General features: G+C 39.2%; 3 protein-coding genes across 7 annotated transcripts; 1 reads left to right on the top strand and 2 right to left on the bottom strand.

Moving 5' to 3' along the window:
* Positions 1 to 3,494: 3,494 nt before the first annotated feature.
* On the top strand, positions 3,495 to 30,089 carry LOC143880359 (serine carboxypeptidase-like 27). The gene is made up of 9 exons (XM_077383273.1): positions 3,495 to 4,360; positions 4,844 to 4,939; positions 5,060 to 5,152; positions 5,263 to 5,348; positions 5,421 to 5,681; positions 6,198 to 6,325; positions 6,444 to 6,539; positions 28,472 to 28,577; positions 29,518 to 30,089. Exons 1-9 carry the CDS (start codon positions 3,988 to 3,990, stop codon positions 29,659 to 29,661), a joined length of 1,383 nt encoding a protein of 460 aa, XP_077239388.1. The 5' UTR covers positions 3,495 to 3,987; the 3' UTR covers positions 29,662 to 30,089.
* On the bottom strand, positions 28,422 to 42,318 carry LOC143880360 (MLO-like protein 12). 5 transcript variants are annotated; one of them, XR_013251663.1, is made up of 9 exons: positions 41,753 to 42,310; positions 40,959 to 41,016; positions 40,600 to 40,817; positions 40,342 to 40,458; positions 39,473 to 39,533; positions 39,282 to 39,370; positions 37,217 to 37,291; positions 29,553 to 29,631; positions 28,422 to 28,558 (listed from the first exon to the last, which is right to left on the bottom strand). XR_013251663.1 is itself a non-coding variant. In XM_077383274.1 (8 exons), the coding sequence occupies exons 1-8, from the start codon at positions 41,882 to 41,884 to the stop codon at positions 30,502 to 30,504; spliced, it is 1,200 nt and encodes a 399-aa protein (XP_077239389.1). In that variant the 5' UTR covers positions 41,885 to 42,315; the 3' UTR covers positions 29,225 to 30,501. The 5 variants fall into 5 exon arrangements, 4 of the variants coding, with proteins under 4 accessions (XP_077239389.1, XP_077239392.1, XP_077239390.1 ...); XM_077383274.1 differs by lacking the exon at positions 28,422 to 28,558 and having other exon boundaries at positions 29,225 to 30,951; positions 41,753 to 42,315; XM_077383277.1 differs by lacking the exon at positions 28,422 to 28,558 and having other exon boundaries at positions 29,225 to 29,631.
* An 11,965-nt stretch (positions 42,319 to 54,283) lies between these two features.
* Positions 54,284 to 59,802, bottom strand: LOC143880358 (tetraspanin-6-like). The gene is made up of 3 exons (XM_077383272.1): positions 59,188 to 59,802; positions 55,251 to 55,570; positions 54,284 to 54,674 (listed from the first exon to the last, which is right to left on the bottom strand). Exons 1-3 carry the CDS (start codon positions 59,677 to 59,679, stop codon positions 54,635 to 54,637), a joined length of 852 nt encoding a protein of 283 aa, XP_077239387.1. The 5' UTR covers positions 59,680 to 59,802; the 3' UTR covers positions 54,284 to 54,634.
* Positions 59,803 to 62,357: the final 2,555 nt, after the last annotated feature.

Below are 62,357 nucleotides of genomic sequence, written 5' to 3'. Positions count from 1 at the left end.
AATCTAAACAAAGGGGTACTTCTAGCCCACAATATGGAGACCGCAATAATTTTGATGTAAAGTCTATACGGAGATTTAGCCACCCCATCAAACACCCAAGAATTCCTTTCTTTCCACATAACCCACCAAGAGGCCAAAAGACAAATCTTCCATAAAACCTTCTATTTCTTCTTCCAAGGATTCGACTCCCAACTCTTAATCACCTCGGGGATAGATTTCGAAAAAACCCAGCAGATTCCAAACCGCAACAGAATAAGGCCCCAAACCTCTCTAGTAACCCTGCAGTGGATAAAAAGATGATCTATAGACTCTCCATCTTCCAAACATAAGGGGCAATGGTCCACTAACCACATCCCCCTTTTTCTAAGAAAATCCATAGTTTGAATGCGACCACGACTCACTGCCCAACCAAAAAATGAAACCCTAGGAGGGCATTGAAATGACCATACCTTGGCTGAAATAGAAGGTAAACCACAGGGCACAAGTTGGAAATAAAAAGATTTAACTGAAAAGAAACCTGATGGATTCCAGATCAAGATTCTTCTATCAGACCCAGACCTCTTGATATAACACCCTTCAATTAACTTTCGCAATTGAGCAATAGAGGCCAACTCTCTAACAAAGAAATTCCTTTTGAAACTCGGATTCCAGACCACCCCAAGCTCAGACCGATCAAAACAATCGGCAACCAACGCATCCTTTTGAGAAGCAACCAGAAATAGATCTGGAAAAAGCTCCTTAAGCGGCTCAGCCGAGCACCACGGGTCCAACCAAAATCTGATACGAACACTCAAATAAACTTTAAACTGAATGCCTTTCTCAAACTCATGATTCAGCCTTTTGAATATCTCTCCAAATTGTCAACTTTTTATTTTTCAAAACACAAGCAGATTGCCAGTTCCCATTCAGAAAACCATACTTGCTTCCAACTACGTTAACCCACAAAGAGGATTGCTCCACTCCAAAACGCCAAAGCCATTTACCTAAGAGAGCATGATTAAATTCTGTTACTCTAATCCTGAGCTAGGTGCCAAAATCTCTTCACAATTGGTTTGTTGTCATACAATGTCAAGATCTATAATTATTTGTAATTATCCATTTCCTTGTACTCATCTATCCCCCTTAATAGTTTCTACATCATTTATACTCTTATCTTTTGTAAAATATAAACAATCATATATAATGAATATAAAACCTATCTATGTCACATATCTCTTTCCAACTTTTTGAGAAGAGACAAACCCAAAAACTTGTTTGTTTTTACCTTTATGCTATGTCTACCCACAAATTTTTTGGGTAAAGTCGCTAAACATCGAGAAACAGAATTCAGGAAAATAGTGTCTCTGATGATGAGATATGGCTCAAAATCAGATCGACCTTTTCCTGATTTTTAGGAACTTCTCATCACCGGAGACACTATTTTTCTGAATTTTGTTTCCTGATTTTTAGCGACTTCAGCCTCATCTACACTTGGAAACACCGATTTATCATAATTTTTTTTTTTATGGTAACCAAGTGTGCCCTTAACGAGCAAAATATTCATTAAAAGCAACCCAACATGTGGCCAAAAACACTGGTCATGCCATGCATGTATCCTATTTTTGCATTCCATTATCATTTCTCTATTATGTGCTCTATTGTAATACAATTTAAATATGAGGAATTCTAAACTGAAGGTCGGCCTCACAAAAAAAGCCGGAAGGGTGCTCCTATTAGATGCATGTCACCAAAGTAATTATTTCCTTACTTTTACATTTCTCAATGCTATTATAAATGCATGTTGATGATATGGATCCGATAGGGGCGCCCTTGCTGCTTGTTTTTGTGAAGGTTCCCTTCAATTTAGCATTCCTCTTTAAATGTATATAAATAATATACATTATAGAGGGAAAAAAAAAGAAAAAAAGCTAACAATTCTAAGGTTTAAATCTAAGGATTTTTGGTCACATAAAAAAGAGAAGAAGAAGAGTCCATAGGCCCTGTGCATGTCATTGTACATATTCTAATCAGTTGTACTAATGGCAATCACAAATGCAGCCTATTGCAGCTGGTCCTACTAGAATAAGATGCTACAACAACCTTGATTAGGGAAATGATATATTCACCCCGTTTTCTTCCTGGGCCACCCCTTCTAGTGTAAACAGAGTAGTCATACATACACTAGAGTGGGTGGTCACAATGTATGCTAAGTGGGACCCAAGTTGATAATAAAGATCCATCTTAATAATGTTTGTTCGAGTAGTGCACTCAAAGGTTTAAGCTTTTCTCTTTATAGTTTTTATTTTTTCCTCATAAAAACTGACTGCAAAAAACACACATTATTTTTCACATAAATCATGTTCGCGTGCTTGTAGCTTAGCCCGCATGCTGTTTTTTTCTATTTAAATACAATAAAAGAGCTGACTAAAAAATAGGTGACAATATCAACTCTCTGACAATAATAGAGATTGACTACCAATACGATTTCATCTTGATGAATGCCATGAGCTCTTGGTCTCATGATTCATAATAGGGTGACCATGTGGGTCAAAAGTCTCATGCCTAAAGGAGATCCCACCTTCAAGATTAAGGCTAGCAAAAAATTAAATGTGTTCAGAACATATTAAAAGGTGGCTTTTTTCTTTCATCACAATTGATCAAGGATTTAGAATAATTTGGAAAATCGTATCTTGGCTGAGAGTAAGACCAATGGGAGAGTCCAAAAATGGGAATGTGACATGTGAAAAAAATAAATCTACTTTTGTTGATTTTCCTAAACCTAAGGGCTGGCTTTTGTCACTTGTGATGTTGTGGACCAGAACAATATGATATTTCCATCATATATGGTGCTAAGTGTAGCGGTGCAACTCGGGCTAGGTTTGGTTTGGTTGAAGCCAATCCTAGCCTAACCCGAGGTAGCATTATGTCAATCCTAATCCGACCCAACCCTAATCCGACCTGCCTTGAAATCTCCCAAACCTAACCTAACCCGTCTAATCTGATATGTCAAATCGGGTGAACGATAAAATTAGGGGGATGTGGACCACGGGTTCCAGTTGTCCAAAGCCTCAACATTAACCTGACCCAAAGTTAAATTGGGTTGGCTTTTCCCAACCCTAACCCAACCCAACTCAAGCCGAAACGGGTTAAACCCATTGGGTAAGGGTCAAGCCCCAGACCAAAGTTGCATGCCTAACCAAGCTCATGTCAACACAACACATATTTAAAGGAACCGATATTTCCACCCTATTTTATTTGCCCTTTCCCAAAAAAAAAACATGACCCCATTTCCAACCCTTTTGGTTTCTATTTTACTCGACTCATTTTTCTAAGTAGGACCAACAAAAGGGAATGCAAATGATGACATAAGGAGTGAAAATATCATTTCCAATGAAACAGCCCCACTCTTCAATAAAATGGTTTCTAATTTCTACAAAGTCATATCCCATCATTAATGGATTTTACTTCCCTTACCTCTCTCTCTCTATGGTAAGTTGGTAACCATGATTCTTATTTTTTTCTCAAAAAATTTCTTTTCTCAAGTAATGCCAAGAGACAGATAAGAGTGAATTTTGCGTTCTCTGTATCTGATAACGTCAATGCTCACGCAATTGATGTCGACCAGACGCCATGTGCTTCTTTTTACCCTATCATTTTGTCCAGCTGAAGCACAAAAGATTGAAAAAACAAAAAAAATCAGAAGAAAGCTGGAGTTTTGGGTCTTATTACAGACAGAGTAGTAGTAAGTAAACATATTGAAACGAAGATGACATGAATGCAGATCCAATCAAATGAACGGATCATTTTTTTCTTATGTCTCAATCATATATATTTGTATTTATATGACTTTGTCTGTATTTGCTTTGAGTAGGTTCTGAAATCCATGCTACTTGATTCAACAACACTGCCCAACACTGACAATATTGATTGCTTGGTTTGTTGGTTGGGTTTTAGCCCTTTATTTGTTTTTGTTATTGTTGGGTTGGATTTCTGACTGGTTGATTGATCATGGTGGAATTCAAGGGTTTCTCTTTGATTTTCTTTCTGGGTTTTGTTCTGGGATTGCTATTACAGAGTGGTCTGGGTTTCGGACTGAAAGATCCGCAGGAAAATGATAGAATTATTGAGTTGCCAGTGCAGCCATTGAACGTGGGGTTTTCTCAGTATTCTGGTTATGTGACTGTTAATGAGCAGGCTGGTAGAGCACTGTTTTACTGGTTTGTTGAGTCCCCTGCACCAGGATTAAGGCCACTGGTTTTATGGCTCAATGGTGGGCCTGGTTGTTCATCCATTGCTTACGGAGCCGCCGAAGAGCTTGGGCCTTTCCATATTCATCCAGATGGAAAGACTCTCTTCTTAAATCCGTATGCGTGGAACACTGGTAAATTAATACTCTTTGATGGTTCATCTGCTTCTTCAATCTAAAATTTCATTTGATTTGTATTGGGACTAATCTAAAAATTCATTTGATTTGTATTGTGTCTTTTCTGCGTGAAAAGATCCACCAGACCCATTGAAATTAGCACTCTTCATGGTTCATATGCTCTTCCAATCTGAAAATCCAGTTGATTTTTATTGGGTTTTTTTGAGCCAAAAGATCCTTCACACCCACCAAAAATTAAGCCTTCTTTGTGGTCTTGGTGGTGGTTTTGGTCTTCCAATCTTAAAATTTAATTGATTTGTATTGGGCTTTTTTCTGCATAAAAAGATCCATCACACCCACAAAAAATCAGCCCTCTTTGTGGTTTTGGTGGTGGTGGCTGTTCTTCTGCGCCTCCAATCTTAAAATCAATTAATTTCTAATGGGTTTTGTCTGTGTGTTTGGCTTTCTCTTTCTTAATTTGGGTTTGGTGTTAAATGGCAGCGGCGAATGTGTTGTTCTTGGAATCGCCGGCCGGTGTAGGTTTCTCTTACTCGAATACTTCATCGGATCTGTATACTGCTGGAGATCAGAGAACAGGTCATTCAATTTTTATGCATTCTCTAACTATACCTTTTGGGGACTTTGACTTTGTGAATACTATATTCATTCATATATACATTACCATGGAAAGACACTTTTGAGTTTGTAATTATGCAGCTGAAGATGCATATGCATTCCTTATCAGTTGGATGGAAAGGTTCCCTCAGTACAAATACAGAGAATTTTATATCGCTGGAGAGAGTTATGCCGGTTAGAGATATGTTCCTTGTTATTTATGTATCCTGCCTGTTTGGTGATCTCATTATCAAAGAGCAGCATAATCTGCATATATTTTATATTGCCTTGGCCTCTTGTTTCAGGTCACTATGTACCTCAATTGTCCCAAATTGTATTCCAAAAGAATAAGGGGATTGCTAATCCTGTCCTTAATTTCAAGGGTTTCATGGTAAGACGCGGAAAAAATGTGTTTAATTCCAGTCGAACTTAGTGAGGAATGTTTTCTGATTTGTCTTTTTAGGTGGGCAATGCCGTTACCGATGATTACCATGATTACATAGGCACGTTCGAGTACTGGTGGACTCATGGTTTGATTTCAGATGCTACGTATCGTGAACTGAGAATCACTTGTGACTTTGGATCCTCTCTGCATCCTTCAGTGGAGTGCTTGAATGCTCTCAAACTTGCTGATGCCGAACAGGGAAATATAGATCCATATAGCATATACACGCCCCCGTGTAATAATACTCAATCTCTCAGACACAATTTAAGGGGTCATTATGTAAGCTCTCTATCTCCACCCCTTCTTGTTGCTTCTCTGATTGATTCTATCCTTTTCTGCTTCTCTGATTGATTCTATCCTTTTCCCAACAATAAATATTAGTTTCTCAGTAAATGGTTATGTATTCTGCGAGTTTTTTTCAAGTTTCTGTTTAGTCTTTTCAGTCTTGCATCCACTTTCGTTTCCATTAGCCTTCTAGTTCATATTTGGAAAAGGATGAAGTTAGCAGCAGTGTCTTTGTTGTCCCTTTTTGTGCAAAAACTGTCTGCTTTACCAATTTTTTTACTGATGTGCAACAAAGCCAGAAAGGGGTTTTGTCCTTGTTTCTTTCATCTTTCAGGTTGATAAACCGTAATTATCCATTTGAGAAGCTAATGCAAGTATTTTTAAATGTGGGACTTGAACGAGCATAATGTCTCCCCAATCATTTTATTTTTATTTATTATTTATTTTGGTTGTCAATCTGGGATCGAACGTGCGACCTCAAGTTTTATTTTTATTTTTTATCCAACTCAGCCTTGGATGTCCAGAGCATATGATCCCTGCACTGAAAGGCACTCAAAGGTGTACTTTAATCATCCTGAGGTACAGAAGGCACTTCATGCCAATATTACCGGGATTCCTTATCCTTGGGACACATGCAGGTTTGAGTACTTTCTTTTAGATATGATTGATGTTGAATCTCACCATTTTTTTTGCGAATTCAGGTGTATTTTCTTCAATTTTGTATAAGAAGTTATATTCCTGTTGCTACCCATGCAGTGATATTGTTGGGAACTCCTGGACTGATTCTCCTTTGTCAATGCTCCCTATTTATCAAGAGCTTATAGCAGCTGGTCTAAGGATCTGGGTGTTCAGGTTATTTCTTTTCCCAATGGATGCTCCTTTTCTTCTATCTAGTAATATATCAGCAAGAATTGCATTGACTATAGCATGTTGTTTGAAGTTGAACACTGGACATACATGACGTAAAGCCTTTCATAAAATTAGTGAAGTAAATATTATTAAACAGAGCTCTGTTTGTGGACTTCACTTCTTAGATTTTTATCTTATGATTAGTTTTCAAATGTAGATCACTAATTGTTTGTTTTACTATTTGTTAACAAAATAGAAGGAAAAATTACTTAACCATGGTTTATGTTCACTTAGGGAGTCTTTGCATGCAGGTAAAACTACTTCAGATGAAATAGATTTTCGTGAAAATTAATGACATGTTTTTTGGATACCCTTAAAAAACGCTGTTTGGATTGAGCCACCACTCGGCCACCATTCATGTAGATAAGATGGAGGATGAGCGCGAACGCGACAACTAGGAGTGGATTCATTAGAAATGGAACCAGAGCACAATGAGGATAGAGAGTAGAAGGTAAACGAGGGGAGGGAGAAGGAGAATTGGGATCAGGAATTAGAATGGTTTGATCACCAATGGGTAAGGGAAGAACAATAGAATTTGATTTTGATGGAAGAATAATGGAATTTGATTTGTTGAGAGTGGGGATATCATGAAAGGGAAAAAGCGTTTCATGGAATATAACATCAAGGATGATGAAAATGGTCTTGCATTGAATATAAAAAATACGAGATCCTTTTTGAGCAAAAAGATAACTGATAAAAATACTAGGCTGGGCCCTGCATCTTCCAAGGTAGCTAGAGTTTGGTCATTCCAGGCTCCCCCTCATGTATGTATCTTTGGGTGAGCGGCGCCAAGGAAGAGAATCCAAACGGTCGACTTCCTTCGAAAAAGGAAGATGCTCATCATAGATCATTGTGCCTTATGCATTGAGGCGGGTGAAACAACGGACCACCTCCTTATTCATTGCAGAGTTGCTAGAGATGTATGGGATAGATTACTTAGCAGATTTGGCATTTCTTGGGTCTTCCTTGAAAAGCTGGTTGACCTCCTCCAATGTTGATCCTTAGTCCCTTGGAAGCAGAAAGGCAAAATGCTTTGGAATGTGTCCTTCCTAGCCACTATCTGGGTGCTATGGAAGGAAAGAAACGCAAGAGTATTCAAAGGGGTTTCTCGGAACTCTGAGTTCCTATTCATTAGAGTCCTAGCCCCCACGATTTCCTGGGTGAAGATCCTAACATCTTTCAAGTTTTTTTCTGCTTATGATCTTTGGGCAGGGTGGAGAGTGGTGTGTGGATCGACGGTCTCCCGGGAAACATTGCCCAAGAGTTGGTCCCTCCGCCGCAGAACCATATGAATTTCAATTTTGATGGATTTAGCTTTGGTAACCCGGGTCTGGCATGCATTGGCGGGGTTCTAAGGAATAGCGAAGGAGAGGTGTTGTGGTCTTTTGCAGGCCCAATCGGTATAACCGATGCTACAGAGGCCGAAGTGAAAGCGGTCCATCAAGGCTTGAAATTATTAAATAGAGACCAGGTGGAAAATGTGTTAGTCGAAGGAGACTCTTTGAATGCCATAAGGTGGCTTAAGAAATCTCCAAATCCGTCATGGCGATTTGATCATCTTTTTGACGAAATGTTTGACTGGATGGCTTGGTCTTCTTAGTCCTTTAGTCACGTTCGATGCTCCGTTAACCAAGTGGTCGACCGCCTTGCTAGTGATGGAGTTTCAAAGGAGGCTTTAGCTCTTTTTTATGCTCTCCCATTAACTCTCTTTCTTCTCTATTGTATCTTGGTTTTTTGTCCTCTTTTGTAATTTCTCGCGTTGTATCTTGACCATCTCAGTCGTTTTTTTCGTGAAATTGGCTATCATTTAAAAAAAAAAAAACATACTAGGTTGGGACTATTGATGATACTTACGAGAAAAATGATACTATGAGCATAACATAGACAACCAAACACATGTAAATGGTTGTAACTATGTCAACTATTAAGGAATTCATAAGGACTTTTGTTGGAGAGAAGGAGGGGTTGGGAATTTGAGCTATGTAGCAAAGAGCACATTTGCTCCAGAATTGCAATGGAAGATTCAGCTTGTAATCTCAGAGACGAGCTACGTCTAGGTGTTGATGCTTGCGTTCGGCTACTCCATTTTTGTTGGGGGTAGCCACAAATGATTGTTGATGGATGACACCCTTTTCAAGAAAGAAAGCGTGTAATCCCTTTTTTCAAAAAATTATTTCCATTATCAGTGCATCTTTGGATAATGCAAGAATGGTTTTGGGTTTGTACCATAGCAAAAAACAATTTCAAATAAATTTTAATATCAGACTTAAGATGCATGAGGTGAACCCATGCACAACATAATAAGTTATCCACAATAGTTAAAAAATAATGGGAACCAGAAATAGATAAGAGTTTTATGACCTTCCCAAATGTCACAGTGAATTAAAGCAAAAGGCATTGAAGTAGAGATAACACTAGAAGGAAAAAGTTAAATGGTATTGATTGGAAAGAGGATAAACTTGACAATGACAATTATTACTCAACTCAACTCAACTAAGCCTTTGTCCCAAACTAGTTGGGGTCGGCTAATGAATCCTTTAGAAAATTTTCATGAAGAAGGTGAAAGGATCTACCCTGCTCAAATATGACAATGACAATTATTAAAAGTTTTTTTTTTTTTTTGAAAATTGACAAACAATTATTAAAAGTAGAAACAGAAGATTCAGATTTGGCTAAAATATGAAGCTGATAAGAAGATGGGTGTACCAAATGCCATTGCCAAAGATCGATGGTTGATGGAACAATAACAACATAAGCCTTTTCCATGTGAAAAAGATAGAGACCATTGTGTTCTTTAGCCACTCCGATCCTCCTCTTCATTGACGGGTGATGTAGGATTGGGAAGGGAAATATAAGAAAGGGGAGAGAAATAGAAGAAAGAGGATAAAGAAGAAGAAGAAGAAGAGAAGAGGCAGAATAGGAGAAGAAGTGAAGAATTGGAAGTAGAAGAGAACAAATAGGGGAGAAGTAGAAGAAGAATACGAGAAGAGGAAAAGAGACAGAAGAAGAGAAGTAAAAGAATAGACGAAGAAAGAAATCTGGGGGAGAAGTTCTCAATTAATCATCAAAAGTTATTAATCTCTACCACACGAGGCCTATATATCGACAATGGAACTAAAATAACATGGAAAATAAAATCTCTTAAAATAACATAGAAAATAAAATCCTAGAAACTAAATACATGTAAATAAATCCTAATATCTGCATCATTCTCCCCCTCTTGAAAAGAACTCGACCTCGAGTTTTAGTCCGCCTGGATCAAATATATAAACGACCCACTCAAGCAGCATTAGTCACAATCCGTCAGAAGCACTCGGGATGTCTACTGCACATGATAACAGTGAGAGTAGCCTTAAATACCGGTGGAACGAGAGGGAAGAAATCGCCCATGTAGAATCATAATAACGCAACCCACGCCGAAGAAGCAAACCGGCTGGAAAGATAGCAACGTACTCCTCCTGGGTCGATGGTACTGGCATGACAGCTATGAGTAGTACCAATCCATGACTAGCCTCAATAAGGTCATCATCCACTGGTATCACATCTGGTGCAATGGAATCAACAACAAAGTCATCTGCTAGAATCGTATCTAGCATAGAGATATCAGTCGGGCAATCCTCTTGATCAATCTGCGTAACAAGCACCTCTGTGCTTCACAAATCTCGACAATTTGCTCAACCGGCTCAAAGATAGTGCAATCCTCAACAATATACTCTTGAACACTCATCTCAAGTAATGGCTCGTCAAGCAAGGCACTTGCCGCTGAATCATGACGGTGCTCGGTCAACTCTGTCAATGGAACAACCTCACATGGCTCTACCACAATATCTGCTTCGATTGTGGAAGTGACAAGTTGTCTCTGTAGATGCTCGGCAAGCGGTCTTGGGGAAATCTCGGAATCATCATGCTCATCGACGTCAATCTCATCAACAATATCATCTGTCGGACCACTAGCATCATTTGTGGTTGTGTCTGTCTCATCAACAGTACTAGCAACTTTCTTCTTCGCTAATTGGATATCTAGCCTCATTCCTTTGATGTCAATCTTTATCTTGTGCAAGTGAACCGCTATTTTCTTCAGAAATTCTCGTGCTTCAGCTTCTTGTTCAAGTCGAGCAACTTCTTCTCGTCGAGCGGCTTCTTCACTCATCAATCTTTGTTTATATGCTGCTCGCTCGCCTCTGTACATATTGATATGCATAATTTCACATAAACTCAGAACAGATCTCCTCTCATCGACTGAATGGAGGTGCACCTGCAATATGACGCATCCTCACTATCTCTAGCCAGAACAACTAGGCTTGTCGTAGTACAGTATCTCTGGCTTGAGAGATAGTCTCGCAGTGATCATAGCAATAGTATTCATGATATGCGTCTAGAGCATAGATCCACCGTAGACATGCATCGTCATAATAGCAGTAGTGAGTCCGGTGTTGCAAATATCGATCGTCATACCCATAAAAATCTGGAACATATGGCGGAGCCATTGGGATTGGCGTCGAAAAATGAAATCAATCGTCTTGTTTGTCTGTCATATCGAAAGGAACACAGTGCCTGTCTCGGATGGCAAATCGGACTCCCGGATGATCCAGATAAGTGATCAGACCAAAACGGACGGACGATGGAAGTTGATCATTGTAGTGCCTGCACTCATTGTTGACTGCTGAAAGTGAGCTGAATATAATCAAAAAGTTATCACGAACAACTTTCGTGTTGATGGTGAAATCCAATTTTGGGCGGAAATGGCTTGGTTGAGGAGAGAGCAAATGAGATGGGGTAGAGAGAGAGAGAGAGGGAGAAAGTAGAGAGAGGGAATTTCTCTTTCTTTTTCTTTTTCTTTTTTCTTTTTTTTTTCTGATTTTTTCAGTTTTTTTAGGGGTGGTGTCTACAGGTAAAATAGGGGGTCAAATGAGTTGAGAAAATGAGTGGGGGTGCCCAAGGTAAAAAGAGTGGGGGAGTTTAAGTGACTAAACTAAGAGTGGGGTGTCCTGGAGGAAAGCGGGTGAGAATTTACCTTAGTTTATAAGGTAATGGTTTTATAAAGGGGTGTGTCCAAGGAAGGAAGGGGTGTCGAAATCTTAATCTTAACTAATACAAAAGGGGGCTATCCAATGGGAAGATGGGGATGGTGAATATAAGCTATAAGTTACCTAAGAAAAGAAACAGATTGTGAGTTTCCTTTTTTTGTTTGAAGGACACATACAACACATGCAAGACTAAGGTAAGTTGCTACGCATAGATATCTTGCTGACCAAGCTACTGCAACTTTCCCCTTTTATTTTATTTTTGGTGCTATGTGGCTTTTCCAAAGTTATTGTAAAGGGGAAACTTACTGGGTCATGTAACTTCCCTCTAAAGAAAGTGACTTTTTATTGTTTATTTCTCAAGTTAGGGGAGACTTGGTGGTACTTTCCCCTTTTATTTTATTTTTGGTGCTATGTGGCTTTTCCAAAGTTATTGTAAAGGGGAAACTTACTGGGTCATGTAACTTCCCTCTAAAGAAAGTGACTTTTTATCGTTTATTTCTCAAGTTAGGGGAGACTTGGTGGTGTGTGGCTCGGAAAAAAAAAGGGGGAATTGGGTTTTGTCTGTTTTGGGTTTCGGACAGAGGTTTTGGAGAAGCAATTCGGGCTTGATTCTCGTATTGATTATTGGATCTTTAGCAGGGACAATTCGCGGTTGACTTGGAACCTGGCTCTGATACCAAATTTGATGTAGGACCGGGAAGGGAAATATAAGAAAGGGGAGAGAAATAGAAGAAAGATGATAAAGAAGAAGAAGAAGAGAAGATTAGAAGAATAGAAGAAGAGAAGAAGCAGAACAGGAGAAGAAGTGAAGAATTAGAAGTAGAAAAGAAGAAATAGGGGAGAAGTAGAAGAAGAATAGGAGAAGAGGAGAAGAGACGGAAGAAGAGAAGTAGAAGAATAGAGAAAGAAAGAAATCTGGGGGAGGAGTTCTCAATTCAATTAATCATCAAAAGTCTCTACTACAGGAGGCCTATATATAGGCAATGGAATTAAAATTCCATGGAAAATAAAATCTCTAAAAATAACATGGAAAATAAAATCCTAGAAACTAAATAACATGTAAATAAATCCTAATATCTGCATCGACGGGTCTTGAGAAATACCAGAGTCAGGATAAAAAGTAACTAAACAATTTATTGACTTTGTAAGCTGGCTAACAAAGAGAAAATTATGATTAGATGAAGGAACATAAAAAACGTTATCTAAGGGAAAAGGAGAGAAGGAAATAGAACCAGTATGTGTAATAGGGGCAGTGGCACCATTGCGAAAGATGTGAAGCAAAAGAAATAGAAGATAAAGAAGTGATAAAAGAGGACATGTGATTAGTCGAACCAGCATCAATGATCCATGAATGAGAAATTGGAAAGTTAGAAGAAAAACAAAGGTAAGCGTCTGCAAGATTGGCCATAGGCTGTCCACTACCTCCTTGATGTAAGGAGAGAGAGAGTGATGATATTTCTCTTATTTAATAGGTGTAGGGAGATCAGTTGAAGTAGGGGCAGAATCAACGATGCTTCCTGAGTTGAAGGTGTGGAAGTGCTACGAGGTGGCTGTGTACCAGAATGAGCAGAAATGGCATCATCAAATTTCTTTGGAGGGAAGCCATGGAGCTTGTAACAGGTGAAAATCATGTGGCCATCCTTGACACAATAATCACATTTGGACCGGCCTCGAAATTTATGACGAGTGCTTGAAGGCAAACGACCACCAGAAGAGGGTTGATTTGATGCTAGAAGAGCAGATGCTTCAGTCATAGGAAATTGCATGTGATGAATCTCACATTGTTTCTTTTCTTGCCAGATCAATGAATAAGCTTTGTTGGCAGATGGCAGGGGATCCATTAGGAGGATCTGACTTTTGATTTCATAATGAGTCATGAAGATCCGTGACAAATTGCATGGCATTTTCTTGTTGTTGAAAATCAGTAACGTGTTTGAGAGAACCACATGAACACGGAGGGAATGAGGTGTGTGAAGAGAACTCGTCCCACAGGCTCTTCAACTTTGTGAAATAAACCACCACGGCAGCAGTTTCTTGGTGAAGTGATGCAATATCCTGTTTGATTTGGAAAATATTAGGTGCATTTTGTTGAGAAAAACGATCAGTCTAAATGTCGGCCGCCGTGTCTTCATAAATCAAACTATTGGTGAGGTCAATAGAGATAGATTTCAAGATCCAAGAGAGGATTATGCGATTACATCTTTTCCATAAAGAAAAAGAATGATCAGATGAAGATGGCTTATGAAGAGAACGATCAACGAAGCAAAGTTTATTATTGACATTGAGTGTCATCTCCAATAAGAATTTGGTAGACAAGGATAGAACTATAGAGAAAGACGGATTTCACAACACCGGAAAATCTTCTTCTCAAATAGTGAAACCAAAGTTTACACTAGCCCAAGATGAACAACCAAGTAGAAGAAGAACAATGCCCAAAAGAGATGTGCTTCAATATATGATAGAAAGAACAACACTACAAGATAAAGAACAAAATGAGAGAAGAAAGCTTCAATACATAGACAAAATATGGGAAAGTTGGCCTTTTCTTCAAACACTAGCTTGCGCACAAGAAAGCTTCAATGGAGGTCTCTTGCTTAGTGGAGAATCTCTACCAAAATGGAGTTAATAGGAATAGGCTTGGTCAAGGAAAGGAAAGAGAAGTAATAGCTTTGGTAGGAGATAGTGGGTATGGGAAAGTGAGGACTTTAATGCTAGGATAGTGGGTTTAGAGTTTCAAGTAGGGTTTGAATTTGAAATAGTAAGTAGTGGGAAAAGTTGTAGCAAACATGTATGGCTCACACATGTGCAAGCTAGGCCAACAAAAGACCAAAATGCCCATGGACACAAAATACATATTTCTCCTCACTACATCTCTCAAAATAAAAATAAAATAAAGCAACCCAAAAAATATACTTTAAAAATTAACACTCCCCCTTAAAGTGATTTTTTGGAAACTACTCCAAGCTTACCCTGAAGTAGCTCGAATGGTCCTTTGGAAAGTGACTTGGTAAAGATGTCGGCAATGTTCTCTTTGCTCCTCACTTCCGCTACACCAATTGTACCATCTAACACCTTTTCACGAATGAAATGATGCTCGATCTCAATATGCTGTGTTCTTGCATGACAAACCGGATTTGTGGCAAGATTGAGTGCACTTTAGTTGCCACCAAGAATAGTCGTCGCCTTGTGAATAGGTAAATGAACATCTTCAATCAACCGCCACAACCAAACAAATTCTTGAGAGGCAAGAGCGGCGGCCTTATATTCCGCTTCCGTTGTTGAAAGTGACACCGAGTCTTGTTTCTTACTACACCAAGAAACACCCGCCGATCCACACAAAAACACATAACCGGAAGTAGATCTCCGATCATCCAAGTCCCCTCTATAGTCGGCATAGGTAAATCCATTCAACACAAAATCAACCCCTCTCTTGTAAAGCAATCCAAAGTCAAGGGTAGAATTCACATACTTCAAAATTCTCTTTGCCGCTTCCAAGTGTGGTTTCTAAGGCGCTTGCATATAGCGACTAACAAGCCCAACGTAAAAAGAAATATCGGGTCTTGTGATAGTCAAGTAGATGAGACTACCCACAAGAGCACGATATGGCCGCGCATCCGGAAGAAGCTTGTCTTCTCCCCGCCTTATCTTTATGTTGGGATCAAGAGGAGTAGAGGATCTTTTACTTCCACTTATCCCAAATCTTCAAACTAATTTTTCCGCATAACCTTTTTGAGAAACTAGCACTCCATCCTTCAAAGTTTCCAGCTCCAAACCAAGAAAGTGACTTAGCTCTCCCAAGTCCTTAATTTCAAAACGAATAGATAGCTCATCCCTTAGCTTTGCAACCTCAACATCATTGTTGCCGGTAACTATCATGTCGTCGACGTAAAGCACAATGACAAGCAAGCCTTTGTCTTTCTTCACAAATAAACTAGAATCGGAGTTAGAAGCAAAATAACCACAAAATTGCAAGTATTCGGCAATCTTACCATACCATGCCTTTAGAGCTTACTTCAACCCATAAAGAGCTTTCTTGAGCTTGCAAACATGAGTCGGATGATGACTTGAATTATAACCCAACGGTTGCTCCATGTAGATGTCTTTGTCAATCTCACCATACAAAAATGCAATTTTCACATCAAGTTGAAACAATTTTCAACATTGACAAGCGGCCAATGAAATTACAACTCGAACGGAAGTCTTCTTGGCAACGGGACTAAAGGTCTCCTCATAATCCTCTCCATACTTTTGAGAGAACCCTCTAGCCACCAACCTTGCTTTGAACCTATCCACACTCCCATCTGCTTTCCGCTTCAATTTGTACACCCATTTACATGTAACCGGGTTCACATCATTCGGCTTAGGAACAAGATCCCAAGTCTCATTTTTCACGAACCTATCCACACTCCCATCTGCTTTCCGCTTCAATTTGTACACCCATTTACATGTAACCGGGTTCACATCATTCGGCTTAGGAACAAGATCCCAAGTCTCATTTTTCACAAGTGCATTCATCTCTTCATCCATGACATCCTTCCATTCTCTCACCTCTTTTGCTTCATCAAAACAAGAAGGCTCATTGTCATCAAATGGACCAAAAAGGAAATAAGAATAAGTACTCACCATGTTTTCATCCCGATACCGTGCCGGCTTGACAATCTTTCTTTTTGATCTTCTAAGATGTGATGAACTACACTTCTCTTCATTAGTTTCTTCATTTTGCTCATCTTCTTGAACATGACGTGCAACATCACTCCCCCTATCACCTTGCTCCCCCATCGGCAAAGAAGAAGAAGACTCAAATTCCATTGGAGCATTTGGTGTCAAAGGCAAGTTCATTGTTGCTTGAGGCTCAACCTCAACAAGGATGTGCTCACCTACACCCACGCCATTAGTGGAACCACCATCCAAACCATAATAGGAAGAGACTTCATCAAACACAACATCTCTTGAAACAATGAACTTGTGAGTTGTAGGATCCATACACTTCCAACCTTTGTTCCTTTCATCATACCCAATGAAAATACACTTTTTCGCCTTAGCATCGAACTTGGTTATCTTTTCATCCGGTACATGCACATAGCAAATTGAACCAAAAATCTTGAAATGCTTGACACTAGGCTTCACTCCAAACATCAACTCATAAGGAGACTTCATATTAAGCGGACTAAGAGGCACCCGATTAATCACATAAGTTGCACAAGCCATACCTTCTGCCCATAAGGCATTGGATAAATTCTTTGCATACAACCAACTTTTATAAGTTTCCACAAGATGCCTTATCTTCCTCTCCGCCACTCTGTTTTGTTCAGGCGTATAGGCACAAGTGAGATCCCTTTGTATACCATGATCACGACAAAATATAGAAAAGTCATCGGAAGTAAACTCCCCACCATTAGCGGTTCTCAACCTCTTGATCTTCTTGTGAAGTACACCTTCAACGGTCTTCTTGAACTCAACAAACTTAGACAATGCATCGGATTTCTCCCTTATAAAATACACCCATGTGAATCTAGTAAAATCATCAACAAATAACAACATATAGCGGAAGCCGGAAAGTGAAGGTGTCCTACAAGGTCCCATTACATCACTATGGATAAGCTCCAATGGGGCCTTGCACCTTGAAAGAGACTTGTCAAATGGAAAACGATGTGCTTTACCATATTGACAACCCTCACACACCTTTCCACCACCAAAAGAATTCAAATTTGGTAGTCCATTCATGAGATTCTTAATCACCATGACCTTCAATTTATCCATGCTAATATGACCCAATCTAGCATGACAATTGAAGCACCATCATTTGTACTCATTTTATCAACATATAAAGTTGAAGTCGAATAAACAAATAAATCTTTAACCCTCTTACCGGTATAGACAATATCCGCCTTCAAGCTTGAAATATTCCGAAGAAATTTCACCTCCTTAGGCCCGAACAAAACATAATTTCCCGCATCCACTGCATTTGCCACCGAGAAAAGATTATTCTTCATGCCAGGAGCATGAAACACACTCTTAAGTGTAATAGGATCCTCATTCGCTCCACTAATGGTAATGACCCCTTCTTTCTCTACCGCATGTATGGTGTTGTCCGCCGTGATGATAGCATCATTGCCTTCATATTTTCGGAACTTTGAAAACTTAGATTTGTCGCCGGTAAGATGATGCCCACAACCGGAATCGACAATCCAATCATCCTCAAAATTGATGGATGCCAAAGCACCCACTGTAGTAGTTTCCGCCACGAAACATCTACCCTGATCTTCTTCATGTTTTGGATCAACTTTTTCGGCTACATTACTATCCTTCTTTCACACGACAATTCTTTTGTATATGCCCAAGTTTTCCACATCGGTAACACTTGATACCCTTTCGGTTTTCATTACTCATAACGAATGATCCTCCTTCTTCTCCACCTTTACTTGGAAATTTTTTCTTCTCTTTATATTTGTTGAAAGGCTTCTTGTTGCTTGAAAATAATGCTTCTCCTTCACTCTCGGATATTGAACAACCCGTCATTTGTTTAGCTAAAGACTCTTGTGAAGCAAGAAGATTCTCAAACTCCACCAAAGAAGGTTGCCGATCCCACCCTTGAATCGATGTAACATATGGAATGTACTCTCTTTTCAACTCACGAATAATATGCCGCTTCATTCGTGCCTCCGAAATAGGCTCTTCCGGATCAAATAGAGAAATTTACGAACAAAGATTCTTAATCTTAAAAAAGAATTGAGAAATAGAGAGACTACCTTGTGTAGTATTTGCCAACTCATTCTCCAACATTTGTAGATGAGCCATATTTTTCTTGTTTAGCAATCCATCAAGGGTAATCCAAATCTCACTTGCCGATTTACACCCAATGATGTGCTCAAACAAGTCATGTGAAATAGACCGCTTCAAAAGAAATTCGGCCTTAGCATTCTTCATCCTCCATGCCTTCAATACATCGGCATTTTCTTGTGTATCTTCCGGAGCTACAACGGCATTGCCATAAACAACCTCCCATAAATCTTCTCCCACAAGGTAAGACTCCATACATGTTCTCCATATCTTGTAATTTGATTGATTTAGCAACTCAATGCCGAGTCCACTAACCCTTCCACTCATATCCATCTTCAAAGCACCGATTGAACTCCATACATGCTCTGCGTTGTAGTGCAAACTAGAGCCATCAGAAGTGGGAGAAGACAGAGACATGAGAGTAGAAGAGATGGTGGCCATGAAAATTAAGGAGAAAAGCCAAAGGGCATCGTTACCTAAACTTATGATACAGTGTAAAGAAAAGGTATGACAATTTTGATTTCCTTTGATGCAGTTGCTTCTCTATGTTACATTATTTATATATATATATATATATATCTATATATATATATATATATATATATATTTTTTTTTTTTTTGAAAAATGACATACGTATTCATATTGGATAAGATGTATAAAGTGATGGGGACAAGTTGCCCCGCCACATTACATTACATCATAACATACCATAGGAGACTTCTTCAATGACCCAAAAAGATAAAAACATCAAAAGATATAACCCGTAAACCCCAGAGTAGCCTTCCACCCTACTCCGCGAACACGGAAAATACTACCACACATAACAAACATTGAAACCAAGACTCTCAACCGGATGAGTCTTCCAACACCATATCTCCATCCATCCTCATATATGCAACCCCCACCAAAGAATACAACAAAAGATTGACCATCTAGTGGCACAAAAACCGGAGCAGCGAAGGACCAATGTCCCTCAAGCATATTCAAGAATAAAAAAAAAAACATCCCTTCAACCTTTCCAACTACACTATCACATGGTAGCAAATCAGAGAAAGAACCTTCCCACATACATCCAAAGAGGCGGCTCATCAAAGCTCCCAAAAAACTGTATGTACAGCCTTCAAAACCTTCTAATTAACTTAATAGGGATTTAAGCTCCCTGCCTACTTTACTAGGATTCTTCCCTTTCTTCCCTTTCACACCATCACGCCTCTTAATATCCAAGAACATCCTCTTTGTCTCGTCCACATTCTTCCCTTCCTTTCGCCTCCTCTTGAAGCTTTTTCCATTGGAGCTTAAGGTATTCCAGCGCCACTTCCTCCTTTCTGAAAGCTCTTGATGTTTCACATTCCGTGCTCTACTGTGCCCCAGCCGCTTGAATCTCGATGAATCACCCACTCCCAACCGATGATTACGATTTAAAGGTTCCTCAAAATTAGGATTTTGAAAGACTGAAACTCATCAACTGAGTTATCCCCAAAGTGGACGAACCTTTCAAGCAGAGAGAGTAAACTCGACACAGACATTTTTCTTTCACGCCTGAAGAGAGGTTTCACCTTCCGTTCTCTATGTTACATATATAGAGGAGATACAATGAATATATCCCAAATTTGTAGGGATTGATATATAAATACAACTATAACTCTTATATTTGAATTTGAATTTAAATTTAAAACATGAGTAATATTCCTAACAAATACAAATATAACTCTTCTTAGATTTGAATTTGGTTTCAAAACTTTGAATAATATTCCCAATAGCCTCCATCTTCCTCGGCTTCACCCTCCATCACCACCCGAAACCCTGCCTATGCCACCATCCTAGATGGAGACGGATGATTAATTCGACTATTGTGGTACCATTGACTCCAGACAGCACTTTGCTATGCGTAGCTCCACCTCCTCCATCTAGTTCCGTTGACTTTGCCCTTGCTATCGATCCTGGGCCCAGTCTCGTCCACGCCAATGCTAGCCATGTTGAGCAGGTTGCCATCCCGGCTTTGCTGCACTCATCTTCTCAATCACCAAGCATTTTCATATTGTTTAAGACCATCAATAGTTCTGTGAATGCGAAAACCTATCTTGGGAGGGATGGATCCACAAAGCCTGATAGTTGGACATGGATCATTTACATCTCTTCATGAAGTGGCCCATGCCGAACGATGTAGGAACTAGTCGTGACTCGTGAGATGCAGTAGATTCTATTAATGACAGTAATTTTGACAACAATGCTAAAGGTCTCTACAAAGTCAAGTTTCGACTTCTAATTGTGTTTTTTCGCAAAACGATGTGCTTTAAAGCTTTCAATGGCTCCATTAGATCCACATTTGATTTTATAGATCCACCAATTTTGAAGGCTAATGAAGATGGAACCAAGGTCTGTGTTGATGTTAAGAAGAGCATTAAATTCATCACTCATCACATCACGACAGTGAGGATCCTAGATGTCTTTGAGAAGCATGCAAGTTCAACAAGTGGATGAGAAGGCAAGTTGAAATCCCAAAGGCAACCCAAGAGGGGGGTGAATTGGGTAATTAAAATTTGCAAATGTAATTGAAGTTTTTCTAAGCTTTAAACTAACCCTTGTTAATTAGAAATTAAAAATGAGTAAAGTAAATATGTTACCAAGCACAAGTAGGAGGAGTACGAAAAAGTTGCAAGACACCAAGATTTATAGTGGTTCGGTCCTCCACAACCGACCTACTCCATTCTTCCAAATTTGTCTCCTCGGGCTCTTCACTATTTCTAATCCACACGACGGCCGGATCCGAGGCCACCTTACAAGTCGAGTCTTAAACTCTCTCCAAGGGTAACAAATAACAACCCTTCTTTACAATGTTTAAAAAAAATAAGATAAAATCTCTCTTGTGCCTCTTGGAAGGCAAATAATACAATGAAGAACACTCCCTCACTATCTCAAAAGATTACAAATATCCTAGCTCAAATCCTCTTAAAGATTTAGATGGTGAAATCAAAGCTCAAGAGGGTTTGTGAGGTCTTTAATGCCAAATTAATGATTCACAAGTTGTAGGTAGCCTTAATAATTGATAATCAATAGTTGGAAGAAGATTAGATGAGGTGGGAGAGGCATTTAAATAGATAGAGCACAAAAACTTGCCCTTTTTGTACTTCCAACTGCTAGTTAGGAAGACTCTTGGAAGCCATCGGGTGCCCCAACAAAGAGCCATTACAAATATAAAAAATTTGAAAAACTGCCTTCGGCCCGAACCAAGCTTCGGGCGTCTCTGAGACTAAGGGCCATTCGGCTAAACTCTTGGCTTCACATTTGGGTGCCCAACTGAGGTCTTCGGGCTCCCGATTCAGGTGCTCGGACCAATCTTTGGGCGTCTCTGAGACTTGGGGTGGTTCGACTCTCTTTTGTGTGTACATTCAGGTGCTCGAATGTCACCCTTTGGGTGCCTGGATAAGGCGTCCGAGCCGACCTTCGGGTTCCCGGATCGGGCGCTCGAGCACTCCTTCGGGTGCCCAAAAATACATAAAACACACACTAATAATTTGAAATTTTTGGGGGCCTTGTGTTTAATTCAAAGTAATTTTTAAGGTATTATGGTCGTTTGTTAGGGTGTCTTACGAGCCTTGAATACCAACTAGACATAGAGAGGATTGAGTTACATTCTAACATAAAAATATGTCCTAGGTCTTCAACTTGACAATCTTGAGTGCATGGTGACTTTGGATCTTTGTAAGGTTGCTCTCACTTTGAATTTTCCAGTCATGAACCTTTGTTAATCCTTGATATGCTTGTCATGGGCCTTTCCCATATGAGTTGCTTGTGGAGTACACTTATAGTGACCTGTCAATCCACAATGCTAAAAGCAAACCATTAGTTTACAAGTTTCAATCGATTTGGGTTTGTGATCAATCAAAACAATGGTGATCGTTGAACCGTGAGGCTTACGATCTTCCCCTTTTTGATGATGCCAAACCTAAATTGATTGTGAGGTGGGAGATTTATCAAATAAAACAAATTACATATGCTCCCCCTCAATTTGAGCTCCCCCTTAGTAATAGCATCTATAAATGAGAAGTAGGGGAACATTACAATCATTTCCACATTTTCTTCCCCTTTTGACATAAACAAAAAGGGATTAAACAAGATGGATATAAAACTATGGCAAACCAAACCAAGGATAGACATGAATATCCATTCATAACCAAATCATGGCAAACAACCAACTAATCATCAACACAGCTACCCATCAACATCCATACATTGATAGAGAAATATGAAGATCCATACATAGTAGAACGCCAAAACATATCCAAAACATAGAGAATCATCCATATATAGTGTAACCATGAAGCATCAACAAAACCGGCCATACATTGTCAAAACATAGAGGAATACCAATCTGGCCATACATAATCATCAAGCCAAAAGGCTAGCCTCAGTACTCGCATACCATAGAAACGAAATACACAAACAGAGTCTGTCAAAACATAGAGGAATACCAATCCGGCCATACATAATCATCAAGCCAAAGGCGAGCCTCAGTACTTGCATACCATAGAAACGGAATACACAAACAGAGTCTGACAAAACATAAAAACAAACTCATATACATGCCCAATGAGAAAATATGTGAAAGGAAGCATGAAAGGCAAAATGGCTTGTAGAGCTGAGCTGAAGATCTATGGAGCTGGAGGAGGATGCTCACGGTGGTAGTGCTCCCATAGTGAAGTGACGTGCTCCTGGAGGTGGCTCTGCTGGCATCCTAACTCGTCGAGACTAGTGTCAACATGAGTGCGCAGACCAGAGAAGTCCTACCTCATGGTCTCCTTCATGGAGTTGAGACGAGAGATCACGGTACGATAATCACTGTGCAGGTCTGTTTGCTGTGCGTCCAAGGAGATGTGAAGATCGCTGATTCTCTGATCAAGATACTGACGATGGCCACAAAGCTCCTTGCGAGAAATGCCCTGATCATGCTGATACTCCTGTGGCTCAGGTGTAGGCTCTCGTGGAGGAGGAGGAGGAGGTCGTGCATGCTGATCTCTATTTAAGTGCATGAGTCTGATGGACTTTTTGTTCAGAGGAGTTATAGCCCAGATCCATTCTTCAGCAGCTAGAACAAGTTTTTGCTTCTTGAAGACGTGAGTAAGAAGCATGCCATAACATTGAAGTGGATGTACCCTAAGGGAGGCCAGAGTGAAGACGGTACATAAGAAAAGCCTCAAAGGGATGAATACTATCACTGTTGCCGCCTCTAGGGGTAATGTCATGAGTGATAAACTTGTGGAGGATTTTACTAGCAGAATGGAGAACATTGCAGGAAAGATCTTTCTGGCCCTCAAGGGGCATCCTGTCTACCAATGGCACGATAGACATCCGAACATTCAACATTATTTTCTTGCGGGACGTACCTCGGTTGGGGCATCTCTTGGTGCGATGCATCCTTTGAAGCCAGGGTTTTAGGGATTTTTGGTGTTTTAGGTAGAAAAAGTGAGAAAAGATGAGATTTTGATGGAAATAGTTTAGGATTGGTGAGGGGAAGAATAAATGGAGTAAGGAAAAGAAGAAAAATAGGATTTTTCATGGTTTTGAGGAAAAGGATTTAGGGTTTGAAGAGAAAAATGAGAATGGAGGTTTAGGGTTTGTAAAAATAGGGAGAAAATAGTGAAAAAGGGGTTTTAGAGTAGAAAATAGTTGATTTTGATGGAGGGGAATCGAGAATCAAGCGAAAATATGGAAGATAAATGAGAGATTGAGAGAGAGAGAGAGGTCGAAGAGAGAAAGAGAGAAAGGGAACGACAGTAGTGAAAACCTTAGGTTTGGGGGTAAACAAAACATCGGTTCCATTTAAAAAAACTGGAATTGTGATGTTAGAGCGCCCGAAGTCCCTTGTTCAGGCGTCTGAACCCTGAATTCGAGCAAAAATTCTAAAACTAGGATTTTTGATCGATTTTGGGTGATTTTTCTTGTTCATTCCCTTTTTGCCTTCCTTTTGGACTATGTGATCCTAGTGGGATGAGATCTAAGTGATGATTTGACAAAGATTTACATGTACTCCCCTCCCTTTTGTTTTGTTGCAAGTTTTCAGTGTATTTGAAATTTTGAATGACGTTCTAACAAAACCAAGCACATACATATTAGGCATTTGACATAAACATGATGTAGATGTTGACACATGGCCAAGTAATCAGGTGTTTTAATTATAGGTGACGGTACCGGCCCCTTGTAAGAGGGCATAAGCACCAATTGAGTGATTTTCAGCTTAGGTTTAAACATCTTTATCATGTAGTCAATGCCAAGCAATCATTCACATCAAATAAGGTTGTCAAATTCTTTTAGGGCCCGTTTGGATGCCGAGAAGATTTTAATTTAGATTTCTCACATTTGCAGCCGTTTTTGTGTTGTGATTAGGATCCGAATCAAATCCTTGATTTCCGAATCAGCGACTGATAGTGAAAAAAATCAGATTTCCAAATATGCTGTGGAAATAAGTAATTGGAAATCCACAGATCTGGCAGTTTCCTTCACCCGCTTTGCTCCTCAACCTCTCCCCTTCAGTAGGAAGTACCCCCTTCCCTCTCTGTCTCCTCAACATGAGCTGGCAGATCTATTCATTTTGTATTCAAAACTCAATTCCAAATCCAAATAAAAAATATGAGGTATCCAAACGGGCCCTTACTTGATCCATACTTCATATATTTAGTACACTCCTAATATCACAAAATATGTCTTCATTAAGTGGTTTTGTAACGATATCCGCAAGTTGGTTATTTATATTGGCATATTCAATTGAAATACCGCTTTTTAAAGAGTGATTCCTTAGAAAATGATGTCTTATCTCTATATGCTTAGTTCTAGGATGCTGGATTGGATTCTTGGTCTGATTGATGGCACTGTTGTTATCACAATGGATTTGAACACGCTTGATGTTTAAACCATAGTCCATTAGGGTGTTCTTCATCCAGAGGGCTTGTGTGCAACAAGCTCCTGCTACAATATATTCGGCTTCAGTAGTGAATAAGGCACTGTTGTTATCACAATGGATTGGAACATGCTTGATGTTTAAACCATAGTCCATTAGGGTGTTCTTCATCCAGAGGACTTGTGCGCAACAAGCTCCTGCTACAATATAGAATCTCCCAAGAAACTGACAAAGAAACTAAGGATCTCTCAAGAAACTGACAAAGAAACTATATTCGGCTTCAGTAGTGAATAAGGCAACATAATTTTGCTTCTTACTGAACAAAGAAACTAAGGATCTCCCAAGAAACTGACACGTGCCGCTTTTACTTTTCCTGTCAATCCTACAACCAGCAAAGTCAGCATCTGAGAATCCAACTAGGTTGAAATGATCAGACTTTTCATACCACAAACCTAGGCTGGGGGTTCCTTTAAGGTATTTGAATATTCTATTAACTACAAACAAATGGGATTCCTTATGGTCTGATTGGAATCTAGCACACAAATAAACACTAAACATGATATCCGGTCTCCTAGCAGTCAAATGCAATAGGCTACCTATCATACCTCTACATTTCTTCTGGTCAATTGATGGGCTAACATCATCTTTCACTAGTTTGGTGGATGTGGTCATTGGAGTTGGCTTGATTGGTGAGCTATCTATCCTAAACCTCTTCAACAATTCTTTTGTGTACTTCTCTTGGTTTATAAAATGTCATTCTTAAAATGATGTATTTGTAGGCCAAGAAAGAACTTAAGTTCTCCCATCATGCTCATTTCAAACTCATTTTGCATGCATTGGGCAAACTCATTTTAAACTCATTTTGTGAAGGAGTCCTATAAGAGAATCTACTTTGACGTGTAAGGAATGTTGCTCCTCTTTTGTAAAAGAGTCCTCCCAGAAGAACTTTGAGTCGTAGTAAGTGTTAATAATTTTACTATTGTTTTTGAAAAAAGAGTCGATCGGGAAGAGCCCCTTTGAGTCTTAGAGAATGTTAACAATTTGACTCTTTTGTAAAAGAATCTTCCTAGGTGTAAAACTCCTTTAAGTTAGGGATATTAAGAATTTGACTCATTTGTAAAAGAGTCCTCTAAGACATGATTCACATGAATGCCTTTGATTTATAGAGAATGTTGACAATTTGACTATTCTTTTGTAAAAGAATCCTCTCAGGAGAGAACTTCATTGAGTCATAGAGAACATTAATAATTTGACTCTTCTTTTGTAAAAGAAGTCTCTCGGAAGAGCAATTCCCTTTGAGTCATGGAGAATGTTTGCAATTTGACTCTATTTAAAAAAAAATAATAATCCTCACTGAAGAGGAACTCTGATTCATAGAGAATATTAATAATTTGACTCTTCTTTTGTAAAAGAGTCTTTCCAGGATAGGAACTCCCTTGAGTTGTAGATATTGTCAACAATTTATCTCTTTTGTAAGATTTCTCTCGGAACAGGAACTCCTTGGAGTTGGAGATAATATTAATGAGTTGACTCTTCTTTTATACTAGAGTCCTGTTGTGAGAATAACTCCTTTGAGTCTTAAAAGGATGTTAATATCTTCTTTTGTAAAAGGCTTTCATGAAATGAATTCCCTTTTTAATTTATTCTCATGATCTTAAGATCCACAGAGGTGACAACATGGAGATCAATTACTGTATTTAGTTGGATAAACACCGTAAACAGAATTGTATAGTCAATCAGGGCAGCAATTTGTACATCCACTAGCTTGATGACTCACAAATCTGAAGGCATGATGATCTGATTATCTTTTGGTGTGATAGTTTCAATGCGATTGTATCCTAATGCTTTATGGACGTTACTACTTGAAGAGTAATTGGAACCAGTTGAAAATTAATTGGAGAATCCATTAAGAAGTGCATTGGGGAAACTATTATGTGGAAGAATGATGCCACAATTTGTAGATCTAATTGTGTAGTAACCCGCAAATCAATTGACCTCATAATCTTTAATTTTATAGGGGCTTTAATCTGAAGCTTGATGAACATTGGTAAAATTCTTTTAACCGTCTTTGAGGGTGATCGCCCTCTTTATCAGTATCTATCTTCCTAGATGACCCCCAGAGAAAATCTTCTTTTGTATGGGAAGGGATTTCTCATTCTCATTCTAGGGAGATGTCTTGATAGGGATTGAGAACCCCTGAAAGTATACCACCGAACATCCAAAGAAAAATTATCTAGGGAGATGTCTTGATAGGGATTGAAACCCAAGAAAGTGTACCAACGAATATCCAAAGAACCTATCTTCAGAGCTCCACTCATAAAATGGCTGAGGATGAAGGAGGGTCTATTACATTGGATATTCCTTGAAGGGTGTCATTATCAATTGCTGGCATCATTATTGTTGGAGTGCCATTATCACTAATGACACCAACTCATTATACATGTGTGACCTAATGTGGCATCATTTCACTTAAGTCACATAGGTTCCACTCTTTGATAAGTTCCTATCATTAAAGAAAAAAGACCATTGCAACTGTATTTCAGCATTTGTATTTCTAACTCTTCTGCTGAGACTACTATTTCTGGTTTGTGAATTTGAAAGAATTACTTTCATCTCCCTGAGTGATGATTCTTGAATCTTGACACCACTAACAATCCAAGCTAATGTTTTACAATGCATGGCTAAATTTAGAGACGAAATTAAAGGTTACTATAATGTGCAGCCCCCCCTGCACAGATCTTTGCTTCTAATTACTTGCAGATTTATGATGTGGTTTTATAGGCTCTCTCTCTCTCTCTCTGATAGGTTTCTTGTCGTATATTCTCTTTATCAACTTTTTTATTTATTCTATAAATTAATGTCAAACCATCTGAAATTCACTGGCAACTGTATTAAAATTTGCCAATAAAAAAAGACTATTAAAATTTGCTTTATGGTTATCCTCTTCTTCATCTAATGTTCTAGGAGAATAAATCCCTTTAATAACACAGTTCTATATTAGCTTTGGAGGCAATAACATATCCCTTTAGATACATATACTGTGTGCAATTATTTAGTTCCAATAGTTATTCAGCATATTATTTGAAGTTGTTTCTAGTTCAACAAATTATTCTCTGTTCTTTCTCATGCGGACTGTCTCTAACTGTGGTTTGAAATTGGAACTCCTCTCCAGTGGGGACACAGATTCAGTTGTCCCTTTGACTGCAACCAGATATTCTATTGATGCTCTCAAGCTTCCAACCCTTATCAACTGGTATCCCTGGTATGACAAGGGAAAGGTCAGTCTGAGAAACAGTAGCTTAGGATGCCCATATGATTATGCATTGGCATCTTCTCATGTGTTCCTTTTTTATTCTATTTTCTGTGGTTGTGACCTATGTGGGTGCATTTTCAAAGATAAAAATTGTCCCATATTGAATAAGAAATTTTTTTTGGCCCCAACTAGTTTGTGACAAAGGCTTAGTTGAGTTGAGTTGAGTTGAGTTGAGTATTGAATAAGACAAAAAAATTGAAAAGCTAGTTGAGATGTTTAATCCCTATTGCTTGGGTTTTTTTTTATTTTTTTTGAAAATGACAATTTTATTAATAATCAGGGTGGGGACAAGATGTTCCACAGCAAGTACATAAGTGGGTAGTAAATCAATTGCTTGGGTTGGAAAAGTGGAGAGTGGAAAGATGCTATAAATATGAGCTCTCTCCTCTTTCCTTCTCACACTAAGTCTACTTGGCTAGCCTCAGGAATATAGTAATTAAGTAATAATATATATAATATGTATAAGAAAAAAAAAGAAATAAATGAAGAAAAATAAAATAAGGGAGTAACTGTTTAAGACTAATGGTCACAAAACAAGTTTAAATTTTTAAGCATTTTTGCAGTGGTTGCGCTAACAGCCATTTTGCGGTCGTTGACATGGTAACAACCTACTAATTAAGAGACGTCTTAAATGATGCTTAAGAATGCCATAAATATCTTTTAGTCGACTACAAAAGACACTTAAAACCCGATTTTAGAAATAGCTTTTGCATGGGGTGCTGCCCTGGATCCAGAGTTTGTGGGCATTGTGTATCCTTGAGACTTTATTTCCATGTCACCTGCACAAGCGATGAAATAAGTCTTCCAGATAAAGCCTTAATTGGCTTGCCTTGCCCAATTTCTTACATCATTTTCCTATTTTTTCTCTTTCTTCTTCCTCCTTGACCACTTTATTCTCACAACAGGTTGGAGGGTGGAGCCAAGTCTACAAAGGTCTTACCTTTGTAACTATAACAGGTGCAGGGCACGAGGTTCCACTCCATCGCCCTCGACAAGCTCTTATACTATTTAGATCATTCCTACAGAATAAGCCAATGCCCATTAATTAATCATAGGCTATTGATTGATTCAGAGTAATAGCAATTACAGAAAACGTGAAAGGAGAGAATAAAAGGACAACTTCCTTCCATAGTGTATACTCCTGCCATTCATGCCTGAGTATTGCGGTTCAGGTGCCTCGCAGTATATGTTCTTTTAGTGCCATTTTTTATGATTCAGTGATTTCTCTGCTTGGATTAGTGTATTTTTTAACAGCCACTCCATTGATTGTACCATCTATTGAAGGACCATGTATAAACACTCAAGGCTGGTCAACAGTGATTCAGGGTAAGGGAAGGATATCATGCTCTTGCTTAATCTTTGATATAAGGGAAGGAATCATGTTTCTACATAACAGGTTTTGTTTTCTTGTATGTGGTACATCTTCATAAATTCATCAAGTATAGAATATATATATAAAAAAAGGGTTTGAAGACAATGTATCTCCATTTTTTGTGAAGTTTCATCACAGAAAAAATCTGTCAATTCACCAATCATACAATTGCTGGAAGATATGAGGATAGAACAGAGGTTAAGAAGGAAATAAAGAAGGGAAGCAGGAATTTTATTTCTAAGTTTTCTTTTATTTCCCTGCTTTCTTGCTGAAAAATATTTGACAAAAATTTATAGACTTACATAATCCTGTTTGCAAGTTACGTAAAATTTCTAAAGAATTCTTGACTCTTAGGCCAGATTACAGGAAAAATATTTTTCTAGGAATTTTTTGTTTTGTTTTGAAAATTAACATTTATTGATAGCAAACGAACAACACCCGGTGGGGACAAGTAGTCCCGCCAAGATACATAATACTTACTCCTTCATGGAGACATTCAATACATTTAACATCAGATCTAAATCAAATCCTCCCCAGTTCCCTTATCAACAGATGGTCTGACAATGGACATTGATTCCAAATTAACCCCCTGCTTAGCCATTTGGTCCGCCACTTCATTGGCGGATCTCCTTCTATGTTCGATCTTTGGGCGTATAATTCTAACCAAATCACGTATTTCAGCGATGTAGTTATGCTTCCTCCAAGGGCCTCTCGAATGCTCTGTAGCCCAGGAAACAGTGTTTGATGAGTCCCCTTCAATAATCAACGGGCCTAAATTAATTGCAGCAAACCATTTAAATCCGAACAACAGCGCCCTCACCTTCGCTTCGCATATCCCTGGCGGCCCAGAATAGGTCATCAAAATGCTCCCATTAGCGTCTCTAATAACTCCACCAATCCCGGCTTTTCCAAGATTTTCTACAGAGCTTCCGTCAAAGTTCAGCTTTACCCATCTTGGAGGTGGAGCCTGTCATTGTGGCTTAATTTTATCCACAAATGGCTTTTACCAAATGACAGCCCCCCAGTTACGTAAAATGTCACCGATAACATACACAATGGCACAATGCCCCTCTTTTCCTTAATCACAGATATATATTCAAGGGCAAATGATGAGAAAAATGCAATGCTTTTGTGAAATTGTGAATGAAGGGTGGGGTTTTAAAATTCATGAGAAAAGGGCTGTTAGGTACGGTTGGGAGAGTAGTTTACAAAAATACCCTTCCATCCATATAACCTTACGTTTTACACTTTCACTCTCTCTTAACATTTTGCAGTCGTTTGAAACATTTTTCACTCGTTCTCTCCCTCTTACCTCGCCGGAAAATACTATTGTTGCCGGGAAGCTTGCATACGCGTCGGGAAGTTAAGCATGTCGCTGGAAAGTGTAGCTCATCTTGCCAAAAACAGTACTTCAACTCTTCCAAGGTATTTTTTAAACCATTTAATGTAGGGTATCATTTTTTGGGTTTTCTTCTTGGGGTGTTGGATATGAAATACTTGGTACCATTATTGAAATTGTGTTAGGGTTTCAAAAGGTTTCACTTGATTTCTAGTTTATCCATGGTTTGCAAAGGGTTTCATTATGTTGATTTTCGTTTTATTGGGTTTCGATGGATTGAAAGAAATTAATTTTAGAAACGAAATTAGGGTTTCATTTAGGGTTCGAAAGGGTTCCATTTGTTTTGAAAGGTGTAACTGTGGTTTGTTAGGATTTCATTCAGGATTTGTAGGTTTTGAAGGGTTTCATTTTGGTGGCCAAAGGTTTTATTTTTGTTTTCAAAGGGTTTCATTTGATTTTGTTGGGAGAATGAGCGTTATCGATTATGTTTTGCAGTCTTTTGACAGAAGGGAAAGAGGCATAACCATTTATTTTGGGATTTTTGAGACTTTCGAACCCTTGAAACCAGTAAGTATGGTTTCAAGGATCCTTGTAAGCAGTGATTTTCATTCCAACTGTCTAATAGTGAGTTTCCGTAGTGGTTACGAGGTATAAAATGTGGTTCCGTAGTAGTTGTGGGGTATAAAATGTGGTTCCGTAGTGATTCCCGGGTATAAAATGTGGTTCCGTAGTGGTTGAGGGGTATAAGATGTGGTTCCCTAGTGGTTCCGGTGTATGAAATGTGATTCCCTAGTAGTTTCGGGGTAGAAAATGTGGTTCCCTAGTGGTTCCGAGGTATAAAATGTGGTTCCGTAGTGGTTGCAGGGTAGAAAATGTGGTTCCCTAGTGGTTCCGAGGTATAAAATGTGGTTCCGTAATGGTTGCGGGTTATAAAATGTGGTTCCCTAGTGGTTCCGGTGTATGAAATGTGGTTCCCTAGTGGTTCCGAGGTAGAAAATGTGGTTCCCTAGTGGTTCCGAGGTATAAAATGTGGTTCCCTAGTGGTTCCGGTGTATGAAATTTGGTTCCCTAGTGGTTCCGGGGTAGAAAATGTGGTTCCCTACTGGTGCCGAGGTAAAAAATGTGGTTCTGTCGTAGTTGCGGTTTATAAAATGTAGTTCCCTAGTGGTTCCAGTGTATGAAATGTGGTTCCGTAGTGGTTCCGGGGTAGAAAATGTGGTTCCCTAGTGGTTCCGAGGTATAAAATGTGGTTCCCTAGTGGTTCCGAGCTATAAAATGTGGTTCCCTAGTGGTTCCGGTGTATGAAATTTGGTTCCCTAGTGGTTCCGGGGTAGAAAATGTGGTTCCCTACTGGTGCCGAGGTAAAAAATGTGGTTCCGTCGTAGTTGCGGTTTATAAAATGTAGTTCCCTAGTGGTTCCAGTGTATGAAATGTGGTTCCGTAGTGGTTCCGGGGTAGAAAATGTGGTTCCCTAGTGGTTCCGATGTATAAAATGTGGTTCCGTAGTAGTTGCGGGGTAGAAAATATGGTTGCCTAGTGGTTTCGAGGTATAAAATGTGGTTCCGTAGTGGTTGCGGGGTATAAAATGTGGTTCCCTAGTGGTTCCGAGGTATAAAATATGGTTCCGTAGTGGTTACGGGGTAGAAAATGTGGTTCCCTAGTGGTTCCGAGGTATAAAATGTGGTTCCGTAATGGTTGCGGGTTATAAAATGTGGTTCCCTAGTGGTTCCGGTGTATGAAATGTGGTTCCCTAGTGGTTACGGGGTAGACAATGTGGTTCCCTAGTGGTTCCGAGGTATAAAATGTGGTTCCCTAGTGGTTCCAGTGTATGAAATTTGGTTCCCTAGTTGTTCCGAGGTAGAAAATGTGGTTCCCTAGTGGTGCCGAGGTATAAAATGTGGTTCCGTCGTGGTTGCGGGTTATAAAATGTAGTTCCCTAGTGGTTCCGGTGTATGAAATGTGGTTCCCTAGTGGTTCCGAGGTAGAAAATGTGGTTCCCTAGTGGTGCCGAGGTATAAAATGTGGTTCCCTAGTGGTTGCGGGGTAGAAAATATGGTTTCCTAGTGGTTCTGAGGTATAAAATGTGGTTCCGTAGTGGTTGCGGGGTATGAAATGTGGTTCCCTTGTGGTTCCGGTGTATGAAATGTGGTTCCCTTGTGGTTCCGGTGTATGAAATGTGGTTCCCTACTGGTTCCGGGGTAGAAAATGTGGTTCCGTAGTGGTTGCGGGGTAGAAAATGTGGTTCCCTAGTGGTTCCGAGGTATAAAATGTGGTTCCGTAATGGTTGCGGGTTATAAAATGTGGTTCCCTAGTGGTTCCGGTGTGTGAAATGTGGTTCCGTAGTGGTTTCGGGGTAGAAAATTTGGTTCCCTAGTGGTTGTGAGGTATTAAATGTGGTTGCGTAGTGGTTGCGGGGTATAAAATGTGGTTCCCTAGTGGTTCCGGTGTATGAAATGTGGTTCCCTAGTGGTTCCGGGGTAGAAATGTGGTTCCCTAGTGGTTCCGAGGTATAAAATGTGGTTCCCTAGTGGTTGCGGGGTAGAAAATGTGGTTCCCTAGTGGTTCCGAGGTATAAAATGTGGTTCCGTAGTGGTTGCGGGGTATAAAATGTGGTTCCCTAGTGGTTCGGGTGTATGAAATGTGGTTCCCTAGTGGTTCCGGGGTAGAAAATGTGGTTCCCTAGTGGTTCCGAGGTATAAAATGTGGTTCCGTAATGGTTGCGAGTTATAAAATGTGGTTCCCTAGTGGTTCCGGTGTGTGAAATGTGGTTCCCTAGTGGTTCCGGGGTAGAAAATGTGGTTCCCTAGTGGTTTCGAGGTATTAAATGTGGTTCCGTAGTGGTTGCGGGGTATAAAATGTGGTTCCCTAGTGGTTTCGGTGTATGAAATGTGGTTCCCTAGTGGTTCCGGGGTAGAAAATGTGGTTCCCTAGTGGTGCCGAGGTATAAAATATGGTTCCGTAGTGGTTGCGGGGTAGAAAATGTGGTTCCCTAGTGGTTCTGAGGTATAAAATGTGGTTACGTAATGGTTGCGGGTTATAAAATGTGGTTCCCAAGTAGTTCCGGTGTATGAAATGTGGTTCCCTAGTGGTTCCGGGGTAGAAAATGTGGTTCCCTAGTGATTCCGAGGTATAAAATGTGGTTCCGTAGTGGTTGCAGGGTAGAAAATGTGGTTCCCTAGTGGTTCCGAGGTATAAAATGTGGTTCCGCAATGGTTGCGGGTTATAAAATGTGGTTCTCTAGTGGTTCCGGTGTGTGAAATGTGGTTCCCTAGTGGTTCCGGGGTAGAAAATGTGGTTCCCTAGTGGTGCCGAGGTATAAAATATGGTTCCCTAGTGTTTCCGGGGTAGAAAATGTGGTTCCCTAGTGGTTCCGAGGTATAAAATGTGGTTCCGTAGTGGTTGCGGGGTAGAAAATGTGGTTCCCTAGTGGTTCCGAGGTATAAAATGTGGTTCCGCAATGGTTGCGGGTTATAAAATGTGGTTCCCTAGTGGTTCCGGTGTATGAAATGTGGTTCCGTAGTGGTTCCGGGGTAGAAAATGTGGTTCCCTAGTGGTGCCGAGGTATAAAATATGGTTCCGTAGTGGTTGCGGGGTAGAAAATGTGGTTCCCTAGTGGTTCCGAGGTATAAAATGTGGTTCCGTAATGGTTCCGAGGTATTAAATGTGGTTCCGTAGTGGTTCCGGGGGTATAAAATGTGGTTCCGTAGTGGTTCAGGGGTAGAAAATGTGGTTCCGTAGTGGTTCTGAGGTATAAAATGTTGTTCCGGAGTGGTTGCGGGGTAGAAAATGTGATCTCGTAGTGGTTACGTGGTATAAAATGTGGTTCCATAGTAGTTGTGGGGTATAAAATGTGGTTCCGTAGTGGATAAGTAGGTAGAAAATGTGGTTCCGTAGTGGTTCCGAGGTATAAAAGGTGGTTCCGGAGTGGTTGCGGGGTAGAAAATGTGATCCCGTAGTGGTTACGTGGTATAAAATGTGGTTCCATAGTGGTTGTGGGGTATAAAATGTGATCCCGTAGTGGTTACGTGGTATAAAATGTGGTTCCATAGTGGTTATGGGGTATAAAATGTGGTTCCGTAGTGGTTCCGGGGTGTAAAATGTGGTTCCATTGTGGTTCTGGGGTAGAAAATGTGGTTCCGTAGTAGTTCCGAGGTATAAAATGTGGTTCCGGAGTGGTTGCGGGGTAGAAAATATGGTTTCCTAGTGGTTCCGAGGTATAAAATGTGGTTCCGTAGTGGTTCCGTGGTATAAAATGTGGTTCCGTAGTGGTTCCGGGGTAGAAAATGTGGTTCCGTAGTGGTTCCGAGGTATAAAATGTGGTTCCGGAATGGTTGCGGGGTAGAAAATGTGATCCCGTAGTGGTTACGTGGTATAAAATGTGGTTCCATAGTGGTTGTGGGGTATAAAATGTGGTTTCGTAGTGGTTCCGGGGTATACAATGTGGTTCCTTAGTGGTTCCGGGGTAGAAAATGTGGTTCCGTAGTGGTCTTGGAGTAGAAAATGTGGTTCGTTAGTGGTTCGGAGGTATAAAATGTGAATCCGTAATGGTTCCGAGGTATAAAATGTGGTTCCCTAGTAGTTCCGAGGTATAAAATGTGGATCCGCTGTGGTTCGAAGGAATAAAATGTGCTTCCAAGAGTGTAACTTATTGTTCCGATTGTGGTTGTATCATTGTAAATGGTTGTTTATTAAATTGCACCACCATAATACCATCCTTTTTTCTTAGCATGTCAATGGACCCATACGGTCCAAAGTATCCCAACGTTATTTAAGGGCCCGTTTGGATGCCGAGAAGATTTTGATTTTGGATTTCTCACATATGCAGCTCTTTTTGTGTTGTGATTTGGATCCGGATCAAATTCTTTGGGAATATGTTGTGGCAATAAGTAATTGGAAATCCACAGATCTGGCAGTTTCCTTCACCCGAGACTTCACTCTCTTTGCTACTCAACCTCTCCGCTCCAGTAGGAAGTACCCCCTTCCCTCTCTGTCTCCCTCAACATGAGGTGCCGGATCTATTCATTTTGTATTCAAAACTCAATTCAAAATCCAAATGCAAGATATGAGGTATCCAAACGGGCCCTAATATGATTTGGAAATAACAACTGAATGTTAATTAATAGGATTTGGAAACAACAATTAGATCGATCCGAAATTCTTTCGGAAACAACACCGTATCCATTGGATCCACATCGTAAGGCCCGAAATTATTTTAGAATGTGTCTTAGACAAAGCCATAAATTCCGATGGAGCATCCTAGATCTGAATAGATGGTGCCAAAGTAGGAAAAATGCACCCTTCATATTTCGATTATTTTTTCTAGTATGTCCAAAGCTGACCAAATTTGTCATGTGCTTGTGTTTATTTTTGACAGGGTGGAATTCCTACCTGTGGTTACCTTTCATTCCTTTGATCGTACGTATCATTTGAAGCTTCTTAATTTCATCTTTTAGATGATGGTGGATGGCTGGGATTAATAATAATAATAATAATAATAATTTTGGTCGAAATTGGAAGGTTATTCTATTGGTGGGAACAAAGCTTCAAGTGATAATCACAAGAATGGCGCTTCATATTCAAGATCGCGGAGATGTTATCAAGGGCGTCCCAGTCGTCGAGCCCATGGATGATCACTTCTGGTTCAATAGCCCGCGTCTTCTACTCTATCTTATCCACTTCGTTCTTTTTCACGTATCGCTCAATGCTTAATTTCCCTTGTTTCTCATATTCTCTTCCCATGCACATGCATTATGAATCCTTATTAAGCATTGATTTATTTGTCCTGCAGAATGCCTTTCAGCTCGCTTTCTTTAGTCAGTCAATCAAAATGGTATAGCTAGACACCCCACTAAGACTATGTAAATAAGAATTTCATTCAATTAATATAAGTTACCACTATGAATCCATGTCTCAGAGTTAAGTAATCCACTTTAGCAACGGAGGGCACGAACTGTCTGAAGAAACACAACTGCAAATATGAAAAAAGGCTTTGAAATTTAGGTCTCATTCAATGATGAAAATAGGGTCATTTTAGGTGCTTAGTGGACCTCCCCAGGCCGACCCCAACTAGTTTGGGACAAAGGCTTAGTTGAGTTGACCTGAGTTGAGTAGGACCTCCCCAGATCATCGCTAGCCTCAAGCTCAACCATACACGTGTACATATGTATATGAAGATTGAAATTGCTCAAACTGTGGGCTCCACCTTTTGTGGGTCATCGACCAAAATTTCAAAGATCATCCGATCCTGATCACCATATACATGCCACATGCATGTAAGGTGGGTATTAGGCTGAGCTGTATCAACTGCACATTAGAGGGTTGATCTTAACCCTTTATAGATCGGATGGTTAGGACCAACCTATGGAAATGAATTTTGGGGCACAACCTATGGACGGTTTGGATCATCGTATGGTGTATGGTGTGGACCATATGTTCCTTTTTTTTGAAAAATAATGGACTATAAGGCCTTTCAACATATAAAAACTCCGAAATTAATTGCTCCTGGTTTAAAAAGTGAACACGGGTGGGTCAAAACGCGGCCAAGACAAGTACCATGCAGAGCGTTTTGACCCACTAAGTATTCCACTCAAACAAGTAGGAATAGGAGCACAGTCATTTTCAAGGAAAGGGCAAATTATAATGGGTGGAAATATCATTTTTCCTCGTTTAAAATTTTCCCTTTGTCAGCAGACAAATTTTGAACTTCCTAGTTTTTTAATTGGAAACATCGCTTCTAACAGAAATAATGGGTTTATGTTTTGATTTTATAGAAATAATAAGGGCACTTTAATCATAGAAGATTTATTAATGCATAATTAGGCACATGGCGTGATGCCGAGGGCTGTTAGGAATATCCCTAACACTGTCTTGTCTTCCTAACCTCTTTTTAATTTGTAACCACAAAAGAAGAGGTGGGCCACACGTTGGATCCACAATTTTCCTTTGATTTTAGAGATGTTTGGTTTTAGAGATCCTTCAATTAGAACGGGAGGGGAAAGGAAGCTTTAGAGATCTTTGATTTCCTTCCTCTTTGGGGACTTTTGTGTTTTTCTGTATGTTTTTTTCTCTCTGTCAGCTGTATTCCTTTTGATTCCACCATCTCGGTCGTGGCTCCTTTCTTTCATTCTCTTCAATAAAACTTAACCATTAAAACAAAATTTCACTTGGTAGATCTCATTTTCTGATCTCCTATAAACCAAAAGATCATTGTTGATATGGTGTTCTCGACCATTCGACACCCCCTCGCCACACACACACACATATATAGTAAACAGTTCCTGAGGTGGTGCTCACAAAACATAGGGGGCCACTTTGTTTGGATGATCCAAAGCATTCATCTGATAGGCCCTCACATAGATAGGGTGCCCACAAAAAATCAGGTCCATAGGATCATCCTAACCCTTCCATTTGTGGAGGTTTAGATTTATGGAGGTTTACACCCGTCCATTTAAACCTCCATAAGTGGAAGGGTTATGATGAACCTATGAAGTTGATTTTTTGTGGGCACCCTATCTATGTGAGGGCCTATCAAATGAATGCTTTGGATCATCCAAACAAAGTGGGCCCCTTATGTTTTGTGAGCGCTACCTCATATAAGGTAGCCCTAGTGCCACCTCAGGAACCCTTGTCTCATATATATATATATATATATATATATATATGAGAAAAGGGTTCCTGGGCAGGGACCTCCCTGCGCATAAGTGGCTTAAAAAGCCACCGATTGGTCACTTTTTGTGGACCCCACAGAGGTGGACCTGCTATACGAGCTAATCAGTGGCTTTTTAAACCACTTAAGCACAGGGAAGCTCCATGTGCAGCTGCACAAGAACACTTATATATATATATATATATATATATATATATATATATATATATATATATATATATATATATATACATATATATATAGAGAGAGAGAGAGAGAGAGAGAGAGAGAGAGAGAGAGAGAGAGTTCTTACAATCCAAATGAGAATGGGTGACCTGCTCCAAAAGTTCAAGTGACGTCGGCCGAAGGATGTTTCTCTGGCAATCCTAAACCTTTCCGGATCTGTTTTACAAAACCATTTATATTCATCAAACACAAATATTATATACAAAAGTCCAATTTTCATTTCTAACATTTAAAAAGAAGAAATTTTTTTGTTATTACCATGAGAGTATTGGTATTCTACACTTTTGCTTTCTCCTTCCCAATTCTTCCAGCTTCTCATCTGCAACCCAATTGAAAATCCAAGTCACAAATCTCACTCCCTATTATACCTAATATCCAAAAATATACATACTGACCAATTTCTCTTCCCGTTTTATATTCATGTCTTTAATTCCATTTTATGTATGTTATTGACATATCTCTCTTCCCCTTGTATTTATGTCTTGAATTGTATTTCATGAATGTTTTTATGCTATCGACGACTATAGTTAAAGGTGCAACTCGGGCTTGGTTGAGTCAGGTTTAGGCCAACCCAAGATAGCACCCTAACCCGACTCAACCTCAGCCTCGGGTCGAAGATGGTCAACCCTGACCCAACCCACCTCCAAATCTTTGAACACCTGACCTGTCTTCTTTTCCAAATTGGGTCGTGGGTTGAGTTAGATTGGGTTCGTGTTAGTCTAGAGCACGAACATAAAAAATACAAATAAAAACATAATTCTCATATTTTGAAAATCACGATAAAATTAGGAGATGTAGACCGGGTTTGTGTCAATCAGGTTGGGGCATCCTCCCTAACCCATCACGAAATTAAATAGGATTGGATTTTCCCAACCCGAGGAAATGTCAAATCAACCCTTCCTTTTATGTGCACCAAAGCAAAAAGTTAGGGTATTTTTTTCATGAGAAATTTGCATGGTTTCTATCTTAGATGAAAATATTAAAATATCTCATTCGTAGACTTTTTTGTGATATTGTACTTTGTAATCTATGCTTGATAGAGTAATAGTGGAAGCTAGCGATTAGAAGGGCCTTCTGTAGATAGTTACCGAAAGAGACCAATTGTAAGCTAAGAAAGAAGTGGGTACCTTTGCTCGTCCCAAAGCCATAGTAGTTATACAATAGAGGATGTGAAAAACGGCCAACACGAATATGAAAATGTGAAGCTGGTTGATCCCTTGAGCCGAAATCAACGGAACTTTTCCCTGCAAAAGTTAAATACCAACAACACCACTTTCAATCTCTAGTAAAAAAAAATGCTACAAAAATCAACTCCATCTCTATGCACTTCAAAGTTACACTGTAAACAAAAGTGACCATTCAAACACGAAAAACTTATGACTTGCCTTTGGCGCACATTTGTCTGAACCCCCTCCTCCTCCGGCCAGGATTCGCCGGCTGTTATTTTCCGAATTTGAAATCAAATTACGTGTACTAGTACTGATCTCATATTTCCTTGTACATGGATGCCATGAGTTACCTACACTCATGGGTATACATATTTCCGAAATGGGGGTTTGTCCTACGGTTAGGAGTAAGGATATAAATCCCAACAGCATAAGCTCTATACAAAAGTACGAATGAAAAAAAAAAAGTTAGAAATTTTAGTCCAACTTAAAATCCCATAATTCCACAGAACCCATTTAATCAAAAATTATAGATTCATGAAATATGTATGCATGATTGAGGTGAGTCGATGGCCTGCCGGATTTGACCTTTTCGAGTGCTTCATAGAGTGCCCGCTTGTGATGATTCATTAACCACTGCACAAGTCGTATTGATTTCGATTAAGCAAAGTTAAGAGAAAATTAATTAGATTGTAGGACATATATAAAATACATGTTTAGGCCGCGTTTGGCATTCATGAAAGTTTTTTTTTTTTTTTCCATGGATTATTAGTTTATCAAGTGGTGGTAGACTGATGAAAAAATTGAGGTTTCTCATTTTTTAAGCAGTGGAGGCAAAATAAATAAAAAGGGCGGCCTAGTGCACGAGGCTACCGCCATTGCGGGGTCACCAGGTCACAATGGAGCAACCTTACTATTGTGCCAAGGCTCATAACAGTAAGAAGAAAATCAATAAAATAAAGAAGAAAATAGGCCCTTCGATACGATGGTAGGGGAATAGACTACTTCGATCACCTTATTGGTTTTCATTTACACTAGAGAAAGATCGACAACTAGGGTGGGAGAAGGAGAGAATTGAGAGGACATGTGTGACAAGATGGTGAGAATTGGCAGGCAAGAGTTTTTGTTTTCCTTATTTGTCAGCTACTACTACTAGGCACCATCTCCTCATCCATGCCTTCTCAATTCTCTCCCTCTCCCACACTCCCTACCCTTCTTAACACTTGGTAAGCTAATACTCCATGGAAAAAATATGCATGGTTATAGCTAAACATGGCCTAGTAAAACAAAAATTCAAACAGTACTTGTCATTTTAGAAGGAAAAACTTTTTTACATGGTTGTCAAACACCCTACAAGGGCAGAATATCATACCTTTCCAATGACGTGAAGGATGTGTTCTATTAGAATTGAAATAACAACGAGCACGAAACAGACTATGGCCACGGCCCATGTCGGTGTTTGCTCCAAAGAGCGTGAACCTGCTCCTCCTCCCCCTCCAGCCATACTCAACCTCTCACTCACAATAATCAAAGACAATTAAAAACTAAACAAATTCAGTGAGGAAACGAACACTAGTCTCTTATCACAGTCTTCATAAAAAAGCCAATATATTAACAAGCTGAAGATTTAAATTCTTCTTAGTAATCAATCAAAAGAAAAGATGGATCCTTATAAAAGGAAGATAAGATATTGAAACATAAAAAAAAGAATCAAAGAGACTTGACTTAGTAAGTTGTTAGTGTTGGGAAGAGATGACTGGATCAAAGCGGTGGGTTGACTTGAGGAACACGCCGGGAAAGTAGGGAAAATTAATAGAAAACGAAAGAAAGACTCAGAAGATTTTCCATAAGAAGTATTAGTCTTACACTTCTGTACTTTTTTTTTTCTAAGAAAAAAAAAATTACGGCTCTATTGCACTCCTTGAAGTCCAACTGTTAAAATTTTAAATAAGTCTTCCTCTTAAACGGAATTTAGTAGGGCTTATCTAAAGAGAGTATGAATGTGTGAACTGAGTGAGTCTACGTGGGCTGTTATACGATGTGAGATTTTTTCTAGTCATTTTCCAGGACTTGTATCTGATAGTTATAGATTAGCCCACTTGTTAAATGACCCAAACCATTTATTTGCTGCTTACAGATGAGCCTTACACAGAATTCTACCGCTTTGAGATGTTGATTAATTGGTAGGGGCTGCATCAAAACGTAGAGTCGGACACACCTGTGTGGATGATATAAACCATTTATTTATTGGTCCCTGTTATAGATTGACTCAAGCAAAAATCTTCTCTGATGATCCTAACACTTCAACATACAAGGCTAAGAGAGTCAAAAAAAAAAAAAATCATATAGAAATTCAACATATAAAGGGGTTAAGATCATCCTATCCAGGGATTTTTTGGGCCCGACCTATCTACTGACTACAGTGGGGACGGTCAAATGAATGGTTTAGATCATCGACATAGGTTAGCTCCACTGACGTCCTTTCGTCTGCACGAGGTTTCAGTAAATACACACATGACCACCATACAATTTCTATCTTGTTCAATGATCCAAACCATTTTTTTTTTCTATTCATCGGATGATTCTAAGCCTTTGATTTGTGGGGGATCTGTTGATGAACCTCGGCTGTTTATTTTGTTATTTTCTAACAACCCATTAAATGCCACAAATTAAAGGCTTAGAGTTTTATGATGGAGCTTAGTGTATTTTCTAATTCTGTAGACAAAAGGTTTAGGAGCATTAGAAAACTAGCCTTCACTTGTTTTCTTGGCCTACCTATACTTTCCAATGCAAAGTACGGCCATTGTAGTTTCTAAGTAGATATATAAAAGGTTTCGGAGCATTAAAAAAGTAGCCCTCACTTGTTTTCTTGGCCTACCTATACTTTCCAACGCAAAGTATGCCCATTCATGTATAAAAACTCTTTGTTTTTTTAGGGAAATTCCATTCCTTGATTTGTTTATTGAGTTTGACCAATATATAAGATACTACCTGTCCAAGTAAGTTTGTATATGCATGACCCATTGCATATTTGAGAGTCACATGCTGGATAATTTGACTGCTTATTTGAGTAAGCCACTCCGATTCATTTATTTGCTAAGCTCTTTCTATAGATGGGGCACACCTCTAAGTTCTCTTTGTGGGATTTAATTAGGCTACTAAGAAACAATGGTCTACATTCATCTAGAAAACCTCCACAAATAGAAGGTCAACGTAAGCCTATGTGAAAGCTTGCTAGATGCCTTATCCATAGCAAGGCCCAGCAGATAAAATTGATTTTGGATCATTCAAAGAGTGCGGCCCAACTTGTACTTCTTCCTGTTTATATTATTATTATTATTATATCAAGGGAAAATGTGGTTCATGTCTCTTATAGTTTGGCCTGGGAATAAGTTTGTGAGGCTAATGGTAAAAATATTCTATAAATGGCTGGGAAGAGATTGGGAAAATTTGGAAAAAAATGCATATGTATTCTACTTATATAAACATGTATTTCTATTATATATGTATATACTTATTATTCTACATAAGATAAACAAAAAAGCATGGAAGTATTTTTTTTTTTTTTTGTTGTTGTTGCTAGATTGGGATATGAGTTCTGATGTTACTATAATGTCTTTTTTTTAATTCAAATAAATAATATTGAATTTTTATTTAAATTTACAAAATTTGTATTACAAATTGAAAATAATTCGCCAAATTTTCATTGAATTTAGAAAACTTGATTTGAAAACTCATGCATTTTTCTAAAAAATGTGAGAATTTTTGTTATGAGAAAAATTAATTACTATGTGAAATTTGCCACTTCATCAAATATTATATAGAATATTAAAAAGTTAAGCTCTTTCCTATCAACAACTTTTTGGGCCCATTTACCTACATGGACGCGATTTGGTCCATTGATCCAATTGGCGACCATAAGTTCGACCAACTATTCTCATTGAGGTCAACTTGATCATGATACTATTACATAACCAAAATTACATTGAAAGATAAAAAAAAGAAAGAAAACATCTTCAATATTAAGAACATTTCCACAAGCCCGATATAGGGTAATTTGTATTCAACATTAAAGATGGGGGAAATTATATCATGATATCCTCCCCCCCGCGGATAAAATCCCCCGGTGAATTTATCCCCAAGCAGTGAACTATTCTCACAGAAACCGTTAGGGGTGGGGAATATCATTTCCCTAAAGACAGTTATGATCTTAAGTTGCTATGCCATCTTTAATGGAAGTTGACCAATGCGGGCTCCCTTTGCCCCCCGTTTTTTATTTTTTGCAAGGGTATATACAATCATTTCATACTAAGGAAGTCTAGGGTTGTGCCTGTCGCTCAATGGTCGAGCCTTTGTTTCTCAACCTCGAGGTTGCAGGTTCCATCCCAGCTTACCAACCCAAAAAAAAAAAAAAAAAAAAAGGAAAATTTGCCTCACTTGTATTTTTTTTTAGTGCAAGTAAAATTATATGCTTTTATGACGAGTTTACTTCCCAAACAATCATTATTAAGGGATTTGCTAGGCAAGTTCACAGCTGACTTGTGCAGAACAGAGCAGTCACCTTGGATGAACAAAATGAATAAGACAAAATCTGCTGAAAAGTGAGCCTTTACGGCTGTATCTCAGGCAAAAGTAAAAAAGGCCTTGCAAATCCCTATTATTAATATTCAAACTTAGGTCCAATATTGCATACATATGCAAATGATTTGGTAGATCCCCATGTCGTGGCACCTAATCTGTAAGATAAAGGGGATAAAAACCAATGGTTTATCTTCTTTTTGCATGCTGTCAAAGATGACTTATTTGATCAAAGTTCAAAGACTATCCAATTACAATGGGCATGACTTGTCATTGCCGGCCTTTCAATGTATCATTTCGTAGATTTTGTTTGTATGTGTAGAATATCTATACTAGATGTACAGAGAAGTCACCTCATGTACTTTTAGGCCAGTTCGTTATGGATTTTGAGTCCAAAGTAATTATTGGACTCAAAACTAAACATAGTTTGAGTCCAATAATCAATTTTACTCAAAATCAATTCTTAAAATCTATAAAGAGAAAGATGTTACAATAATAGGCACAAAAACATATCCCTAACTTGGCACATGTGAGAGAGGGAGAACCAAGGTGCAACACATATGAGCGACAGACACTGAGCCTAAGAAAACTAAATGTTCAATACTTGTGAGTTACATGTTGGGGTCCCTGGCAAACCCTAGCTTACCGATAAAAAAAAAAAATAATTCTCAAAATCTAAACCAACAGGGCCAGGCTTAGGGAACTGATAAAAATTGACTTCCTAAAGTCATTTTCATTTTTTATTTAGTCCAAAACTGATTATTGGGCTCATAATTAGATTTAATTTTGAGTCCAATAATAAATTTTTGACAAAAAATCAATTCTCGAAATCCAAAACGAATAGGGCATAGAGGGTCGAATAGGGCGAAAGTGACAATGGACGGACTACCCCCATTACCACCTAGTAAATCCATAAAATCATTATATCACTCATTCTCTCTCTCTCTCTCTCTCTCTCTCTCTCTCTCTCGCGCGCGCATCGTGGGTCCTTTTCAGAGAAATCATATTGTTAGAAGTTAATTGTGTCAACCTGAAGCCCGTCTGAGTTGACTCGACTCTCTAGTTAAATGAGTTGACTCGGCAGCTTCCTATTTAGTATTAAATGTGAAAGAAAAACATATCTATCTATGAGAAATCCGTATGTAAATAGAAAAATGCTCGGGTTTTTATCGACTTGGCAGCCATTCATTCAATTTGACTCGACTACATCAACTTTCGAGCTCAACAAATGAATTGGCATCCTTTCGAGCTTCACAGGTTTTAAAATATGATTTAAACATATTATATAATAATATATGGCATCCTTTAATGTAGCTGGTTGTTCTGTAATGAATTTAATGCCTACAAAGTTATATACAATTATAACCTATTCAATAGCTAAAGCAGAATTTACATTTAGGTTTTAAATAAAATAATTTATATAGTACTCCTATTATGTATATACTAGTTGTGCGATGCATGAGGCTAGGAACAAAATATACTTTAAAACTGTTTGGATAAAAAATAGACCAAACTCTCTTTGGATAGAAGTAAAACTGATCACTAGTTGTAATCTATTGGTAAAGATGTATGTTCCAATAAAACTAAGATATTGAACATTGAGTTCGTAATTCCCTCCACGGGGTGCACATGCAGAGCAAATCGTTGATGTAGAAATCAAGCTTAGCATGTTGTGCAACACACGGATTGGCAGTCAAAATACCAACCTATTTTCACATGCAAAAAAAAATTGATAGGTAGAAAGAAACAACGCTCCTCTCTGTGGAAAAAAGGGCTGCAAAATGTGAATTCTAAAATTGCATTGTACACAAGAGTTTGTGTCCTTCCACACTTCTAACACTAATGTGTTTTAGAGTTTCAAAACACTTGGGATTTATCCCTAAGACTCCATTTGTAAATAGAACACAGAGTGGATAGAAGAGCCAATGTTTGGTCTTAAAGTGGGTCCCATCAATGTGGGCCACACCATAAAATGCTAACAGAGGACAGTCTGGGTCCATTGAATAAATGGGTTCCAAAAATCGATCAGCTCCACCGATTTTGCTGATTTCTCATTCGTGATTGTGCAGGATTTTAATTAGGCGGAAATCAAGAAACAAAACGGAGTCAATTCGCCTGTTTCCTCGAATCTGAGCCCCACCCATTTCTTCGAGGATGAAAAATGGGAATGGCTACGGAACATGCCCTTATTTTTTGTTGAGTTCTTGAGTTTACTCGAAACCCTTAATATTTTCTAACTTACTGAGTTTACTCGATTAGTTTTTGCCGAGTCATTGAGTTTACTTGAACTTTATGAGTTTTCCAATGATGATCTCAACCCTTTATTTTATGTATAAAACAAGATTTGGAGACAACATCGAGAAGGGATCTGTCAGGTAATTTTGCGGAAAGCCATTTTGCTCATGCAAAAGTCAGTCGCGAAATTGGCCTAGAAAATTCCCTATTAAAAAGTTGGAGACAAAATTAGGACAAGAATCATACATGTAAGAGAATGAAGAGGTGCCTCAATGGAATAAAGCCATTTTTTAATGGAAAAGAAAATAGAGCAAGAAGTCAAAAGAATAGTCTGAAAATGTAAGCATTTTGATCTGATAAAGTGGAACTGAGAAATTTGGAATACTGCAATGGGTAGGTAAAGGGAGAGAGAGAGGTGTGATATCACCAATCTCTGTGAGAGAAATTATATCAGCATTACCTTGTTTTTATATTGGCATTCCATTTTAGTTATTCCACGTATTATACAAAATTCCTATCAAGATATCAACCAATTATAAAATAGTGGATGCGATATTCGTCACTTTCCTCAAAAGACTTTTACATCCGATAAGATCCTATCAACAGCCGATTAAGAACAGGAAGGTTTACCATATCAAAACAAGAGAGTGAGGAAGTTAGACATGGTATTTGTATCCCGAAGGCATTGAGAAAAATGGTTGATTGAATGACCACACTCTATATCTTTCCCTGTTACTACTTTGAAAAGTGCTCCATTTTTTATTTTTTTTTGACAAAATAAGAGGGGAAATTCTGTAGTTCTAAAACTCAAAAACTAGATTCAAATAAGTCTTCCAAGACCCGATGATTAGTCAATAATTTTTTTTTAATCAAGGTACGTATCCAAATTTGATGGATCTTACAGTGATTTGCTAGGTTTATTTATTTATTTATTTATTTATCAAGGTACGTACCCAAATTTTGCTTAAAAAATAAATTGGAATCATTCCGAACCCAACCCGATTATATGGTAAGAGCTCAACCCAGATTCCCAAAAATCAACCTGAGTTGCCACCCCGATTTTGGGGGAACATTTACGTTGTGTTCCATCATATGGATGGTTTGGATCATCCTAGGGGTGGCACGTACAGTACCTTTTGAAAAATACCGGGGACTATAAGGGCTTACACCATATAAAATTTCCATTAAATATACTATATTGTGATTTAAATACATGCACATAAAAAAGAAAAAATGAAAGTGACTCTAGGCCCACGCATCCCGGGGGGTGCTTGCCCCCCCCCCCCCCCCCCCCCCCTATACGAGGGGGCAAATGCGAGTCCAATCCATTGCAGTTGGTACCACCATGATTAGATGATCTTAGAAGTTAGAACCTTCGTTGTAATAATGCGACTTTGAGGACCGCCAAGAAAAACGAATCCATTGATTTTTGTAAGCATTGATGTTACAAAAGGCAGTTGGTACCACCATGATTCAATTATCTTAGAACCTTCGTTGTAATAATGTGACTTGGAGGGCCCCAAAGAAAAACGAACCCATTGATTTTTGTAAGCATTGATGTTACAAACAAAACATATGTACCGAGGCCAAGACTTGTTGACTTCTACGGACCAAACATATGCTCTATAAGGGACCGACCCTGGGTCGGAATAATATTATTCATAGGCTCCATTTCTTTCGACCTAAAAATAGATGCAAAATTTGTTTTATATTCTAAAAGAAATGATAGAATGAAGGGCTCCCTTGCAAAAATCAGCTTCAAGCGCGCCCTTATCGGCTGACATCATAGGACCTTGAAAACCATGTTGACTTTGCATAAATTAGCCAATAAGGGCATCCTTGAAGCTGTTTTTTGCAAGAGGGCCCTTCATTCTATCATTCCTCATATTGTAAACATAAAACAAATTTACGTCGAAAGAAACGGAGCCACCAAAAGCATATGTTTTTTGCTTGAATCACATTCCGTCACTTTTTTTATTTTTATCGGTAAGCTGGAGTTAAGCAGACCCCTACCAGTATATTAATTAAAAAAAGATATTACAATAGAAGAAACAAGACCACTCCCCAATCTTGAGAACAATGACTAAGGAAGGGGGCATAACAACAAAGATCGTGATACCCTTGATATCAAAACATGCAAGAGAATAGAGAAAACACGTGAACTCTAGAGCCGGTCCTCATGATTAAGCCACTAATGGTCCAAGGCGTCTTTCATCTTCTGGCTAAAATACCTTAGTCTCTGGCTCTTCCTCAGCTTCTGAACCTTTGGAGATTTAGTTTTCTTTTCATGGAGGGTTTCATTTTTCTTCTGATTGGGGTGTACTTCTTCATCAGCCTCCTTTTCCAAATCCTCTTTGGAGGAGTACTCTGTTTCAGTCCTAATTGCCTCCTCTTTGCTATGACAAGGATCACTCTGACAATCCACCAGAGACTTCATGATTATCCATGGCATCAGAAATCTGATTGGGAACATGGTTGGGAACATGGCATCGGAAATCTGTTTCAGTCCACATTCCGTCACTTTTTTTTTGTTTCTATCCATTTCTATAAATTTTTTACGAGATATTCCAGAAAGAGGATCCCCATCTTAGTGAACAAAACGACAGGTGCAGACCAACATATGTGATTTGGTAATTGGAACATTGCCTTGAGGTGCGAAGATTCATCGGTGAAAAAATTAACTATTTAAAGGCATCTTAAAGATGTTTTTTTAATCATTCTCAATCAATGATCTGAATCACCTGATGAGGGTGGGAAAAGGGCGATACGCCTGAATTGTGACTAGGGCTGCAACTCGGGTCGGGCGGGTCGGGTTTTGGAGAACCCAACCCTACCCGAGAAATATCTCGGGTCGGGTCGGGTCGGGTTTTTTTTCGGAAAACCCACGATTCCCAAACCCGGTCCTACCCATGATAAATCTCGGGTCAGTTCGGGTCGGGTCGGGTCGGGTTTTTTCACGTTGACGCAAATTTTTAAGGAAAATTCTTGTTTGGCAAGGCAACTCAACTCATAGAAGCAGAAATTACACTCACATTACACTTGAATCAAACAATGATGTAATTACACTCACATCACACTTGAATCAAACAATGCTGTAATCAAACAATGTTGTAATTACAATCAAACAATGTTGAATCAAACACTTGAATCAACTCAACTCATAGAAGCAGAAATTACACTCACATACAGTAACAATGGGTGCGTGGGTTTTCACTTTTAACTTTGGGATAATTACATTTACACCCCCTCTAGTTTCTGACACATCCACTTCCACCCCTATAGTTTAAAACGTGACAAATACACCCCTGTAGTTTCAATTTGTTTAAGGTTTGCCCCCTCAGCTGAAGGTTCGTCCATAGATTGAAGGGTTAGGATGATCCGATGGAGCTGATTTTTTGGACACACCATATCTATGTCAGGACCCATCAAATGAACACTTTGGATCATCCAAATAATGTGGACCCCTACTCGAATCCAAACACTACCAAAAAATCATCCAAATAATGTGGGCCCACATTGTTTGGATGATCCAAAGCGTTCATTTGATGGGTCCTGACATAGTTAGGGTGTGCCCAAAAAATCAGCTCCATCGGATCATCCTAACCCTTCAATCTATGGACGAACCTTTAGCTGAGGGGGCCTACCTTAAACAAATTGAAACTACAGGGGTGTATTTGTCACGTTTTAAACTATAGGGGTGGAAGTGGATGTGTCAGAAACTAGAGGGGGTGTAAATGTAATTATCCCTTTAACTTTTAACTAACAATAGAAAAAAATGTACATACTATAACTTATGTAACTCGGGTCGGGTCGGGTCGGGCCCCTTCAAACCCGGCTCGACCCGAGATTCATGCAGGCTTTTGAATACTGAACCCGGCTCGACCCGAAACCCATGAAACCTGAACCCGACCCAGGCTATTTTCGGGTCGGGTCGATGCAGGTCGGGTTTTACCCGGCTCGAGTTGCAGCCCTAATTGTGACGATGAAGAATATTCATGAATCTGTTCACCATACAGGAGTACGTGGGTGGGTCATGCAGTATAATTTTTTTCTTGATAAAAAAATAATAATTCAAAATATTTCCCATTTTTATATAAAATTGCTTATTGAGCTTTGGATGCCACAAAAATTGATTCTTGATGGGATGCAAAAACTCAAGCCTATCACAGGCCACCACCTGTCCTGGAGTAGGTAAACTCCAGCCTATAGCAGGCCGCCACCTGTCATGGAGTAGGTGAACTTCAGCCTATCACAGGCCACCACCTGTCCCGCCACCTGTCATGGAGTAGGTGAACTTCAGCCTATCACAGGCCACCACCTGTCCCGCCACCTGTCCTGGAGTAGGTGAACTCCAGCCTATCATAGGCCACCACCTGTCCCACCACCTGTCCTGGGAATAGGTGAACTCCAGCCTATAGCAGGCCGCCACGTGTCCTCGCACAGGTCATCCCACGTCACCACGTTTCCCTCTATAAAAGGGAGTTCAAAGCTCAAACCAAGGGTAATGCAAAACCTTCTCTCCATCCAAAACTCTTAAAACTAGCTCTGCACTCCTGCTCATACTGACTTGAGTGTCGAAGGGCCTGTCCGGAGTAACACCCGGGTTGGTCTTCTGACCTCGCTTGCCTTTGTGCAGGACTTAGCTCTCTCAGCAGGATTCAGTCCCTTCAATCTGGTCCCCCAGGACTCAGTTCCTTTGGTCACCTAGCTCAGCTCTTACGCCACTGTCGTACCTGTTACCGATTTTCGGCCTAACAATTCTTATTTAAAAAACAACATATTTTGGGCAGTGATAAATCGACTCCCAAATATCTTAAATCGACTTCCCATGTGTCTTTCTCTCTCCTCTGGATTAGAGAGAGAAAGTGGAGAGAGAAAGACACATGGGGAGTCGATTTAAGATATTAGGGAGTCGATTTATCAGTCCCCTATATTTTGAGTTAATCTTATTCGTAAATGGGACATTGAGGACATTTTGTGAGCCGTAAAAAAAGTATTATAACCATTATTTGTATATAAGATTGCACGCAAATAACGTTATAAACAAATAATTTTAGGAGTTTCAAAAGACTTTAAAGTGTTGAGTTGAATTTCTACCTGTTATTGAGTGTAAGGAAAATTCCTAACAAGGTTCCTTTGTACCAAAGATGGTTGTGTTAAAAAGAAGACAGAGAACTCAACAACCAGAATGATTGCAGAGAAATGATATCCACACAGCCTATTTTCATAGGGGCGCGGCACACTTGAACACTTTCTTGATTGGCTATTAAGAGGATCTTTGTAATTATAACAGCTTTTAAAAGCAAATTAGAAAAGGACAGTGATAATTTCAACGCCAATAAACCTTTATTGATGCCACAACCGATACAACATCGCACATGTTGTACATATTGTTCTCTCTCTCTCTCCATAAATCCTGGTGGGCCCAACAACTGAATTGTTTAAATCTTTAAACAAGGGAGGCCCCACCCATACTGACTCTTTCTTCTCTCTTTGAACATAAATGGGGCCAACAATGAACGGTTTAGATCATGGGAGAAATTCGTGATTTTTTCCTTTATTTAAGTTGATGGGTTAGTTGCCCCCTCTCAATTTTGGGATTGCCCCATTCAATTTAGGGATTTTTTCTTAAGACAGTTTCTAGGATTTTTTTAAGACAGTTTCTAAATTAACTCTCTTCCTCTCTCTCTCTCCTTGATTCGATAAGAGCGCGTAGTAGTTTTCAAAAAGCATTGTGGGTCACTTCATAAAATGATCCAAACAATTCATTTGTTGGGCTAGCATGATCCTAGCCCTCCTATCTATAGGTTGCATCTAGCATGATCCTAGCCCTCCTATCTACGATGAGATTGCCTGTTATAGAAACCTCTATGAATCGGAGGTTTACTATCATCCTATGGAGTTGATTTACGCAGTGCAGTCTATTTATGTTGTGGCCCAACGAATGAACAGTTTCGATCATCCTATGACGTGGGTTCACATCAAGTGCACACAACATATAAAATCTCCATTAAGTCACTAACATTCTTGGGCCATGCTATGCACGGGTTCTTCAACACTACACCATATGTGCTAAAGGGAGAGGGTGCAACAAATTGGTATTAGAGAATTGAACCTTTAAGAGGCCTGTTTACCTCAAATCAACCTCTTTCCCCATCTTTTTCTCTCTTTTTCTTTGTTTATTTGTGTTATGGCTAATTAGGCACGTAACAAGTGGTATCAGAGCAGCTGATTCTGTGCCATGACTACAACTAGGGATATTTTGGAAGAACACCGATGATTTTCAAAAATCTAGGACAAAATCAGCATAGCCATTGAGGAAATGTGCAAAGAAGATTAAAAGTTGAAACTTGAGAAAATTGATGTTCGTGTAGGGAAAAGTGTGAGAATTGATGTCAACAGAGCTGAAAAATCATAATTCTTTTCGAGTTTGATCACAACAAATTTTGAAAGTAGAGTTCAAAAGACGGTGACTGTTATTTTTGAATATGGAAGTCCAACATTAGTTGTGTTGCTCAACAAAATAATGTCATTTGAGACTTTGGGGGATTAAAGTATTTTCCAAAAGGGAAGGAATGATATGTGCATGTTAGTGGTGTTAGTCATGTGTGTAGTTACTAAGTATTGCTGTGTAATGTGGTGAGTGTGTTGTTATTAAGTAGTGGTGTTGATGTAATGTATGTCAGTTATGTTGGTTTTCAACGGGTGTTTAGTTATATATGGGTCATGCAGTGGGAGTCGGTTAAGGTAGTTTTGATAGTAGTGGTTGCATTTTGCATGTGCCAAGTGGCATATTTTTGTATTTAAAATACTATTTTCTAATGAAATGAGAGAAAAAGAGAATTTTAGAGCAGAGAAGAAAACTTTGCTTTTAGGAAAGTCACGGTTCCTCTAGAATTGAACCTTTAGGAGGTCCAGCTGTCTCTAATCAACCTCTTTACCTATCCCTTTCTCTCTTTTTCTTTGTTTAATTATGTTTTGCCGTAACAGTAAATCTACAAATTAGAGGGTTAGATCATCCAATGGTGATGATTTTTGGGGAACAGTGTAGAAACATTAAACATTGGGGCAAATTATATGCAACCAAACATACTCTAAGTCTCTAATTAATTATATTAGCGAATCCAAAAGAGAGCAACACATCTTAGTAAGCCCCACAAATTGTGCAACCAAACATACTCATATTCATAGTCATAGGAGTCCACCACCAACTTATGAAATCCTTAACATAAACCAACATGTATAAGCAGAACAGAAACACGCTATGGTTTACATAATATTTCCTTTCTACAAGAAAACAACTCGCCATGGACTCCCTCGAATGGCCATGGAAACCCCTCACACCCCCACAGGTTTACATTTTCAGAGGTGGGCCCTTGTTCCACCCGTTCTTTAGAGTACAAGCAAACCTTACTTCAACAATAGAACGAGATCTTCCCAACTACCAAAGCCGATCCTTCCAGTCGTACCACCATCTCCACCTGCAATTCTCCAAGAGGGCAAAAGTCTTGAGAGGAAGAATTGAACTATAAATGATTAAATAACACCAATTCTAACAGCTTAAGCTTTTGGAGTAATTGGTTGTTCACATGGCATTAGAGCTATTGCTTCACGGCAGGTCCTAGGTTCAAATTCCAACAACTCCTTAATACTAAAAAATCCTCATGTAGAGCCCTCCCAAAAGAGGGGCCACATGTACGGCCAACCCAAAAAAGAGGGGCCTGATTAAATAACACAAATACTAACAGCTTAGGCTTTTGTAGTAATTGGTTGTTCACATGGCATTAGAGCTATTGCTTCACGGCAGGTCCAAGGTTCAAAATCCAACAACTCCTTGATACTAAAAAATCCACATGTAGAGCCCACCCAAAAGAGGGGCCACATGTACGGCCAACCCAAAAAAGAGGAGCCACATGTGAGGAGTGAAGTATAAATGATTAAATAACACCAACTCGAACAGAAGGTTTTGGAGTAATTGGTTATTTCACACACGCACGCACACATAGGAGAGAGAGAGAGAGAGAGAGAGAGAGAGAGAGAGAGAGAGGTGGGTGTACCAGTAGAAGTCCCATCGGGGTCGGACTTTGGTCATTCTGTTCTCCCCATAAGGGTCATCAATCTGTGATCTCCTGCTGTTGCGGAAAGCACAACATCCAATGCAGTAGATGGCAATGAGGAAAACAAGAACGACAACGTTGAGGACCGAGAGATTGTGCCAATCCCTCTTCAAATCTTCCAGCACTCCTGCCTTGCAGGAATCACACTCGTAGCAAAGCAAACCAGCCGCGTTGTTCCACCGCAAGCAATCCGGGTCCTGACCCACCATCATCTCACTGCTTCCGTAGTTGCACGAAGTGGGCGGCTTGCAGCAACCAGACTGAAAGAAAAAATTTCTGATTTGAGACTTGATGCCTTAAAAATTAAGATGCAGTTGAGTTCATATTTTGCACTCGTATGGTCTTTGATGGGCTGGACCGAGTCACAATTTGACCGAAAACCAGACCAGAATTTGGATGGATAACATTATCCAAGCGGGCCTAGTTGTAAGCAGAGCAAACAATGGTACTACAGCTGGACAAGTCAATTCAAACTCGTCCGAGTAAACCCAATTCTATAAGAAAACAAGTGGAATCATTATGCTACAGAGTATGTATAGAAAACATTTAGGATTGAGCTAAATCCAGCTATTTCAATTAAAAATCCCCTCAAGTAACTCGGTCGGCATAAGTCAATTTAATTTACTTTTGTGAGTCTAGTCGAGCCGAGTCGAGTCACTGCCACACATCAAGACTGTGACCATCCATCTATGTATCAAGAATCATATACCAACAATTATTCCAATTGTAATTCCCAAGCTATCAAGAATCATATACCGACAATAATTTCCTATAGGCCTTGTTATCAATGATCATGCAACAAAATTCTCCCCATCAAATTATCCTGTCTCTTGATTTGTGGTGGTTTTCTTGATGAATGTAGACCATTCTTCTTTTATTCTAACCTTCAATTTAAAGGCCACAAATAATAGGTCTAGAGTCTACCAATAAGACAAAATTTTGATACATGGATGAAGGCTAGCAAATAAATCATCTGGATCATTGAACAATTAGGTGCAAAGACAGAGCATCGCATAAAAGAATATGTTATGTGGGCATCCAAAGATAACCAGTGGGTGCCAAAACGATCACATCAATCAAACCCGGGAATTTGGGCATCGACTTCATTTTCCCTCATCAGTCGGTGTGAGAAAATCCTTTTTCGAATCAAACCCGGGAAAAACAAAATGGAATCAACATCTTTTTGCCTTATAAACGCTACTTTTTATTAATATGAGGTTTTCGTCACATTGGAATTGAAGACTTGGGCAATATTGAATTCAATCTGATCTCGAAAGAAGCTAATTAAACAAAGCCAATCCCGAAATCGACCTTCTTAAGCGGACAGGGCCCTCTTGCAAACTCTAGTTTCTGCCAAAAGCCTTCATTAGGCCCTGTACCGATCCAAACTTTGGTTGGTAATGGATTGGATACATCGACCTCCATGCAAACATGTGCATGCTGTCCTCACTTTGAGAAGCATCCTTCACCTAGACCTGTGAAATGTGGTCCCCTCCGTTGGGCCAACCAAGGGAAAGTAGAAAAATGCTAAAAGGATGGTGGATGTTAGCTATGCTGCTTCCTATCCGTCACTTTTTTGAGCCAGACAGTGCCATGTAGACATGATCAGATCCATGGATGGTGATTAAAAGTACATTGATCGGATGATCTAGCCCCTTGATTCATGAAGCCTCTTTTAGGGCATGCTTGGTTGCACAAATTCTGGGGTTTACTAGGTTTTTCGACCCGTTTTCAGTGCCACGTCATCTTCTAGTGTTTAGTTGTATGTTTAAATTCAAACTGCTAGGAGGCTACTTGTCCTGTCTCCTCCTTGTTTCTTCCTAAACGTTCATGCGGCATGCCAAGCAAGTTGAGTCTTGGGATTTGGCATGCAATGGGACAAAAAAATTGACTATTAGGATTGATCATCCCCGCTAATGTCTGACTAGTCACTCTACTAAGGTTGATCTCCTTGTAACAAGAAAAATCTTATGGGGTAAAGGTGACCCTTGTTTTCTAACGAGTACAGAGGAAGTTTCAGCCATACAAAAGAGAAAGAAAGTGGAATCTGACATGGAGAACCTGCCTTCGGAAAGCATCTTACGGTGACAGAAATTCAGGGATGAGAAGTTCATAAGACGTATTTTAAGAGTGTTATGCGTAGTAAGAACAAAACTATGTTTGCAGAGAAAGAGGAGGAGGGGTCCACCATGTTTCAATTGGCCGGAAGATCGTTTTCCTAGCAAAAAGTGACCCGGACCTGCGGGTCCACGCGGCCCTCCCGTAAATTACTGGTCCGGGTCACTAATCAGTGACCTGTTTGAAATTGACCCGCGGGTCCACCTGGCCCGTCAAAACTGGGCCTGGCCGGGTGGATGCGCGAGTGCCCGTAGAGAAGTGCAAAAGGTTTTATTTTGGCCTTTTTTTTCTGTAATTGTCATAATTTTTGCTTTTTCTTTGTAATTTTTTCCGTAATTGTCATATTTTATTATTTTCTTTTGGTTTTTTTTTTCGTAATTTTTCTACCTTGCTTTCATTTTCTGTAATTTCTCATTTAAAACTTAGTACCTCATGATTATTATTTATTGCTAGCGACCTTTGCACAACTCGTACTTCTGCCAATCTATGCAGTTTGCACCACGTCGACAATAAGACAAATCTCATGGTTGGTGAAGGTGGCTAGCAAATCCCTATACAAACAAAAAAAATCTTAAAAAATATGTCAAAAATCAGGGTGACCTGCGGGGTCGACCCGGCCCGTACGGGCCCGGTGCGAGTCCAAGCTTAGTAACCCGTAAAATTTTCCTGGTCATTTTGACCCAGACCCATACGGGCCGGGTCAAAACCGGCCCAGCCTGCCAGTTTGCCAGGTCCAGGTCTAATAAAGAACCTTGGAATGAGATTGCTTCGTCTACAATCTTTAAGTAAAGAAAAAGCAAAAGAGTCCGCAAGGAACAGAATTTCATTAGAAAGTAAGGAAGCATAAACACTAGTTGTACGGTCTGAAATAGCAAAATTTCCTGAGATAACATTGGAAATTAAACTTTTAAATTCCAACACCACCACCCCTCTATCTCTAGAGAATTATATGATGAATGGGTACAAACATGAAACACCAAAAGGTCGTAAGATGGAAGTACCACCCCTGAACCCTGTTAAGTCAAATATATATCAGGGATGGGATGATGAGTAGGAGTTTGTATGCCCACTCATCATATAATTTATCATAATATCTATACGTACATAATACAGAGATGAGGGGGTGGCTTTTGGGTATTCTTAAAAGTAATTTGCATATAATCATATATATGCGCATTAGTTTTGTATCTACTTTTTTAATGGCTTCCAAAGGGACCATAATGTTCCACTTTCAGTCAAGATAAACTCAAAATACTCTTAGCCCCTGTTTGTGTTAGATTTTGAGAACCGATTGTGAGTCGAAACTGATTATTGGACTCAAAATTAAACGTTAAGGCCCTGTTTGTTTGAGATTATGACAACCGATTGCGAGTCCAAAACCAATTATTTGACTATTTTGAGTTCAAAAATTGGTTTTGGACTCACAATCGGTTGTCATAATCTTAAATGAACTGGGCCTCATTTTGAGTCCAATAATCAGTTTTGGACTAGCAATCAGTTTTCAGAATCCAAAACAAACAGTGCCTTATTTTAAAGTAAGGACTAATTTATGGAATTTATGATGTAATGTAAGTAATTATACTCGTAATCCCTTGTTTAAACAGTGCCTTATTTTTGGGTCTTGCTAACATGTTTTGCATATTTTTGTAGTCTTTTTTTATCAAAAAAATGTGTAGAATGATGTTCTAAGAGCATTTAAATGCTCTTTCACAAGAACAGAGAGGGAGAGAGAAGGCGAAGCAAAGAGAAGAGATGGGACCTGAATGGGAGACATATCTCGCTCAAGATAATCAAGGGGTGTCCAAAGTAAGAGCTTAGCGCAAGTTTTCGAACCCAATATGCAGCTGCGAATCCTGTTCCAGTTGCTTGGATCTTTAACCCTATTCCTAAGCCAAACCGAGTAATCTTGAAGTCGATACTCTTTATAAACTCTACTAGGGATCACCACACCTCCTCCTCCACTAGTAACAACAAAGCCAAAGATGGTGAGAGAGAGCAGCGCTCCTATAAGAAAAATCATCACAAAAAGGTACACCCAAAGCGCCCACGCAACATTAAAGCAGGCACCTATGAAGCCTGCGAGCGAAACCAAGAGCACTATGAAACCCACCACCATCAGTGGTGTTTGTAAGAAGTTCTCACATGTTGTGCTGCTCCGCGCCATCCATAGCCCACCTCCTATTAATGGTATTGATGCTAATAGTGTGAAGAGGTTCAAGAACCCTACCACTGTGTTGCTGAAGTGCCTCATTCTCTTTCTCACTCTCTCCTTACTCTGCAACTATGTTCTCTTTTTTTTTTCTTTGATGCTTCTACTCTTTCTCTCACTTTTTTATTTCTCGACCAAGGTGTAGTGGGGAAGGTTGCTTAAAACACCCTGCTTTATCTCTGCTTCTTTTCCGCTTTCTTTCGTCAAAAGCATCATCCAAAATTCAAATCCATCTCCCCCTTATATTCTATTCTCTATTATATTACACACTAGCTCTAGCTTTTCAGTTTGAAAAAGGTTGTAATAACAAAAAAAAAAACGCTTGTAAAGCAAGTAAGCAACTGTTTCTAATAATAATACAAACTACTTTTGTCCCGAGCTTATCTTCATATCAGTAGTTATCTTAGTAGTATCAAGTATCAATTAAACTTATCTAGTAAAATAATGAAGCGTGAACCGGATTTTTCTAGTTGCTTTAATTGCCCTTTGTTATTTTTCTAGTTTGCTTTAGTTAAGGCAATTTGCCTTAGAGGTGCAACGTAACTTAGAGGTGCAACGTAGATAACCCCACATTTTTGCCTACGCGGCCTTTGCTTTACTTCGCCTACGGCGGCAAAAGAAAAAGTTAGAGGTTTTGTAAAATTAAAGTGGCCGATGGACCCCAACAATCGCAGAGATGTAAGAGTTTCATGTTTTGTAAAGAGACTCTACATTAACAAATATTTTATATGGTGTAAGCCGTAGCAGGCCAGTATTTTTTTTAATGTACTGTACAGCCCACTTTATAGAAAGATCAAAACCGTTCATTTGTTGGGCTAAAACGTAAATAGGTTGTGCCCCCAAAATCATTTCAACAGGACGATCCTAACCCTCCGATCCATTGAACGACTGTTCATTACTAAGATCAGAGGGTTAGGATAGTCATATGGAAATGATTTTTGGGGTGCAAACTATTTACATTGTAACCGAGCAAAAGAACGGTTTGGATCACCCCATAATATGGCCAATAAAATGGTCCGTACTGTACTTTTTAAAAAATACTGAAGTATAGTGGCTTACACCATATAAAATATCGGATAAACATATATTTGAGGGGGATTGACTAGATAATTCTAGTAAGTTGGTAAAATGACTAGAAATGCAATTTAAAAACAGTTACATGTTAGGGGTGCAATGCAGTTCAAAAGACAAAATACCTCTACTTACTTTTCATTGGACGCCCTTTTTGTCGTCAATAGTAGTGCACCAGCGCCCAGGGTAGAAGAAGAAGAAGAATCTGTCACGCCCCAAACCCCACCCTGGGCGTAGGACATGACAGCGCTATATACCTGCAAAGCAAGGTCTACAAGTATACAAGGCTAGCAGAAAATATCAGATCCAAGCACAAAATAAGCTAAACTTAATGAAATTTAGCAACATTTCTTATAGGGTTCACATAATACTCACTATCTAACTAATCAAATGAAACTAAAAGATCCTTAAAGTTAGCCTCGACTTCCTCGTTCGCCTCACAAGTACAAAGGTCTGAAAATGTTATAAACCACAGTCAGCTGAAAAGCTCAGTACATAATAAAGCACCACTCTAAGTGTAGATCTAAGCATGCCAAGGCTCAATAAGGTTAAAAAAGAAAGGTCAGAGCTGAATACTGAAGTCCCAAACAGAAAGAGTGGGTATAATGATAATCAAAAGAGCATATCAAAACAAAATACTGAACGGAGGTGCAGTCGAAACTAAATAGTATCAAACAGCAATCAAAGCTAGTATCAAAATAGAAGTCAAAGCCAGAATCAAAACAGAAACCAAAGCCAAAAGGGTGTACAAAATATTAGAACAATAGTCATTTGCCAAAGGGTGTTCAGAATTCAAAGTTCAGAATGCAAACTCCACTTCAAGATCATCGGCTTAGTCCAAAAAGCAAGTTATTTTCACGCCGACTGCCCACGGGTCCACAAAGCAAGTTATTTACACCATGCTGCTCACGGGTCCAAAAGCGTGTTATTACTTACACCGACCGCCCACGGTGTCAGAACTAGTTCCTGGGTTCACATACCTGTCGATAGGGCCAACATTTATCCCCCATTGGCGGGATCACAGTTCTTATGTTCACATATAGGCTAATGCCTATGGCTCATTGGCGGGGGTCTTTTATGAGTTCACATAACCTAAGCATCTCAATAGGTGTTCAAAGTTCACACAATTCAGAAGGAGGTGTTCAAGGTTTAAAGTGGGTGTTTCACATTAGTTCCAAAGTTGATTCATATAGTAGAGGATGTCTGATAGTTCAAAGATTCACATAGTTAGAAAAACTGAAAGGGATTTCACAAGTCCAAATATTACACCTCGTAGGTGCATCAAGTAATCAAATTCAATGGAGTTCATTCAATAAAAGGGTTAAAGCATGCCAGACCCAAACGTAGATCTGAGATTCTATTCAGAAGTTTATATATTCGAAAAGTTAGGCAACTAATGATCAAAGAACATGATATCGAATGGTAAATCACAACACTAAAGTAGTACGAAATTACGTACCTCGAATGCCGAATATATATTCCCTTAACAATTTCTAAGGCACAATACATATCCCAAACAATGGCATTCATATCAATAAATAGGCCTGGGATAGTGGCCAAAGCAATGGTTAAAACCTCCCAAAATTAAGAAAAATACTTCAAAATTTTCACTAGGTTCAGACGCCTGCGACACTATTCATCGGATGCCC

This window comes from Tasmannia lanceolata, unplaced genomic scaffold (assembly GCF_043159265.1).
Source record: "Tasmannia lanceolata isolate RefF3 unplaced genomic scaffold, GAP_Taslan_0.1 ptg000006l, whole genome shotgun sequence".
NCBI lineage: Eukaryota > Viridiplantae > Streptophyta > Magnoliopsida > Canellales > Winteraceae > Tasmannia > Tasmannia lanceolata.
Note: the sequence above shows the minus strand (reverse complement) of the source record. Positions and strands in the feature narration are given on the sequence as shown.

Coding starts and splice junctions, on each gene's coding strand:
- LOC143880359 (XM_077383273.1), top strand. CDS start 3,988: ATGGTGGAATTCAAGGGTTTCTCTTTGATTTTCTTTCTGGGTTTTGTT. Junction 4,940..5,059: donor TGCTGGAGATCAGAGAACAG/GTCATTCAATTT, acceptor GTAATTATGCAG/CTGAAGATGCATATGCATTC. Junction 28,578..29,517: donor CCTGGTATGACAAGGGAAAG/GTCAGTCTGAGA, acceptor TTCTCACAACAG/GTTGGAGGGTGGAGCCAAGT.
- LOC143880360 (XM_077383274.1), bottom strand. CDS start 41,884: ATGGCTGGAGGGGGAGGAGGAGCAGGTTCACGCTCTTTGGAGCAAACA. Junction 40,818..40,958: donor ACTCGAAAAGGTCAAATCCG/GCAGGCCATCGA, acceptor ACTTTTGTATAG/AGCTTATGCTGTTGGGATTT. Junction 40,459..40,599: donor CAGACAAATGTGCGCCAAAG/GCAAGTCATAAG, acceptor TAACTTTTGCAG/GGAAAAGTTCCGTTGATTTC.
- LOC143880358 (XM_077383272.1), bottom strand. CDS start 59,679: ATGAGGCACTTCAGCAACACAGTGGTAGGGTTCTTGAACCTCTTCACA. Junction 55,571..59,187: donor GAGATATGTCTCCCATTCAG/GTCCCATCTCTT, acceptor TTTTTCTTTCAG/TCTGGTTGCTGCAAGCCGCC. Junction 54,675..55,250: donor CCCCGATGGGACTTCTACTG/GTACACCCACCT, acceptor GGAGAATTGCAG/GTGGAGATGGTGGTACGACT.